The 70,196-nt window shown below is 38.2% G+C and overlaps 2 protein-coding genes and 1 long non-coding RNA gene across 3 annotated transcripts; 2 read left to right on the top strand and 1 right to left on the bottom strand.

Annotated features, from left to right (window-relative positions):
* The first annotated feature begins 14,517 nt into the window (after positions 1-14,517).
* Positions 14,518-15,637, top strand: LOC116263131 (uncharacterized). Its single transcript, XR_004174571.1, has 3 exons — positions 14,518-15,060; positions 15,246-15,465; positions 15,553-15,637. It is a non-coding gene; the product is annotated as an uncharacterized LOC116263131 (long non-coding RNA).
* Positions 15,638-51,351: 35,714 nt separating this feature from the next.
* On the top strand, positions 51,352-53,516 carry LOC116263201 (uncharacterized). Its single transcript, XM_031642839.2, has one exon. It carries the CDS (start codon positions 52,324-52,326, stop codon positions 53,335-53,337), a length of 1,014 nt encoding a protein of 337 aa, XP_031498699.1. The 5' UTR covers positions 51,352-52,323; the 3' UTR covers positions 53,338-53,516.
* A 4,849-nt stretch (positions 53,517-58,365) lies between these two features.
* Positions 58,366-68,359, bottom strand: LOC116262019 (PHD finger protein ALFIN-LIKE 4-like). Its single transcript, XM_031641015.2, has 5 exons — positions 68,014-68,359; positions 67,798-67,830; positions 66,780-67,008; positions 58,913-59,045; positions 58,366-58,820 (listed from the first exon to the last, which is right to left on the bottom strand). The coding sequence occupies exons 1-5, from the start codon at positions 68,105-68,107 to the stop codon at positions 58,557-58,559; spliced, it is 753 nt and encodes a 250-aa protein (XP_031496875.1). The 5' UTR covers positions 68,108-68,359; the 3' UTR covers positions 58,366-58,556.
* Between the last annotated feature and the right edge of the window lie 1,837 nt (positions 68,360-70,196).

The following is a 70,196-nucleotide window of genomic DNA, read 5'->3' as shown; positions in this document are numbered from 1 at the left end:
AGCTTACCTGAAGTTCTCGGTTGTGCGATGTGAAAGGCGCGCCCCCTTCTTGGCTTTCGGTAATGGCGCGTTCCGGAGCTCTTTGCCGAAGAATCAGGTGGCGATATTTGCGAATGGGATTTTCGATTCCAAGTGTTCGGAAGCGTGGGGTAGGTTGAGATCGAAGTGTGCAAGAGATGAATATGTTCGTTTCACTAGGGACTTCAACAGGCTATGCCGGGAGGGGCTGCTCTTCATGGCTGTTGTGTCCGGGGTTGGGATTTTGATTTCGTTGGGGCAGACGGTGGAAAAATGGCTATTTGTGAAAGTCAATTTTTACCAACTTCGAGAAAGTGGTGTAAGTGAAGATTGATTTTCACCTAGCGTCCACTTCCACCCATCGATGAACATCGGCTGTATGAAATTGCGTCGATAAATATTAGTACCGATGCTTTCCTCAACGTTAGTCAAACTATTACCAACGTCCGGTAGCGTGTGAGTGTCGATAAGAATCGTTATTATTGGAAAAGGCCGTCAGTAATTATTTGTTTAACTACATTTAAGACGCGTCAGTGATGATGTCTATACCAACACCTGTAGCAATGCGTGCCATGAGAATGTCGATGATCATTTCCACCAACATTCTCTTCACCCATAACCTTTATAGATGTCAGTAAAAGTTTTACAAATGCTGCTTTTTACTGGTGTACCGATGTTTTTAGGCCATCTGTGAATCCTTGATTTGTTTTGTAGTGAAAGGCCGTAACTAGTGGCAGAGTCACATGTAATCTGGTGCCGGCAGTTGCCTACACCAGCCTCTTAAAATTTTTGATTTTTATATAAGAATCTTTAAATATTTACTTTTATATACATGTAGGAGCCCCTCTAGATATGAGTACTTCTAAATGGGTGTCCCTCCAGCCCTTTTTTTTTTTTTGACTCTGCCACTAGCCATAACCCAATTCTTGAAAGCAAGTGTCAGACTGAATCACCAAATCCCCAACAGTACTGCACCAAAACGGCAACTCAAAAATCAGTTGAGGTCGGGGTGCTAACATGAGAAGATCTACATGGAGTGATGCAACTTTGTGCTGCCTTTTTTCCCTCTTCATGGTGGAAACAGCAGGGAAGCGATCCGTTCAACAACTTGGACACGATCCACCAAAAAGGATTCCCACGCACTAACCTGAGAGGAAAGAAGGGGAACTTGAAGAGCCTCGAGCATCCGGGTGACTGAGTGAATTGATGTGCCGAACATGAAGGGCATGCATCGTTATGGTGTTAGTGGACAATTAAAACAAGGTGGTTATTATATGCGTTGATAGTGTCGCGGTAGTATTAGTTATGGTTCATGCAAGGGTTGAAAATTCTCTTAATTTTCTTAGTTATGGTTAACATAGCTAAGTGTTTTTCTGGGGCAGTAGTAATAGGGTAACGGCTAGAGTGAAAGTGAGTAAATGGTCATAATTGTAAACGTTTTATTTTTTGTAAGGAGAGTGCCTGAGATGCTATATATACTTGCAATACTTTGTCAAAATCCAATGAAGTGAAGTTTGGTGCCAACAATGTGTAGCAAGGTTCAAACATTAAATCAAAAGCGTTGATGTTGGAAAGAAGTTTTCTTAGGGTGAGTTGTGTCCATTGAGAAAGTTGAAGCCCATCGAGGTAATCAAATTACCACATATCTCAATATATTGAATTTATTGCAGTCCTTGGTGCCATTTTTAATGGAAAGAATTATGTAATTTGGAATATAAATATAAATATATATATATTTTCATTTCACAAGATTTATGGGTTCTTGTTGTGAGTGGATATGCAGAAGCAGAATCCTTCAAGTCTCCAGTAAAGAATAAAGAATTAGGTGATGTAAAGAAAGATGCTAAGGTATTGTTGGTGCTACAACAAGCATTATCAGGTGCCATATTTCTAAGGATTGCAAATGCAACTAAATTTTGAATGAGGCGTGGGCTATATTGAAGCAATAGTTATATGCTGAAAAGAAAATTAATCACTGTAGTAAAGCTTCAAACTCTATAGAGAGAATTCGAAACATCATCTATCAAAGGTGATTTGGAACATTTTTTGGACTTACTGTCATTGTTAACCAAATGAGGACATTTGGGGAGACTATTACCAATCAAAGACATGAGAAAGCTTTAAAACGTTTAACACCAAGATTTAAGCCTCTTCTTACAGCCATAGAAGAGTCTAAGGACCTTTCTTGTTATACTTTGAACTAATTAATGAGCTCTTTGTTGGCACATGAAGAACAATTAGGGGCACATAAAGCATGATTGGACAGTTTGTTCATCAAAGGTTGAAAATAAGGGGGCTAATTGTAGTGAACAGAAAAATAAAAATAAAGGTCACAGACATAGAGGTTATCAAGGCAGCTGTCATAGTCGAGGAGGAGGCCATTAGAAGATCAAACAATCAAAGGTACAAAAATGGTGAGAGAAACAATTTGAGCAACCAAATTTAAGAGGTAAGCAATACTATTTTTGCAAAAAAATTAGTCATTTGAAAGCAAACTGCTTTAAAAATGCCATGCAACAAGCAAACTTTGAGGTAGAAGAGTTTTCTCACTAGTACAAATTTAAACATTAGTAGCAACATATGTGGTTTTTGCACAATGGTTGTACTAACCATATGATCATTGAGAAAATTTTATTTAAAAACATTGATGAGCCAGTGAAATTAAATGTTTGGCTGAGTAACAATCATCAATTCAGATTATGTAAAAAGACATTGTCGAAGTAACATGTGAATTTAGTGAAACAAAAAACTCATGAAAGATGTATATTATGTATTCTACATAGCACAAAATTTTCTAAATGTAGGACAACTTATACAAAAGTGGTTATTCAAGTATTTTAAAGATGACACATGTGAGATAAGGAAGGCTGGAAAAATTATTGCTGAAGTTCATATGACATAAAATTGTGTATTTCTTATTGAACCTTCTTGTTTGATCGTCATGATTTAATTTCTAAGGTTAATGATATGTCTACTCTTTGGCACTTGAGATATAGTCATTTGCATTTTAATGGGCTGAAATTGCTTAGTGAAAAAAAAATGGTTTTGGGGTTTCCTTTGATTGTGCCACATACTAGAGCTTATGAATGTTATGTGTATCAGTTGTCATTCTTAGTTGGCAAAGCTTGGAGAGCTGTCAACCATTTGGAATTAGTTCATGCTGATTTATGTAGGCCATTGAAGGCACCGTCAATGAATAATAATAGATATTTTGTGTTATTTACTAATAACTTTTCTTGTATGGCTTGAGTTTATTTTCTCTCCCACAAATATGAAACTCTTGACCAAATTAAGGAGTTCAAAGCTCTAGTTGAAAAACAAAGTGACCAAACTGTTAAAAGTTTATGCACTAACAGAAGAGGAAAATTTTTGTCTAATAATCTTGCAAGCAAAATGGGACTTGCAGGCAGTTGCCAATTAAAAAGACTTCTCAACAAAATGGAATGGCCAAAAAGAAAAATAAAACAATTATGAAAATGGCTCGTAGCATGATAAATGCCAAACATCCTCAATTGAATTTTTGGGTAGAAGCTGTAACGATCTCAATTTATTTGTTAAAGTTCTCACCAATAAAGATGGCTCAAAACAAAACCCCATATGAAACATGGAACATGAGAAAACCCAATTTAAGTAGCATGAAAATTTTTTGTTGCATTGTCTACAAATTGATTGATGCAAGTGAATATTCTAAGCTAAATAAAAATAGTAAAAAATGCATTTTTGTTGGCTATAATGATGAATCTAAAGGTTATCACTCATATAATCATGTTTCAAAGAAGTTAATCATCCATTGTGATGTAGTTCTTCATGAAAGTAGACTTTTAGGAACAGCTAGAACCAGTCGTGGCCATTCCTAATGAAAGAATGCAGTAGGCACAATAAAGTTCTAAGCTTCAATGTTGTTTTGCTGGAAATGACAAATAACAAACATAAGGAAAACTCTCAGCTTAGACCTGTAAATCATCAATCATTTGTTTCATCAATTCTTCCAATTCAAATAGCCCATACAAAAACCCAATAAATATGTGATTCTCATACTTCAGACCATCTGGGATTCTAAGATCTCTGATGTGGTCACCTAGAAGCAGCACAATTGTTCTTTGTTTTGTTGAAGAAGAGTAATTTTCAACTGCATAACATCCTCCTAGTTGGTTAAGAAGTGGCACAACCATGTCAAGTGAGTGTTCATTCTTGTTCACAACATGGATTTTTTTTTCTATGTGTAGAATTATTTGTGCCTCATATTCCTTAACAAAATCAGTTTAAACAAATAAATAACTTCCAAATCTCCAAAGATTTTTTTTTTGCAAAATGCAATGAACCAAAATTACATGGAAAATTGGAAAAAACTCAAAATATTGGTCCACACTTTGATTTTCTACATATGCAAAAAAGGGTGACTTTCCTCTGTTTCACAATCTGTCAAAAGATAACAGTTGTTAGTCACTGTGATGCAGATTATGCCGGAGATTTGTTGACTTGAAGATCAACCACTGGATATATATTCAATTTTGGAAGTGGTGCAATTTTATGATGTAGTAAAAGATAGCCAACACTTTCGTTGTTTACAACAGAACCAAAGTATAGAGCACTACTTCACACATCACAAGAATGTGTCTGGTTGACGCAACTGTTGGAAGACATTAAACAAGATGTAGATTATGCAAGGTGACTCTACTGCAATAATTAAAGCGCTATTAGACTTGTAGAGAATTTCATCTTCTATGCTCATATAAAACATATAGAAGTGGAAAATCACTTTATGAGAGAAAAAGTGTTCAAAGGAGAAATACAGTTGCAAACAATTGCTTTAGAAGATCAAATCGCTGACATTTTCACCAAAGTCTTGCTAGTACAAACATTCACCAAACTTAGAAGAATGTTAAATGTCACGAGTAAAGAGTCGGTAATGAGAGGGAGATCGTAAAGGGTCACCATGACTCTTTAGAAAAATAGAACTCAAGTCCTTGATGAGCTTCTTAATTTTTCAGTTAAACTATGTGCTACTTTATATGTTGTAGAATACGGTGGAATCCTCCACCACCGACATTCCCCTCCTATAAATAAGGGTGTGGCCATTGTGTGTAGCACTGAGTAAGAATTAAGTGTGAGAGCCTCAAGTGAGTGATTCTTGTGTGCGCACTTCATGAGCTGGTGTGTGTGTCTTTGTAGTGTGGGAATGCTTGGGTGTGAATGCTACTAAGTGAGCTTAGGTGAGTCTCTTTGGGTCTCCCTTTGTAATGCTTACTTTGATGAATAAAGTATTTTACATTTTGTGATTATTTTGGGCTGTTGGGTTTTAGTTCACTTTGTGAGCTATCTTGGTTTGGTTATTGAGTTTTCATTATATAAGCTTTTCAAGTTTATTATTTAAGATTTTGGGGCACCAAGACTCTCTCGGATTTTCAGCATAAATTATTGGGGTTTGAGCTTCAATTATATTTTGGGCCCACATTTTTTCCTACAACAATTATGCATGTTTTATTTCTTGTAAGGAGAGTGAGTGAGATACTATATATACTTGCAATACACCCTTTGTGGAAATGAAATGAAGTGGAAATTTTGTTACATGCTTCTCTCATTTCCATTTCTTTATCTTTCTTGCAGGTTTCAATTTCATGTGTCCAAGGAAGTCCAACAGACTGAAGATTCGCCTGAAAAAAAATGGGCGACAAGTTGAGAGTCTAGAACTGCCAGGTGGTGCATGAGGTCCACCGAAACCCTAAAAGTCGCAGATGGAAAGGCTCACTTGGTTGTTTGCTATGTAAACACCTTGATGCATAAAATACTGTGCATTTTTTTTTCCTTTTGGTTGTACATACCCATTTGTTTGCAATACGTCGGTGGTCTCAGTCCCCCAAGGAAACGCCAATGGAAGTACTTGAGCCCTCACAGCCTTTGAACTGTCTTAAATCTATCCAAATGCTCATCTACCTGAAAGGTGATTGTCAAAAGCCTAGTTCACCTTTAGGGGCTAAAGGGAGCCTCATAATGTAAGGAAAATAATATTGCCTCTGATTTTCGGCAGGTTGAAGTTGATGCAATCCTGTGGCATGGATGTTTCTCATCCTTGTGACAATATAGTTAGTTATTTTCTTCACAGAAGGCCTTTTTTTCATTTTCAAGATATGTTAAGAAGCATAAATGACAAAAAGCATTTCCATGAATGGGATTTGTTTGTGAGAAGATCAGTGTTAGAGGTCATGTTCAAGAGAATTGGATGAAATATATCTGGTTGGGAAATGGCTTTCCAAGAGCTAACTGGATGTTGTGCTTACGTCACAAAGGGAAACTGCTCTCTAAGGCAAGGATGGAGAAATTTGGGTTCTCTGCAAGGCATCAAGATGTGTTCTGTGAGAAGCTAGCTGTGAGGACGATTCTTTTTTTTTCAATTGCAAGTATGTCATTGAGATATGAAACCACATATATATAAGAAGTTTGGAGTTAGAAAGAAATCTTGTTCAAGCATCAGAAGAGAGGTCTGACATCCGAAGTACACCAAAATTCATGGATAAAAACATGGGTAATGTTGGAAGTCAATGTATTACACCATGATATGGTATCTTTGGAAGTTAATTCAAAAGCAAAATAAAGCACAATCATAATAGGGATGTCAAACTTGAAAGAAGTCTCCATAGATGGGTTTGGTCATGAGGTACCTAGAGATTCTTTTGCTAAATCTAGGTTGTAATGTCTTCAACCCCTGGTAGGGGCTTTCAAATTTTTACAATGAATATCCTATATATTTTTGCTGAATAACGAGGATGTGGGACACCTCAAGGGATGTAGCCTAGCCCAACCAGGCGGCAAGGCAACTCACACTTACGATGGCGTTTGAGGTTGGACTCCCATGATCTTTGTCACACTTTAGTATATTCTTCGTCAAACAGTGACAAACACAGCACTCAAGTTGAAAGATGTACTATAAGACTACTCAGGCTCCGAAACAATCCAAAACCTTAAAGGCATAAGAGTATGACCTAGCAAAAGGTTTTCTCTAAGTAAACATTACAAAAAGCATGGATGTGAGAGTACCCGTGAGTAGGTTTCCACTATGTTTAGGAGTATTCAATCTTGTAAATCACGTTGAAGAACATCTTTTAAATTTGACTTGTGAAGTGCAATATCTACAAATTAAATGACTAAATTGTCTTGCCTACATCAGGTGGTTAGGGCGGAGCTCAGTGTGAGGCAACGGGACATATGGATTTTTTTAGGATTTTAAAATGATCTTTTTTAGGAATATTTATATTTTTAAAATTTGTAGAATATATGGTTTTTTTTTTTTTTAGGTTCTCTCATTGACTCATGATACGTGTCACGCTAGACCACCAATTGCCAACTCTTATTCCGATGTTCCATGCACAAGGATTTAGTCATCCTCCTTTAATTTCAATATCACTACGTTCTAATTAAGTGCGTGCCCCATTTTATACTGGGGCAATTTTTTGAGTACTACTGATATTTAACGTACTAAGAGTGAATGAAAACAAAGCAAACTACCTTCGGCGATAGAAATGACCCCAAGCGAAATCAATTCTTCTTCCTAATTAATTCACTTGATAGATCGAAATTTGTGATCTTGAAAATTTAACCGATAAGGTGGAGATTTAAACAGTTTATATTTAAATCAAATCTATCTACTTTTATTCGGTATTATGTATTAGTGGGATTTGGATCAGCTCAAAGGTAAACGCTATTTTCTAAAACCTAGTTCAGCTCTGACTAGCACAAGATCCGCTAGCAAGATTTATTTTTAATTAGATTGTATCTAATTTATTGATTGGACTTCAAACTAGATACGTACTCGATTTGAGTTCGATGGTGAGCCTGTACATGCGATGGAATCCAAACCCCAACCAGTTTGCACTTGGACCTGGATTTCTGTACAAGATCCAAGTTAAAAAAATGGATTCAGAATCGACAATCGGTCTAATTAGAGTAACAATTCAATGCTTAGGTTTAGATGTGAATATATTTCAAGTCTAAAACGATGATAAGGCACATTTAAACCCTTCATTATGTCGAACAAGAACAACATGTACCATGGAAACTTAAAACAGGACTTCTAAACAAATTATAGTTTTCAAAAACGCTCTTTTATCACCATCTCCTTGTTGTGGAGATAATGTTGGGCACATTTTGAAAAAAAGAAAAAGATATCTATATGAAAATACAGTTTTATTCTGAAATCCATTGTTTCATACTCCATTTTGTAAATTTTTGGTAGAAAAATATTGGAAAAGGTCTTATGAAGAATCAAAGTTAAATTATTCAAACTAGGTCTACGCTTGAATTGCTGATAGAAAAGCCAAAGGTCTTATGTGACTTCAATGTTAAATCCATGCTTGACTTAATGAATCCAAGACCAGCTTTACGATTTTATGGATATATGGATTTGGTTAGATCAATTGTTGTACATCCAATTGTTTTTGAAGTTGATCTTTTGGATTTGTATCAAATCATAGTTGAATCGGGACTCTTACGGAGAAAAAAGGGAAAAAACGAAGTTGAATGGAGCACAATCTTGCTCCAAATCCCACTCCCGTTGCACTCTGAATCTTTACCTGTAGTCGCCTTCCCAATTCTGATACAAATATCATGTACCTTTATAAATAATGTGTTGAACCTCAAGAGTCAATTCAAGATTTTTCTTACCGTGTTTGAATGGGTGTTGTGCGGTGCAGGCTCTGTGTTACGAATCATTCAGCAACCAGACATGCCGTAACAACAACCATTTGATTTTCGTGGGGAGAAGAAAATAGTTGCTGCCATCGACTCAAATGTGAATGTATGTGCACATCGTGGAATGGGTTAAGAAAGTACGGATTTAATTTGCTATAACTTACAACTTTATGTATAACCAAACATCTTTTAATGCCAACCATAGAGGAATGCCCAGACATGTCCATTATTAGGGATGCCAATATATATGGTTTGGATCTGATATATGACCGAACCATTCTAAAAAAAAAAAAAGAAAAAAATCAGATATGAAAAGAAAAAGTTTAATATATGTTCAAGAAATCAAATTGGATTCGGGTTTAAGAAATGATATTGGATCAGATTCATATTTGGATATATACACAAATATCCAATTGGATTCATATACAGATTCAGATTAGATTTACTTTTAAACAAATATCTTTTATATAATGCTCTTCTATTTTGAAAATTGTCCAAATTCAGATCGAAATTTTGATTGAGAGATAAATGTAAGAATAAGATTTTGATTGGATTGTGAAATTGGATTTCAGATTTAGATTCTAGTACGATTTTTCTTTATTTGTATTTGAATATGTGAATATATGAAAAAACAATTTTATTCAAAGTATATCCAATTTGAATATGATCGTCCATTAAGCAGCTGCTTTACGGGTTTTATTATATATTTATATATATATAAAAAGAGAGAGAGAGAAAGAGAAAGGGAGAATAAAGATGTCATTTTACGTGGAAAAAAAAAGTGGTATTTTCTATCTGTTGTATTGCCTTTATCATATTTAACATTGTAATTAGCATCCTTTTATGTTCCTTTGTACTTTAATGGCGTCTTCTTTCGTCATTTTGTGCGCCAACACCAATTTCTCATGTCAGATGCCGGCGGGATTGACAAACAAAAAATAAGGTGAAGCTGAAATTGCTTAAAAGTTAAATTATTTAACATTTTTCCAGAAAAAAATGTTAATCATATAACTGTGGTCCTTGTGAAAGAAAAGCTAAAAATGTCAATTAATTTAATCCAATTTTTTAATGTGTAATTAGATTTCAAAAAAATTGCAGAAGTTTAAGTTTTCAATAACCTAATTTATCTTGCGCCTAAGATTCTGGACTACCATTTAAATGTGATATAAAAAAAAAAAACCATGCAAATTTTGTTGTTTACGTCCTTAAGATGAACTTCAAGAATCTCAACAACCACCGGCTCGCAAACCCAAGTAAAGGGGTCCCATCGATTTTCACAAATTTATGAAATTATTAACTTTTGAGGAAGCATCAAACTTCTGCATCAACCGTACAAGGAGGCGAGTCCATATTCAGTCATATTCGAGTCACCAGGTCCTTTTTTAAATGTTTATTTAAGAAAATCCGCCACACATAAAACCATCAAAATATACTTACTCTGTATTCGGAGGCGGGTTGGTCTTGGCACTCCAGCTTTTCATTTTTCTTTTATTTTTATACCAAGATCCTATAATCTTTACAATGTCCTTTTAGGTAAGAAAACCTGTGAATCAATCTCCCTTCAAAAAAAAAAATTTCTACCTTCACCACCACTGACTATATCCTTTAACTCGAGTTTCATGTTTGTTATCTTGTAATGTAGATGAATAACATGCCAAATAATGAGAATAATCATCTCAAACTCTCCTAATATAAGCTATTTATGCTCCTTATGCTCCAAAAGAAAAAAAAAATCACAATTTACACCTCGGTCCGGGGCTTGTTAGATTTGTTTTGTGAGAAAATGGCTAGGTCAGACCCAGGTACTTGATGGGTACCGAGTACCTGGCCTGATCGGGTCCAAAAAATTGCCCTGGGCTGGCTCGACGGAACCCAATTTGGCTTGATTTATTTTTTAATATTATATTTATTTAATAATGATATATATATTGTATATTTAAAATTTTTTATTTCATATTTGAAGAACTGAGCTGGGGCCAAGCTTGGATGTCGAGTTAAGCTCGGTCAAGACTCAATTTTCAGGTGTCGGTCCAGCCCAAACCCAAGCTTAGGAATGGCATGTGCAAACAATTTAGATTAACTATCATGTAGCCATACCAAATAGAAAAACGTTGGCGTTTTCCCAAGAACATTCAAATGCGGGAGACAAACAAACAGCCACTGGTATGAATTACTTGGATCTGGATAAGCCGACAGATCCACAAGCAGCCCGTAGTTTAGTTTACTCTCGTGGCACGTGATTACGAGAGCTTTCGGTTTTTGCTTTTTCTGCTTCAGTGCACTTCTTGTCCCAATTCACATTTGCATCTCTCTGTTATCATCCAGCAAGGAAAAGACGGTCGAGTCTTCTTTTTCTCTATTGTACAAAAACCTTTTCCTTCAAATTACTGTTATAAAAGTCAGATTGTGAATCCAACTGGCCATGAAGCATTTACAAATGAATAAAGTAATCAACTTTGGAAAAGGGTAATATGAAGAAACTTGCACTACAAAACCCATCTAAGTTGGACCACAGCCCAATTTGAATGGGAAGGCAATGTTGTTAAAACCCATGGGAACAAATTATTTAATAACCTCTTTTATAAGTTTTTCAAAATTCTTTACAATCTTAAATACGTGACTACACTTTTTAATATTAAAGATAGGTACTCTCCTAACCCCCACGGGTTTGTTGCGGAGTAAATTTTTCAATAACAAGTTACAAAAGCTTCCACTTAAATGGGGTTAGTCCTAATGTTGCTGTAGTTTGTATAAATGTCTTTGACAACCGGTTACTTACTGGTCGCTAAGCCAACCAGGTGTGCGCAACACAGTTCTCATGGCTCATGAAGTAATCTACTGTTCAACTAAAAATTCGAAGCATCTTTTGATTAAGCATGTGCATCAATCATGTCAACCAGCGGTCAGGCGGCTGCAGGATAGGACACCCACATTGTGGACCCAATCGACGACCATCCTGAACCAGTTCGTCGTTTTCCTTCATTCCTAATAGCCAATAATTCTCTATGGCCTCCGCTGCTTGTCTTTTTCATTTTCTCCTTCGTCCATTTCATTCAGGGTAAGTGCAGGATAGAGCCAAAAAATTTTGATGAACAAGATCACATTAAAGTTTCCAAATTTTAACAAGGCCCAAATATCATTCTTCAAAATTTTTATATAAAACAAGTGAATTTTTTTAAAATTTACATATAATTTAAAAAAAAAGATTTTTGAGGTGAGACGAGAGGCCATGCAGATGCCCCCTTGGCTCTGCTCCTGCTGGGCAGCTCGTATTATGTCAGGCACCTAGTTACCATCTTCCTAGAATTTAATTTTCTTTTTCCCTTTCAAAGATAAAGGATCGTGCTCTTGGGGAGCTGTAACAATCAGGAAATTCTATGTGCATGTTCTATATTCAATGTTAAATTACCAATTTATAAGCAGAAATAAAATTCTATAAAGTTTCTAATGAGCTGAAAACAAGTATTTTTAACCATAAAAAGCGCCTGTAAAAAATATATTCTCTTACAGCTTAGCTTTGCCTTTTAATCTCATGATTATGTGATTCTTCAGGGAGCATAGCGCTCTTATTTGGACTAGAAGTTGGTAGGTGGCCACTTATTCAAATTTCAAACGTCTCGAGAAATATCCATAGGGATTTTATGCTGTGGTTAAAGGAGAGTAAAGGCTACTTTTAATAACTTATAATTATATATATATATAAATGCACATAAATGATTGCAATCATTAGTACATATTGATAAACATATTTAAGTCATTGGTTTGTTCAATTATAGTTGATCCATTTTATTTAACTTGTATATTTATATTTATAAAGATTCATTTAAATAATGTGTAATCACAAGTATATATTCATATGATTGAGTTTTCAGTCATTTATTCTTTCAATTGCAGTTTATTCAATGATTAACTAGTAATTATATACAGAGAGAGATTGATTTAAATAATTGTAATCATAAGTATGTGTTGACATGGATGAGACATAAGTCATTTATTTACTGATAAAAAATTTTAAGTTGGGGGCCAAGGTGAAAAATTTGGGAAAACCGTTGTAAAAATTTTTCAAAAGTTCCTTTGAAATTCTTAGTCCCCTTGAAGAAAAAATAAACTCTAACTCTCTTATATTCTCTTTCTCTCTCATTATATATATATATATATAGTAACTGGTAAGTCCCAAACCACTAGGTGAGAGACAAAAATCAAACTGATTAAATACATTGACTAAGATGATTTCTCTATAATATAACCTTCAAGATCTGATGTCTAGAATATGTTGATGAGAAACATATACTAACTTAATCATTTGTTTAATTTAATGGCATTTTTATACTAAAAGTATTGAATGACTCATATAACATCAAAATTTTGATGGTGCTGAAATGATAATTTTTCATAAAAACAACTTAAAGTAAAACATGTTTCTGTATCAAATTAAGATGCTTTCATTTTGTTTAAAATATTTTTTGAACAAACATTTAGAGGGACTGTTATCAATAAAGCGTTGTCTCTTCTAAATAGTCGTGTGTTTGTTGATGTTCATATCAGTGCTCGGGTAGACAGCGTCAGCTCTTCCAATTAGTTATGCGTTTATTGATTTTCATTCCATAGAAGTAAGAGAGTTGCTGGGAGTCTGAAGGATGCAGCTTTTCTTAGAAGTTGAACGGAACGTCAAGTACTTTACCACACTGTCACGAGCCGACGAAGATTTCCCTCAAGTTTTTCAGAAAATGGATCCAAATTCGTGTTGATTTTACATAAATACTTGATCCAGTAATGCTTATATATGGATCGCTCTTTGACGTTACGCCGCCTACTCTTCATTTTTTCATGCTTATATCTTATTGACCTTTCAGAATCATATTCTAACGCTCTTACGCGATGCAGGTTTGGATCCCAATGTTCTGAAAAAGGCAGATCTGAAACCGGAGCGATTGGCCCCTTGAATACTTGAGATTTGCCTTGTCTTACCTGAATATGCGACAAGAACCGTTATTGACAAATTTAATCCAAAGTTCTGGATTTCTGGATATTTCCCGAAAACGGTTTCCCCGATTATCCCAGCATACCTGGAAAGCATAGTCGTCGCCTCACGTCTTGGTTTCAACTTTCAAGAAACCAAAGATGGGGCACCCCGTATCCACTGACCATGCACATGGATCCAAACACTATCTAGATCATGTTCGGCCTCTTTGGTATTTTGTTGACTAACTAAAAACATTTATAAACCTTTCGTCATGGGGGCAGAGGCAGGGGTGGGCTACGTTTGGTCTATTGCCCACATGGACCCCAACTAACTTCTTATTTTCATATTGATATTTCTAACCAATTTTTCTCATTTACATATCAGTGCCCCTTAAAATTTTAAAATTTGACACTTGATGCTTCTTACCATAAGGTTCTGGCTCTGTCCTGGCCTCATCATGTTCAAAAGAAAAATACGAACAGGACACACGAAGAAAACTTAAAACAAACAGGTCTTTCGTGTGTGTGTGTGTGTGTATATATATATATATATATATATATATATATATAACTACCAATTAAACCAAATCTATGAACCATAAAATCTGGTTCGGAGTCACAAAATTCTTATGTGCAAAACTTCTTTTAAAGAAGCTCAAAGTTAAATGGTTCAGACGAGCTACGATATCTAGGCTAGCTTGAATTTTGTGATTCATAGTATTTGGTTTAATTGGTGCTTGTACCCAACTGGGTTTGAAGTTGAACCTTTAGATTATATCAGAATCAGAGTTGAATCCCGACTCTTGGTGGGGAAAAAGAAAGAAAGGAAGAAGAAGTTGAATGTAACGCAATCTAGTCTAATCCCACTCTATTAATTCAGATTCCTGAACTGTACCTGTCGCCTGTCGGCGCATGCCGCCTTCCCTGCCCCAATTTTGATAGGAATGTCGCCAAAATATGATCTCTCTAGCCTTCCAGATGCCTCCACAGCTTTGCACACACGTAGCCCGACGCAAAAAAGCATGGCTGGAGGACTTCAGCTCCAGCTTACTTTAGCAAGAGAAGCCTTCGACAAGCAATGAAAATAGTAACATCTTTTTTTATGATACACAGATTTTTTTGAGAGCCGTTAGGGCTCTCAAGTTTTCTCCCCGCGCTTCTTCCCCTCTCGCTCTCTGGCTGCCTCTCCTCTCTCACTCTCTCGCTGCTCTCGCTCTCTCCTTCCTCTCCTCTCTTGCTCTGTCATTCCTCTCCTCTATCACTGCCTGTCGGCTCTTGATCTCGCGTTCCTTTCCTCTCTCGCTCTCTCGTTCCTCTCCTCTTTCCCCAACGTCTTCAGGCACCATCTTCACCAGGAAATTTGGGTTTATCTCTCTTGGCTGCTCCTTTACTCAGGTATGCCTCTCACGATTTCCCTTTTTCACTTCTATCATGCTCTGCTTGGTGGGTGCCTGCTATGCTTTTGTTTTGCTGTTACAACTTGGAAGAAAAAAATGTTGATGGTGATTGTTTGTTGGTATTTCTTATCTGGTTTTTTGAAGCAGTAAACTGAATGTTTTGGGCTCAACTTTATATTGCAGAATCCATTTGGGCGATTTTGTTCGTGGGCTCTGGAATATAAAGCCAAACCAGAATCCTAATTGCAATGTCTTTTTTTAGGCAGAAAATCATGTCGTACCTTATTAATATAGCAGCATACTTGTGGTCACTTTGAGGGGATGATTTGCATGTTGCAGAGCGAGGATTATTGGCTGCAAATGGATCCTGGTATCAGCATCACTGATATGTGGAAGGCAGAATGTATCCCTTTTTTAAGGTCATTATTATCCTGTTATTTAATGTCGATAATGATCATTATTATTTTGTTAAGTGCTTAACTCTTTCCAGCTGAAATGATGTGGGATGGGATGGATAGAATGGAAGTGGATGGGTTTGGCATCGGTGATGTTATCTCACAACCACCACAGCCGCAGACCCCATCTTCTAGTGTTGTTGAATTGCCACATAGTTCACACGTATCCACGCCAACTAGGAGATGAGTGAACAGCAAATCACTATGGACCACTTAATGCCTAAATATGCCAGTGCGCTCGCCCATTTTGAGTATGACTGCACATAAGTCACTGATGGGTTGTTCCAGTAGGTTTCTTTTGGAGCTCATATAAATGGTGGTCAGCTGGCTGAACAGGTTCTAAAATTCCTTCTTAAAGAAAGATGCACAAGTTGCATGAAGGCATCCTTGAAGCTTCTCAATTTTCTTTCATTAGTTTCAAAACTAACCACTAACAAGGCTGGTTGGCAGCACCACAACTCCAAAAGCAAGAACGTGGTTAAATTTAGTGAATGAGGCCTATAGCTCAAAAGGGTTCATGACAAGCTTGTTGCATCTTTTTCCTTGGCCATATTTTCTATCAACTCGGGAACAGTGGGAATGAAGGCTGCTGTTGCTAGCAACCTAAGAGGAAATGCTGCCTTATCTGCAGCACACCTGAGAGCAAAGGTGTTGGAGTAAAGTCAGTGGATCGGCGTCTCAAGCGCCTCAACTGATTCACCACCAGATGCTCCAGACTTAGGATTCAAGTGACTAACAGCAGAGATGAAAGAGACAGAGATGGAGGAGAAAGAAGAGGTAGAATAGCAAGTGGATACTGTCGGATTTAGGGGTTTCCTTCTAAGGGGCTCGGGTAATCTTCTAGAGATTAACCAAAACACTAAGCCTTGCTGGGTATAAATAGCCAGCCCCTTTGACCTAACAACTACCATATCATTGGTAGGCAAATAATCAACCGAGATTTCATTTTTCTCAATCTTTTCATAAACATAATGGTATTTCACCATTATATGTTTACCCTTTGACCTAACAACTACATTCTTCATAAAGATATCGCTGCCTGACTATCACAGTACAGTTGAACTGGTTCATGCGCAAAATCTAATTTCAAATCTTTTAAGAACCGATTTATCCAGACAGTAAAAGTAGTTGCAACATTACGTGCTGCATACTCTGCTTCCTCAGTATGCTGAGCAACATATCCCTATTTCTTACAAGACGAGGCTATCACTCCACCTCCAAAGAGGAAAACATACTCCGAAGTTGATTTACTATCATCTTTGAAGCTTGCAAAATCTGTATCGGAATAGCCAACTAAAGTTAGCTCATCTGCTTGGTAGGACAATTTCAATCTTTTCATTCCTTTAATGTACTAAAAAATCCTTTTGACAGCTTGCTAGTAAGGCCATCCACGATTATTTTGATAATGAATCATCACACCGATGGGAAAGCTTATGTCTGGTCTAGTACAAAGCATTAAATACATCAGACTGCCAATCGCTTGTGCATATGGAACATTTAATTTTTGTTGTCCTTCACCAGGACAATCACTCTTACTTAAGTTTGCTCCTTTAGCTATAGGAGACTCAACTGGTTTGCAGTTTAACATACCAAATTTCTTTAAGATATAATGAATATATCGTTCTTGGCTTAAACTCAGGATTCTTGAGTTTCTATCTCGAGTGAACTTTATTCCAAATATATAAGATGCTTCACCCAAGTCCTTCATTCGAAGTTCTTGTTCAGTCAAGTCTTTGTTTTGAGGACTTTCTTGAAAGGTCGGGACTCTTTTGAAAAGTCAAGACTTTCTTGAAAGAACAGGACTCATTTATCATGTCATTATCATTTCCTGTTAATAATATATCATCAACATATAATGACAGGATATAGAAAAGACTCGTTTTTCCAAACATATACACAGTGGCCTAGTTGGTTTGCAACCAACCCATGTTTTGTAATTGCATTATGAAAAGCAAAATATCACTGTCTAGGCGACTGCTTCAATTCGTACAATAATTTATTCAGGTTGTACATATTGTCTTCTTTTTCCTTGATGACATACTCCAGTGGTTGAGTCATATATATAGTTTCTTTCAACTCACCATTCAGGAAAGCAGTCTTCACATTCATTTGACAAATATCAAAGTCATACAATGTTGTCATAGCCAAAATTATTTTAATTGATGCAAACTTTGCAACCGGCGAATAGGTTTCTGAGTAATCAATTCCTTCTTTTTGGGAAAAACCTTTCGCCATCAGTCTAGCTTTGAATTTCTCAACTGATCCGTCAGTTTTATACTTCTTCCTTAGCACCCATTTACATCCAATGAGTTTTTTATCATCCAATCTGACGATTCATGTGAGCTTATGACTTCGTCATATATCAGATTGTCAGACATTCGTCAATATCTGCTAAATGGTTAGCCCCTCTGTTAGATATACATAATAATCATTCAAATATGAATGATGAGCTCTAGGTCTTTTATGACCTCATAACCGTTGAGAAGACGAGGTACTCGGATCAGTTGGTTAATTACCTAACTGATCTTCAGTCGGTTCATTACCAGACTGTTCCTCAGATGATTCATGCTCAGTTGGTTCATTACCAAGCTGATCTCCAGTCGATTCATTACCAGACTGATCCTTTGAATAAATCAGATCATCCAACGTATCATTTCGATATTCAACTGGATCAAAATCTTTATAATTGAGTTCTTTTATGAACTCTACATCTCTACTTTTTATATGTCTCATAGTTGAATGATACAATTTGTAGGCCTTGAATTCTTTTGGATATCCAATAAATACACATCTTACTGATCTGTTATCTAGTTTGTCCATTTTTTGATATAGAATTTTTACGTATACTACAGATTCTCATCTCTTCAGATATCTCATATCTGATTTTACATCAGTCCATCTCTCATAATAAGGAGTGGTTGGGACTGCTTTGCAGGGCACTCAATTTATTGTATACATAACTATTAACACAACTTCATTTCAAAAAACTTTTGGTAATTGTACACCTACCAACATGAATCTCACCATGTTCAAGAGGGCTCTATTACACCTCTCAGCCACACCATTCTGTTGTGGTGTTTTAAGCATTGTCTTTTTGCCTATTAATTCCAAGGTCTTTACAGTATTCGAAGAATTCATTACAATATTCGAAAAATTCATTAGAAGTGTATTCTCCTCCTCGATCAGACCTTACAACTTTAATGTATTTCTCAAGTTGTCTCTCGACTTCATATTTGTATTTCTTGAATTTCTCTTGTACTTCCAACTTGCATCTAATAAAGTAAATATAACAAATCTTGAGAAATTTATTATAAAATATAACTTGTCACTATGAGTTTATGAGTTTGAACTCTAAAAGGTCCACAGATATCAGTATGGATTATCTCCAATAGTTCAGTGGCCCGAATTACTTCAGACGAAAATTATTTCCTTGCCATCTTTTCGTATACACACGACTAGCATTTTGCAAAATCATTTATATTTATGTCAGGTATTAAACATTGTTGTGCTAGAGTCTTCATCTTTTTTATGCTTATATGGCTTAATCTTTCATGTCATAAGTTTACATTCACACTCACTGCACAGTTGAAATAAGCAAAACTAGAAGCTTCATTTATATCATTAAGTTTGAACATACCATATTCTTTTACAAATTTTTCATCGAACATGGCTCTTCTATGTTTTCCCACTGTTACTTTCATTAAATAAAACGTACATGAAAACCTTTCTCAGTCTGTGCAGGGACAGACACTAGATTCCTCCTCATAGAAGGGACATATAAAACCTCATTGAGTACGACACTAGTACCCCCAACATTTAGTCGATATGCCCCAATTCTCGTGACGTCACAATATGAGTTGTTTTTCATGTAGACCTTGTTTGTTCCTAGACCCAGTTCTTCCATGCGAACCACGTCTTTCTTTGTCTTTGCAATGTGACGAATAGCTCCTGAATCAACCCACCAACAAGTTAAATCTTCATCTGCAAACAAACATTCTGATACGACACAGATGACTTTTCTGTTGGAGTCCCCTTGCGGCTTCCTCTTGTTGTTGTTGTCCTGACAATTGTTATCTTTCTTATTCGAGAATTTTGTCCTACAGTTCTTCTTGATATGTCCAGGCCTTTCACATCTGTAGCATTTCACTACAGTTCCTTGAGATTTCTTAGTACATGCAAAATTGCTATTGAACTTGTCATCGTTTCGATTTTTAAATTGTTTGGGTCTTACATGTACATAACTACTAGCAGGTTTTTCCTGAACGGTCATCAGTTGTGCATTCTTTCTCTTGGCTAGATGTTGTTGCTGTATAACTAACTGTATAGGAAGCTTTTTTAAAGTAACATTATCAAATTGGAGACTCAAGGCAGTAACTACCACATCCCAGGAAGGAAGTAGGCTGTTCAGGATTGTGCTAATTTGCATGTTGTCAGATATTACATTCCTCACCATGGCTAAATCTTTAGCCATAATCAACATCTTATTAACATGGTCCATTACACCGTCTGACTCTTTCATCCTATAGAAATTATATTGTTCTAACAGTAACTGCACTTGCATCGCAGTAGTGGTGTTGTATTTGTAAGAAATGATATCAAATATTTTCTTTTCTTGGCTGTTGGGCAATCCTCAAATACTTTGATCTAATCATCTTTCATGAAAGTTAACATGATAATTTTAGCCATATGGTCATGAGTGGTAAATGACTCATATGCCCTTATTTCCTCATCTATAGGTTTGTCTCCTAAAGAAGGAAAAGGCTGGTTGATCACATAAATGAGTCTTTCCAAAGTTAGGGCCAACATAATCCTATGTTTTCATGCATGAAAGTTTGTTCCATTTAATTTCTCAGTCTTGGCTATTTCAGAGGCTCTCACTCTTGATGTTATTTTTAAATTTATTTTTCATAGCAAGTAAAGAACAATAAAAAAAGGGAAAACATTACAATGAATATCACATCAAGGGGTCTCAAACATCATTCTAAAATAATATTTAGAACAAACAAAGCTTAGATTAAATGCGGCTATTATCCATAAAACTGTAGTTTTCTGCTGAAATTGCAAAATAATTTTTTCGGGACTCTCTTTCAGTAATTTATAATAACTTTGAGAGTACCCCAAGGCAATTTCTTTTAAAATTCCTGGTTTCTGATGAAAATAACTTTCGCGAGCCTCTTTTTGAAAAATCTTTTAGCAAAAAATGTTGCGGCTTTAATTTATCAAACATGTAACAACATTTTTGAACATAATGCCTAAAAGGTGGACTGTTTTTGTAATTTTCAAATTTTGACTATAAAAGCCCTTTTACGCTGAAAAAATTTCATTTTCGTATTTTGCTTCTCAATCCTCTAGAGAGTTCCTCTTCCTTCTCGCGAAACCCTAGCAGAGGGTTTCTCCTCCCGCGCCACCATTGCTGCCTTTGCCCGACTTCCACCACTACCACCCGAGAGAGGACCATTCTACCCCACAGAAGGTGGCTGGAGCTGAGTCCTACTAGCAGAGAGCAGTCTGAGGCCCTTTCTACTCAAATTGGGGTTTGGGTAGATACCTTATCTGCCATCGCTCTTTTTGTGCTGCCACCGTGAGGAAGACAACCTCCCAACACCGGCAGACCCAAAAGAACGTCAAGAGGTAGTCTGCGAAGCATCAAACGTCATCTTCCTCCTTTACCCAAGTCACCTCCCTACTACCAGCACGAGGAAATCTTAGCTTCTAGCACAAGGAAGACGACTAGGTTCCAGACTGTCGGTCGACTGTTGCTCATCGGTAGAGAAGGCAGGAGCAGAGGAGTCGAATTTCTAAACCATAGGACTTTTGTGGTGGTGGTATTTTAAATTGTGGGAACCAGAAGCCCTAAACCGTTATGCCCCTTCCGATCAAATTTTCAACGCTCTGTTTTAAAAATCACAGGCTACAGCAGATAAAAAAAGGCACACACAAGGCAACAGGGACAAAACAGATGCATTTGATAACAGTGAATTTTTCCAGCTGCAACAGAGGGTTCATAAAGAAAAAGAAAATCCCAATCATGGTTTTTTTTTTTGTTCTTGTAAGGTTCTCTACTCTTGCAAGGCCGACAACGCTGGCTGTCATTAGTAGTGTTGTCTGTCACCAGAGAGCTTCTAGTCTACAGCGCCATAGATCAGAAGCTCTCAAAGGGAGTAGAGTTAAAACAAATAACCTCCGTCTTCTAGGATTACAGGCACATAAAACTTTACACATGCAATATCTACCAGCATAGTGTACTAAATGCCTCTATCTTTCTGAATTTGCATGCACAGAAAGTACATTTAGCAATCTGCAATCCTCATGCTTCTTGTATAACATGCACAAAAAACATATATTCAAACTGATCTTTTTATTATTTAAGCATCTTGTTCATGCACACAGAAAGTTTTTAGCCTCACATACTTCATACACATAGCAAAGTTCTTCATCTATGATCTAGCATGCTCTAATCATTTAAGTTCATACACTATTTGTGTATGGATATCGTCTGAATATAACTTACCTGTGCCAGACCTTGATCTTCTGCGCTCTATTACCAATGTTGGTGTAAAGTCAGCGGAACGGCATCTCAAGCGCCTCAACTAGTTCACACCGGATGCTCCAGATTAGGCTTCAAGTGACTAACATCAGAGATGAAAGAGACAGAGACAGAGGAGAAAGAAGAGGTAGAAGAGCAAGTGGATACTGTCAAATTTAGGGGTTTCCTTTTAAGGGGCTCGGGTAATCTTCTAGAGATTAACCAAAACACTAAGCATTGATGGGTATAAATAGCCAGCCCCTTAGGTTTTTCCCAAATCACAGCAGCAGTTAGCGTGAGAGATCTTTTAGGAAAATGTTTAGATAAAGATGAACTTTATCTCTTGTGATCTTTATCTCACGAGAAGTTTTTGAGTTAATCTCGTAATCCGGATAGGGCTCAATGGCCACTATCCAACAAAAGGTGCCAACTTTGTTTCTAGTCGCCCTTGGGTGATTTCGACCTGCACTCAATTTGTTCTCTCCACCTTGCTGAAATATCTTTGTGATCTTTACCCTCAATGAATTTGCTGGCATGACGTGATGTAATATATGTCCATCATCTCTGTAATTTTATAGCTTTTTATGCAATTGGAAAGGAACAATTTTCTTGTAACAGTGCTTATACATTTATAACAACTATCGTTACGTGCGACCTAGTTTAAGACAGATATTTATATTTCAAACACTCTTCCATGTTTTCTACAGCTCTTTGTGCTCATGATTGTTAGACATCTTCCTTATTTTCTGTGGAACCCCTTACCGATTACCAATTATATATGGAGAGTAGATTAATTGATCAAAACATTGTGTCTCTATAATCTATCTGGTTGAATCTTCAGTTCAAGGGTGCCTCTTGCCAAATCGATGTACTAGATTTATTCGTGCTGGGAGTTGCATGCATACTCCTAACCCTCAGTTTGGAGACTAATAATGCACTTGGTTGCAAGGAAATCGACTTGGATGCATATAAATTGCCCAAATGATGACTGTCACTCCTAATCAATGACTGTCACTCCTAAACAACAACTTCTAACGATCAGGAAAAAAGTCTCTCATATTTTTTACCCTGTGCACCAAACACAGTTAATTTTACCATATAAAAAACTACCTTTTGCACCAAGCACAGTTAATTTTACCCTACAAAAAACTTTCCTGCAATCAAACATAACCTCAAATTGGAAGAGGTAAAATTTCATCATATTTTTTTTTCCAGCATTCTTTTCCATGGTAAATTTACCACGTTAAATTCTTTCCTGCCATCAAACAGGGCCTTACTCACTAGAGGCATTTTCTTCCCTCTCAAACTGATCTACAGGGGGGCAAGTTTATTTAGGCCATGGTACTACAGCACACTAACTTCTAGTGCTAAAGTTGTTCACGTGATAGGAAATAGCTCTCCCATTTGCCTTCTTAGCCTATGTTAGCTTCCCATTTTATTGCTTTATTATTTCACTTACAAAAAATAACCACAGTCAAGGGTTAAATCTAGATATAGGTTGCACAGTCACGAACGTGGCGACTCCAAATATTATGCATGAAAAACGCTTATCGAGAACATCTATACTATGTGAACCGAACTGCCATGTTCATATAGAGGATGATAAACCTAAAAGCATATTACAAGCTGATTGATAGATTTTTAAGAAGTCAAATGATGACCATTGAAGTTATAAATGAAGTCACAGTTTTAGTTAACAATATATATATATATATATTAGTTCACTTTTTATACAGCCTCGTCCATAGAATCAAGTTCCTTCAGCGGGTGGTGCAGAATTGCCTGATGCGCCTCATTCTCCCTACATGTTTAAGACAGGAAATAAAAATTAAAACAACCAAAGTGATAGTCCTTATTGTGACATAAAATAAAGACATAATATCACGAGGATAAGCACAACACAGTCAGCCATATAATAGCAGTTTTATTTCTGTCTTTTAAAAAAACATCAGAAAATAAAAAACACGTCTAAAATGCATATTATACGTGTATTATATCCACTTTTTTGGTTATTTCATATTTTTTATGATTTTTTATTTTTTATAATTTTTAGGATTATTAAATGTTTTAAATCTTTAAAATTTTTTTTGAGATTTTCCCGTTTTATTTTTGAGATATACAACTTTGTCCTATTATACTTGTCTTTTCCTCACCGTATAATACTCGTACACATTTTTTGTGACAATGATTAAAAGTGCTCTATATAAATATTAACCCAATATATAAGAGAAAATTGTAAAAGTTTCTACCTTTTTGAGATAGCCTTTGAAAATAATAGACTGAAAATCTAAAAAGAAGGGCCTCATATCTAAAATCCCTAAAAATATACACTATATTTTCTATCCTTTTGCATTCTTTCTTGATCATCAAAAAATTAAACTCTTATAACACCAATATATCTATAGTCAAATAGCAATGATTTTCATAAGACACGTAAAACCAAATACATCTTGTAAGGAAGCACCACATATCCATTCAAAAGAGCAAAGTTAGGTTAAAACTGAAATGAAGATCAGGAAAAAGATGCAAAACATGTTTGAGATTCATTACAATTCTAATTTGGATTTCATAAAGAAACTAATGCTTCACATGCAATTTGGAATTTTAGACCCCAAAATAAAATCAATTAACCAAAAATTGATTGTAACCTATACAACTCCTTGTATCAGATTGTGATGCACTTTACTTGCAAATACTATAATAGATCTGAACTTTCAAAATTAGCCAATTGAATAAACTGAAAAATTGAATGCAATTGGGGCAAAAACCCAAGAATGGTATTTTTGACTCAAATATATATATATATATATATATATATATATTATGAACACACACCCACACACACAGAGAGGGAGAGGGAGAGAGACAGGGGCTGCAACTAAAGAATGCACCATCAATTCATCCAAATGAAGCAGTTTTTATTTGGGACACACCAATTCTACTTAAGAAATCAGCAGGAAACACTTGGATATCAACAAAAAATTTGAATTACATGCATACAACCAAAATTAAGTCAGTGTCATGCGGGTCGTGTGTTTTGTAGTTATACAAATACTCAAAAACAAATCATTTCTTAGTTCAGACGAGTCTCATGGCATTTGTTTCTCAAAACATATTTATCAAATGTATCATAATGCATCATATACTATGGTAGATTGCTTACCGTATCAGCTCTATGGCAACTTGGTTGACGTCTCAACTAATCATGAAGAAGAAGAAGAAGAAGAAACGATTGTGCAAGTGTGTTCAATAATTCCAATAAAAGAATAAGAAGAAAAGGACCAAAATGAAACAAGTGATAAGAGACTATGTGAAGAGGACAAAGGAAGTGACTTTCTATGATCGATTTGGGCTAGGTTACCTGCACATTCCTACAAAACCCTAGAAATGAAAACTAGACGGAGGCTAGGAGGGAAAATTGCAGGAGAGAAACAGCAAAATGGAAGAAAATGAGATGCAATAGTTCAAAGAAAAACAAAACGAAACATAGAATGATTAAGAACAGGAATAACAAAACCTCAGATTCTCATCTAAAGATCTTACAATTTCAAAGTCCAGCTAAGACGCTAATGAAATCTTCGCCAAGCAGTATCGATGAGGGAGAGAAAAGTCAGCTGCCTTTCCATGTAACAAAATCGCAGGAAAAAATATGCTTGAAATAAATAAATTGCTGCTTGCCTTTAAGGACCTAGGGATCCCTCAAAAATGCCTGGAGTATTGTTTATTTCCATGTGAACTCTGCTAGGCAGAACCAGGAAAACTTGACAACCCTATGGTTCGACATCAACCTCGTCCCTCCATGCACAGATTAACGAATGACATCTCTCTCTCTCTCTCTCTCTCTCTCTCTCTCTCTCTCTCTCTGCCATGGAAGGCACTGGCCTTCAATTTCTTCCGGTCCCCTATTACAAACCCTCTCAATGGAAACCCCTTCTCTCTAAGAGTGGGACTGTTACCCAGCCTGATCGGGCCTGAGTTGGGGCCCAAAAAAAAAAAAAAAAGGCCCGGGCCGGTTTGGGTCGGCTGATATATTTTTAAATATTATTTTTTGTCTTAATAATAATATAGCTTGGGTTTCGGGCTTTAGACGAAGCCAACCCTTATGTTTGAGTTGTTATTTAATGGGATGCATCTGTGCTGCACAAGTGCACATTTAATTACTCGGAGAAGTTGGAACTTGAATGTGACGTGACGAACCAAGTGGGTCCATATCCAAGTCCGATCCGAGTCGGGGTTCAATGGTATTATACCCTGAAGTATGTATGCCCACGGCTTATTGGGTCCTCAGACACGGCTGTCCGCAGCTTTAAATTTGAGGCCTGATAGGTTCGGTTCGTTCCTAGGTAGGTAATGGTGTAGGTGCATCTGGATCTGGGATTAGAACCAGATTTATATTAATTGTTCTGTAACTATCGATAGAGGGAAAAACCACGTTTTCCAAAATAAAATTCATGTGGAGACAAGCAGCCCCTAGTATGGAGCGCTTGGGCATGGATCAACCCACTCGTAGATTACGAGATCTTTCAATTTTTGTTTCACCTTTAGCTCATCTTATGCGCTTCTGCATCAAATGCACATTTGCATCTCACAAATTATTTTAAAGGCCATCGGTTAAGCAATTAAAGGACAGTCTAGTTTTCCTTTTTCCCAATTATACAAAAAAGAAAAAAAAAAAAAAAAGAAACTGTTGCCTGGATCAGCCTTGTAAAATTCAGGTTGTGAACCCAACTGTAAGTTTAGCAAGAATAATCTGATTCTGAATGAGAGAAAAACCTGTTGTTGTGAGAAACAAATTGAGGCGCCGCCCAATTTGTAATATTGAATAAATTATTAAAAACCGGTTTTTATTATTTTATTCTGAAAAAAAAAAAAACCATTCTAGATAGAGAGACTTTGTCGCACCCTCTCAAAATGTAAAACCCCATAACCTTTCTTAAGCCAACATGGTTCGGCCGGGGCATGGGTTGGCTGTTTTAGAAGCGCGTGCTTTTGAGATTTGAACCACGTATCGAAGTCACTGATCCAGAAACCACCCACGCATCAATCGCTGATCCAGCCAAGTGTGCCAAATTCATTCGATGCTCACATAAATTGTTTTTAGTAAGTAGAGTCATTTTCTAAAGCTTCCGTGCATAAATATCCCCAACCAAGGGGCCCGCCCGCCCAAGAAAAGTGGGGAGCGGGACCCACTTTGGACCTTTATGTCCCCGTGAAAGCGAAAGCTACGCGAAGCCTATACTTTTTTTTCACGCTTTTGTCTATTTAATCTAAGAGGGGAGTTTAAATATGTAGGATTATGAATATTGCCAGACTATCGCCAAAAAATCTCTCTTATGGTAGCATTAACGGTGGTTTATGATATAAAAATGATTCATAATACTTTTAACAACATTTTTTGATGCTTTCAGCGGCAGATTGAGCTATTTTTTCAGCATGGCTTGCTTGCGACCTGCCTTGCTGATATAATGTATGCTCATGCTCCTCAATTATTTGGTATGCAGAGGGACAAAACGAACCTTCCAGAATCCCTTGGAATTGAATTAAATCTAATACCTGTCTCCATCAACCGCCATATTCTGTACCAGAACGTGATTTTCCTCTTCCCTAATCGCCAATTATCTCAACTCAAGTGGGTTGGTTAACTTTCTCTATCAGCCCTCGATGTTCGTTCTTTCCGTTTTCTCGTAAGTATGATGTCACGTGGCAACTCAACCTACATATTTTAGACGTCTTTATATATATATATATATATATATATATATATATATATATATATATATATATATATATATATATATATATTTTACATGGTGTAACCATAAGAATGGTTAAGAGAAAAACAATAAAGAAATGTGTTAGATAGTTTCAGCTAGTTTCATCTGTTCACACATTTTTCTTTTCGTTTGTTTTTTCATCGATAGAATAAAAGGAAGATGAGTTTTACTTGTTTAACAACAAAAAGAAGAAAGATATATGCTTAATGTAATTTAATCAAATAACTAACGGTTGGCGTGGCTGTAGAAGGCGTCGGATCTTCTAAGATGGCATGTGTTTCTTGATGTGCATATCATGCATCTGTTTGTTGATCTTCATATCGTAGAAACACATGTCTATGTTAGCAAGAGAATTACAAGGTGAGGTGGTTGTCTTGGCATCTGACGATTGCTGTCTTTCCTAAAAGTTGAATGGAACGTCAAGCACTTTACCACTGTTATGGGCCGGCAAGGTTTTCTCTCCATGTTTTTCAGAAGTAACAGACTTGGACCTCTCCGAGGACGTAGGCAATAACCGAACCTGTTGTTGTGTGTCTCTTCCGTTGATCCAAAAATTATTTTATGGTATCAGAGCTTCAAGTTGGACATCGTGCAGCAAGCTTGATTCATGGCGACTCAGAGTTCTTCTTCATCCATGTCCACGTCTACAAATCGTTCATCGGTTACGCATCCATCCAATACTTAGATTCAATTTCCAAACATCCTGCAACATTTTCTAAGCATAAAATTGAACGCAGAAAACTGTATGTTGTGGGAGTCAGTTTGAGCCCATCCTCATAACTTATGATTTAATGAGTCACAGGAATGGGAGATGTCCTGCTCCACCAAAGTATATAGGAGACTCCACTGAGGTAAACCAAGAATATAGAGAATGGTTGAGAAGGGACAAGCTGCTTGTGATCTGGTTCATTTCATCGCTCACTGAGAAGGTCCATAGTCAAATAGTTGGGCTTAAGACGCCTCTTGAAATATGAAAGGCATTGAAAGAATCATACGCAGCACACTCGCGCTCAAGGGTGATGCAACTGAAAAATCAAATCCAGGACCTAAGGAAAGGGTCTAAATCTATTGATGAGTATGTGCAATAGGCAAAATGATTTTAAACTTGATAACGTTTTGCATGTTCCTAGCATATCTAAAAGTTTACTAACAAGACAACAATTTGATCTTTGAGTTCACTCTATACGCCTGTTACATTAAGGAACAAACAAGGCACACGGAAGATTTTTCATCGTGGACAAATTAGGCATGGTCTCTACCAAAATTTATTGCTGCAAGAAAACAAAGAGGCCAATAATGTTGGAAGCAGTCAGACAATAAACCGATTAAGAATCAGTTTGATAATGAACCGACTGAAACTTATTAGTGATCTCAATTATCATTTTGTGGATTTATTTATGGATCAGTTAGGAAAATAACCAACTGAGTCCAACTTCTCTATTTGATAATTAATTTATAAATGGCGATATTTGAGTTGTTGTTCTATGCACTTGATAGTGGAATTATGTTTTGAACTTTATGAAATACTTGACAAATCTAACGTGACGGTAAGCGATTTATTTGCATGTTATTATTTAAATATTTGGTCATGAAATTATTATATTAATGATGAGTTAAGTGAAATTCTTTCTACGAAAAGGTGCATTGATAAAGACTATACAAGATGAAAAGTACTTGTACGATCGCTTTTAAATAGTCATAATAAAGATTAAATGTATTGTTAATCAAGTTGATGACTATATAAACATTTGGAAAGTGGAAGCACATTTGAATATACTCTTTGCTCTGTTGAAAAGCTAATACGTATTTTGTATTGCATGAATTTAGAATGAATGTTTTGGAACAGTTATTGTTAAAGGAGTTAAGTAATTATGAAAAAAAATAAAAGAAAAATATACCATTTGCTCACAATATATACTAGTTTGTGTGTTGGGCTTTCAAATTTGGTTTGTCATTATACATTAAGAAAGTTCAGGTTGGCCTTGTGTTTTCAGATATATAAATAAAATAAAATATGTATTCATATTATTGCTAGCATTTTTAATAAAAAGAGCTCTTAATAATTTATTTGCCAAGCATGTAGTCCGTATGGGGCTAAGATATATTTGAAAGGTTGCGATAGAAAACCGTTCAATAAAAAACTTTTGAACAAAAATTCAAGTTACGATGGACAAACCAATTATGAAAAACTTCATAACTAAAGATTAAAGAAATCCGCAAATAGTGGAAGCAATTTGACAATCTTATGACCAAGTGAGAGATGTTGGATGGTGGCCAACAGCTCTATCCATTCATCTCGTAACAGCAAGAGGGTCCACTTATAATTACGAGCTTGATTCTCTCCGCAAATCTCTCACTCGTCGTAACCGCCCGTTGGGCTACAGAAAAACCTATGATGTGGAACTATATATGCCCAGTTATTCTTTGATCTAGGGTTACCGGTTGATTGATGACCTTAATCAGAGCTTCATAGAAGCAAACCCTAAAATGACTATCTCACAGCTTCCGTCTTCTTCTTCTCTGTTTTTTCTGCTGTAGCCTCTTAATGTGTTTTTTCTGCTGTAGCCTCTTAATGCACATACTGGAGGCACCATTGAAGAAAGTGCTACGCAGACCAAAGAGTTGATCAAGGGTGTAATTCCACTGTAATTTTTCTTAACATTGGTATTAGAACCAGTTCAACACTCGGATCTAGGGTCCCACATGCGCGGATAGGTGTGCCTAAGGGGGGTGGATTGTAACACCTTAAAAATTTAGTCTCATATTGAAGATTTGTGAGTGATCTTCAATAGCTTATAAAGGGGGTTATTAAAGAGATTGTTGTCCTGGTTCCTAGCCTTTAGAGCCGAAATTGTTAGAGGGCGGGTTTGGATACGCCAAACTAGGGGCCCAAACCCAGAAGTGGGTCGGGTTGTTAATCCACTTGGTTGGAACCAACACCAGGGTCATCCAACATTTAAAATTGTTGAAAATGTTTTCATCTCCCCCTGAAGCAAGGACATAACACCTTGAGAACATGCTCAGATACGCCAAGGGAGGTTAGGGTCAGTGGCGGAGCAAGAAATTTTTGGCTATGGGGCATTAGTACATAGTTTGTGAAAAAATTTTCTGTTATTTTAAAAATAAAGCAAATATTGGCGTGGGCAACACAAGCGTGAAGCTGGGTTGAGACTCCATTTCACATGGAGTTTTCTTGAGCTGGCGTGGGCAGGCGCCCACACCTGCCCCACGCTGGCTCCGCCACTGGTTAGGGTATTTTGGTTGGAATTAAATTGCATCTAGCCTTTGGCCTTATCTTTGTTAAGGATAACTTTCAGCTAGTTAACCACTTGCACTTTGGCAACATAACAACTAACAATATAACCAGCGAAAGCAAGAACAGGCAAAGTGTAAAAAACTAGGGGTTAAGGATAAGTTTCTTCTAGTTAACCACTTGTTTTCCTCTATTTCATGCTATTTAATAGCAGAAGTAGGAATCTCAATGTTTTGAGTGATTTTCTTTCTAATGAAGTCGTTTTGATAGTTGTTCGACTTATAGAGGCTGTGTTGATCCTGATTATTGTAGATATTGTACAATTGCTATTTTTTCTGCGTAATATTTCTTTCATCATCATTAATGGCAGGGGATTCCCTAGCGCGTTTGCACCGAAAAAAAAAAATAATAGCGGAGTGTCATGGGGACAATGTGTCATACTATAATGCCTCTCTTTTTCCCATTTGACCTTCCAGATGACTATCTCTACTACCATAAGGAATAGATAGGGACAGAGAAGGTCTCCCTATGTAAGGCTCCTTTGGCGTTTGAAGAAGGTATCCTCTTGACTATTAATGCCTATTGCACGAGAATCTATAGAAACGCCAATGTTCGATAGCATTAGAAAAGAAGGTCTAATTTACTCTGATTTAAGCTTTTGACATATCAAACTTGAGGAGGAATATTACTCCTCTATAGTGATAGGGCTAGTAGCAAGCTACAGGGCAAAAAATTTTGTTCGTGAATGAGTTTCATTAATACAAATGCTGCTTGTATTCAAGAGCTTATTCATTATGTAGTCCATGACTTTCGAGGTAAGCTTGTAGATGCTATAACAGAGTGGAACTATACCTTAGGACCAAACAACCATTGGTTGATACTAGGGTTGAACACGAGTTGAGTCGAGCTCGAGTTCCGTCAGCTCGAGCTCGGCTTGACTACATATAACCTTGAGCTTGACTTGGCTTGAGCTCAAAAATAGCTCGACTACAGTGGCACAAACTCGACTCAATAGTCAGATGTTGAGCACGAGCTCGACTCGATTAAGCTCGACAAACTCGTTTGCTACTCATAGTTACTTGTTGAGCTCGAGCTCGAGCTCGATTAAGGCTCGACAAGCTCATTTCTGCTTCCCTGCGATCCTCCTTTCTACTTCACGAACTCATTCCAGAACCAGATCCTCCTTTCTACTTCACGAACTCATTCCAGAACCAGATCCTCCTTTCTACTTCACGAACTCATTTCAGAACCAAAGATTTCCCACTGTCATCACGGTAAGCTCTCTAATCAACAGTCCCATAATCATTCAACTATAAATAAAATGATCTACAAAGCACAAACAGAAAGAAAAAGAAAACCCACATAAACATTTCTGTGCATTGTCTCCCTCATAAACATTTCACCAAAAACTTGAAACACATTCTGCGCATGAACCTGAAACGAAGAAAAGGGAAAAGAGAATACAAATAAATGACCAATAGAAACAAGCAGACATCAACACAACTTCAAACGTGCAAAAAATTGAGCTACAAGATCAGGAATGCTCCATTTTGGGCACAGAGAAGTGGGAATGAGAGAGCGAGAGAGACAAAGTGTGTGAAAGAATGGTGTCAAGTCGGTACCTATGGATGTCTGTCATGGAAGGTCGCCGATGTCCGAGTCTGCACAACATCAAGAAGAGGTGCCGCTCAACGAGTTTTCTGCATCTGAATGTCTGCAATGGAAGATCGCCAAAGTCCAAATCTGCATAGCATCAAGAAGAGGTGGGGCAACGAGTTTTCTGCAAAGCCCTAACGGGCAGAAGCAGAGCTGCTGGCTGACCTTGAAGGTTGAAGGCTGAAGCGGCCCGCGGGCAGAGGATCTTAGGAGTTAGGGTTGCTATGGGGAAAAAGATTCAAAACGAGAGAGAGAAGTTTCGAGACGAGAGAGGGAGAAAACGAAAATGAAAAGTGAAAACTGAAAAGAGAGTTTAACGCAAGAGACGTTTTTGAAAACCGGTTTTTTAATTTAAAAATGAGTCGTGAACTCAAGCTCGACTTGTTCAACACATGATGCAGTTCAAACTCTCTTACGAGTCGAGTAGCTCGACTCGTTGTTCACCCCTAGTTGATACAAAAAAATGGAAGGTCCTCTCAGGCAATAAAGGAAGAGAAGAACTTGTTCAAGCCAACCAAACTACTAACCATAATGATGACTTTAAAAATAAGCTACTAACCATAATGATGACTTTAAAAATAAGCCCTACAGTCAAACTACTACGTTCGTTCTTCAACCCCCAATGGGTCTAAAGTCTTTGAGGTCCCTCGCTTCCTGGAACGTAGGGATCAAAACCAGAAAAAGTCCTTAATGGCATCGGTACATCCGTGCTTACAATGTCCCAGAGGCAGTCGAAAAACCTCTACAGGAAATTCACCTGAACCTAGAGCCCCACTGTGGGAGCTAAAAACTACTGCTTTCGCCTATCTGAAGTGTCAGCATTAACATATAAGTCATACAACACCCAAGTTGGTAGAGAGATTAAAAAATGAACAGGTATGTCGCCTTTATTATTATTATTTTTTTTTTTTGGTTCTCTTTGACCATTCATAATTACTTACGGAAATCATTAGATGTTAACTTTCAAAATAATAAAGTGGGCTTCCTTGTCATGTTGACCTCAGAAAGTTGGGTGGTCGATGATCAAAGTCATCACTTTTATTAAAAGTAAAACATCTAAGACCTGAAAAATAAATACTACAATCCAAGTACCAATCTTTAAGACACGTTCATGGAATACTATTTTCTAGTATGTCAATGAATGCACCACTCCCAGTACCAATAATTTCTTAATCATGCCATTTCTTGCCTATATATAATATATATATATATATATATATATATATATATATATATATATATATATATATATATATATATATATATATATATATATATATATATATATATATATATATATAAACCGAATGATGATCTCTATCTCTCTCTTTTAAGGAACATCAAATTTGGACCGTTCAATTTTAGATCACATGGTCCAAATCTCTCATCTCCCCCTCCCTTCCTCTCTCTCCTTATGAACTCTCTCTTCCACTCCAGTTTCCTTCTCCATCCCTCATGTTCTTGCAAGAGAGCCCCCATACCTCCTCCCCTGCTTTTGTTAACAGGCCCACTGAGAAGTGTTGGGGGACAACACCCTCCAGCCTGTGGGGGCAGGGGAGGTGCTGTCGGGGCTGCCCTTTCAATGGGTAGAGGAAGCGGCCCTCCCTGTCGTTGCCAGCAAGGGTGGAGCTGCCGAGCCTCCCATTGTAAGAAGAGTTTGAGAGGGAGGGAGAAGATGGATTCAGGTAAGATAGAGGGAGAGAAGAGAGATTTGGGTCGTTCGATTTGCCCAAATTTGATGTCCCTTGCTGTCTAAAAAAACTTAAAGTGTGTGTGTGTGTGCATGCATGTGTGTGTGTATATATATATATCCTTGGATTTCTCCATCCTCTTATTGGGTGGTGGTGGTCGTGATTGGACATAGACTTGGCTAACTGTAGGATTTCACTCCCTCAAACTTTCCATGGTTTTTCTTTTTAGATTGTTTGGGTTGTATTGGTACATGACTACTAGCAGGTTTATCCTGCACTGTTTTGCATTTTTTCTCTTGGTATGGTGTTTTTGCTGAATAACTAATTGAATGGAGAGTTTTTCTAAAGTCAGTGTCAAATTGAAGGCGATTGTCATGTCCCAATAATGGGGTAGACTATTAAGGATCGCATAGATCTGCATGTTATCTGAATCACATTTCCAATTACAGCTAGGTATTTAGCCATGAACAACATCTTATTAATATGATCAACCACTCTATCTAACTCTTTCATTTTATATAAATTATACTACTCTAAAAAATAACTGAACATGCATGTGTTATACTTTGATGATATAGTATCAAACATCAAATTAGCTCTTGGATAATCCTCAAATACTATGATTTTCCATGAAGAATAACGTAATAGTTTTAGCCATCAGGTCATCTGTCTCAAATGCATCATAGACAAGGGCAGAGCACGGAAGGGCCTGCAGGGGCCTTGGAACCCCTTCACTTGTCCTATGTAAAAAATTTGAAAAATAATATTTCGACCTTTGTCAACATTTAGAAACTTTAATTTGGCCCCATCATGAAAAAATTCTCACTCTGCCCCTAATCATAGACCTTCCTTTCTTCATGTGTGGGCTAGTCACTTAAGGTGGGGAAAGGTTTGTTAATGACATGAATTAGTCTCTCAAGTGTCAAGGCCAATATGATATGAGGCTCTCACTCTAAAGGTTATTTCTAAGTTTTGAATTTTAATTGCAAGTAAAGAACAACAAAGAGGAAGTCAATCCATCGTTAGAGTACAAGCAGCATTAAAAAAATCCATATCAAGTCAGAAATACTTTAATAATATTCTGAAATAACTTATCAGCAAATCGAAATTTTATAAGAAGGTTTCCTTCTTTTGTTTCCAAAAAAAATATATATATATGAGACCCTCTTTTAGTAATTTTAACAATTCTAAGGGTATCTCTATCCAATTCGAAATGAAATTCTGGTTTTAAAATAAATTTAACTTTTGCAAGTCTCTTTCTAAAAATCATTAAAGTCGACACTATTTTTGAAAATATGATGAAAAATGTGGACTAAAACTATAATTTTAATCTGAGAGAGTAAATTTACTCCAACCCGATTTTTTCTCTTTTTCCATGCGACCTTATCTCTCTCTCGTGAACCCTCTCTACTAGGGATTCATCTGCCGACTCTCATCAGTGGCGGAGCCAGAAATTTTTGGCTATGGGGCACTGTGTATACTAGTACCTTGGGCTGTCTTGGGCTGGCGTGGGCAGGCGCTCACGTCTACCCTATGCTGGCTCTGCTACTGCTATAAGTAGTTGACTTTTTTTCTCATGCGTGTGGAATGCTCATAATTTTAATTTTATGAAAAGGAAAATGGAAGCCGGTACATGCAGGAACAAACTTGAAATTAAGCAAGCAAAAACGTGGAGCTATCTTGGGTTGGCGTGGGCAGCGCCCACGCTGGCTTTGCTACTGACTCTCACCTGTCTACTCTCTCTTCTCTCGAACCTTCTCTGCTACCATTGGGAGGAAGACGACCTTCTCTACTACCACTGCGAACAAAACGACCTTCTTTGCTACCACCTTGAGGAAGACAACTGGCGTTTCGTCTGGTGAGTGTCAGCTCCTTGGAGGCGGAGGGAGCAGTAGTCAAGTGGTTGTCGATCTGTCTGAAAAAATATGGGTGACAAAAGGGATACTTATGAGTCCGTCCAAAAAAGGTCAGCGGCTGGTTCTTCGGCTGCGACAGAAGGGAGGAACTATGGTGATTTATCCAACCACTCCAGGTAGAGCAAGCAGTCGTTGCGTTCAGTCTCTTGAGCAGCACACAGCTTGGAGGAGCGACGGCGGTAGCATAGATCTGGCCTGGTTTTTCAAGCCATTGAGTAAAGTCCTTTACTCTCCTTCCCATTTTTCTTTGTTGTTATCAAGCAAAGTAAGCTCTGCCTTTTGTCATTGGAGCCACTGTCTATGGCTGAAAGTGCTGGACTACTCCCTATTCCCTTTGTTTTAATCTCTTCCTCTTTTACCATAGAAGCGGCGAAATCACCGGCTCTTGCTTCCAGTGTAATGGCTCAAGACAGATGTTTGCTGAAGAAAAGGCTATGGTGAGTTCTCCAGCTGCGTCAGATGAAAATGGTCATGGTGCTCAGTCGCTTAAACACCAGACGACTTTTAGGAGCGACAGCAGACTCTCCGATCAAGCCAGGAAAATTGGCCAAGGTGGTCTTCTCTCTCTTACACTTGCACGCACGTGCGCGCTCTCTGGCCAGACCCTTGATGAGGGTTTTGATTTCCTTTTTTTATTTGTTTCTTTCTTTCAGAACCACTTTTTTCAAAACCCTGGATCTGGCTTATTCTTCCCCTTGTCGAGATTTTTTCTTTAGATTATGTTTTCTCAAAGCTTTCGTCGATTCATTTTCAAACTGTTTTTCAGTCGGTTCATTACCAAAATGTTCATCTGAATAAATCAAATTATCCAATACATTGGTTTGATATTTCATTGAATCATTGTTTTATTATTGAGTTTTTCTATGAACTCTACATCCTTACTTTCGAAAAATTTTGTAGTCGAGTAATGTAATCTGTAGTCTTTGGATCCTTTTGGATATCCTATAAACAAGCATCTTACAAATCTATTATTTATTTTATCCATGTTCTGATCAATCACTTTCACATGCGCTATAGATCTTCATCTTTTGAGATGTCGACAGCTTCATCCCAGAATACTTTGGGTAGGTGTGTACCTGCTAACATGAATTATACCATGTTCAAGACGGTTCCATTGCACATCTGAGATATACCATTTTGTTGTGGTTTTCTAGACATTGTTTTTTGTCTATTAATTCCAAGGTCTTTGCAGTATTCGATGAATTCATTTAATGTTTCTTCACCACCTCGATTAGACCTTACAACATTGATGTATTTGTCAAGTTGTCTCTCGACTTTATTTTTGTACTCATTAAATTTGTCAAAGGTTTCATATTTATATTTGATCAAGTATAGATAACCAAACCTTGAGAAATCTTCAATGAAAGTTAATGAAACATAACAGTTACTATGTGTTTGGACCCTGGGGTCCACAAATATTTGTATGGATAATCTCAAATAGATCAATAGCTTAAATTACTTTAGAATGAAAGGGCTTTTTTTTCCCATCTTTTCATATAGATAAAACTTACTTTTCGCAAAATCATTTATATTAATATTGTTGTACTAAATTATTCATCTTGTTAATACTTAATGGCTTAATCTTTTATGTCATAAGTTCACACTCACACTCAATGCACAACAATATAAGTAAAACTTGAAATTTATTTATTTCGTTAAGCTTAAACATGTCATGTTATTTTACATATTTCCCTTTGAATATGGTCCTATCATGTTTTTCTACTGTGACTTTTCCTGAAACAAAATGAATTTAAAACATTTTCCAATCAAAGTGGAAACAGACATTAGGTTTCTCTTAATAGAAGAAACATAAGAACCTCATTATGAATGACACAGGTGCCCCCAACATTGAATTGATATGACCCGACTCCTATCACATCACAATCAATGTCACCAGGGTGCGGCTGGATTGGACCCGCACCCGCGTGACGCGACGTGGGTGCGGATTCAGGCTAGATTTGCACCCAAACTGCACCTGATGAGGAGCACGATTTGGGGGAAAGGGAGAGGGAGAGCAAGGAGGAAAAGAGGCGAGGAAGAGAGGTGAGGACCGGAGGAAAGGGGGAAACGGATGGGAGAGGAAGGAAGAGAGGTGAGGACGGGAGGAAAGGGGGAAACGGATGGGAGAGGGAGGAAGAGAGTTGAGGACGGGAGGAAAGGGGGAAACGGATGGGAGAGGGAGGAAGAGAGATGAGGAGGGGAGGAAAGGGGGAAATGGAATGGAGAGGGAGGAAGAGAAGCAAATCGCCGCCGCGCTGCACCGCCGCCGCCGCCACTGCTCGTTCCTCCACCTTCTTCTTCTCTGTGTCAATGTCACCTGTGGAATGAGAGATTGAGAGGGCAACGAAGAGGGAGATAGAGGAAGACGAGCAAGGGGGAACCCGTCGGGCGATTGATAGAGTTTGGGTCTGGATTTGGATCTTGATCCAATTTGACTTATCCAAAACCAAAATTGTTATAATAATAACCTCGTTATTGAACAACGGAGCGCTTCGCCCCGTTCCTCAGACCCCGAACCTAATCTTGTCATGTTATTAAGAAAGAAAGGAATGGGGAAAATTGTAATTTTGATTTTCATATTTAATAATTTTATGGTTTAGAGATAATTTTGTCATATATATTATTATTATAAATTAATAATATTAATAAATAGTCTTCCCATACCACCGCACCTAAATTTTTTGAGATGTGCTGCACCGGCACCCGTACCAGCACCCGCACCCGCACCCCGCACTTTGGTGACATAGATCACAATATGAATTATTTTCCATATAGAACGAGGTCTTTCATACGAACTATGTGAAGGATACCTCTTGAATCTCCCGCCCCAATCAGTTTTTGATTTGCGAATAGACACTTTGACACAACACATATGACTTCTCTGCTACGAGAGATATAGATAGGGCTCATGGCTACCATCCAACAATATAAAGGGTCATTGGATTTCTCTATCCTCTCATTGGGTGGTGGTGGCCATGATTGGACAGAGATTCTATTCGCTATATGATTTCATGTATGTATATATATATATATATATATATATATATATATATATATATATATATATATATATATATATTCTTTAGAAGTGGCTCTCAGGAGATGGATTCAGGGGAGATAGAGGAAGAGAAGAGAGGTCTGGCTGTTCAATTTACCCAAATTTGATGTTCCTTGATGTGTGTGTGTGTGTATATATATATATAGTCCTTGGATTTTTCCATCCTCTCATTGAGTGGTGGTAACCATGATTGGATAGAAATTCAGCTAATTATAAGATTTCATCTGCCTTATATATATATATATATATACATATATATATATATATATATATATATATATGAAATCTTCGTCTTCCGTCCGTTGGGTCTCTAACACATGCAACCCTGCATGTAGTAAGGTAATGAGCATTTTCGTTTCGTCATCTAGTATATATATATATATATATATATATATATATATATATATATATATATATATATATATATATATATATATATATATATATATATATATATATATATATATATATATATATATATATATATATAGAAAATCTTTTGGTCTTCCGTTTGTTGGGTATCTAACACAGGCAACCCTCCATGTAGTGAGGTAATGAGCATTTTCGTCATCTAATATTCGTTTATACCTTTTTTTCATTGTTTCTCTTTCAACCATGCATCTTTTTTTGATGGACGACCTTGCTTAGATGATTGGATGAATTTGAGTGCCTTGTGGTTCCTTAAGCGCCAACTCTCTATGTTTCAAGTTTGTTATCTTAACCATCTCCTCTGGTCTACCCGAAAACTGACCCTTCCTTCTATCTTATCTACTGCCTTACTTCTTGGCTTCGGGATAACCATGTCATCATTTACTCATATATATATATATATATATATATATATATATATATATATATATATATATATATATATATTCTCAATTAAATTCGAGGAACTAACTAATGTCTCCTTGACTTCAAAGTTGTTGAAACATAGAAGGGACCCATATGATTGAGTTGTTATTTAGTGCGAGGCATCTGGCCTGCACAAGTGCACAGTTAATTATTCGGAGAAACAACAAAGTTTCAGCATCACTCCGTACAAAGAGGTTGCAACTTGAATGTGACGTGACAAACCAAGTGGGTCCGTATCCAAGTCGGGGGCTTCAATCGTATCGTACCCTGAAGTAAATACACCCGGGGCTTAATGGGTCCTCAGACACGGTTCGTGCGGCTTTGAGGCTATCTGTATCTGGGTCTGGGTCTAGATCTAGATCTAGATTTGTATTAATTATTCTATAGCTTTCGATAGAAGGAAAAACCAGGTTTTCAAAATAAAATTCATGTGGAGACAAGCAGCCCTAAGTATGGAGCGCTTGGGTGTGGATCAGCCCACAGATCCAAAGACAGCCCGTAGTTTACTCTCGTGGATGACGAGGTCTCTCGATTTTGTTTCTTCTGCTTTAGTTCATCTTCAGTGGCTCTCCCTCAAACTTACATTTGCTTCTCTCACAAATTATTTTAAAAGCTATTCGGCTAAGCACGAAAGGGACGGTCCAGTTTTCTTTTTTACCATTTGTACCAAAAAGTTTTGGCGTTAACAATCAGTTTGCAAAGCTAAGAATCTGTTGATTGTGAACGGGAAACAGAAAAAATATCTAAATTTATAAGCTTTTAAAGGGAGGGCACTATGGGAAAGTTTATACTTCAAAACCTATTGTGAGAAACAAATTGAGCGCAGCCAAGTTTATAATTTATTATAATAAATCATGAAATAAATATAATTAATTATTTATATATATATATATATATATATATATATATATATGCTTGAAATAAATATTATCAGCTAAAAGACTGCGCCAAAAAAGAAAGGAAGGAAGACATGAATGTAGGAATGTAACCTGAAGCCTTATGTTCATGTGAAACCAAAAACTACTTAATTTTCACCTTTTCTACTTTGTCAACCACAGTAAGGTTACATTTGACAGCCTCTGATTTAGATTACAGACTGTATAAAAATGTGTGTTTTGAAAGATCCTCTCATGAAGGATCCCAATAATATGGGCTTTAAATTAAGGGTACATGTTAATGGATCTAAGATCATAAGACCTCATATCACGGTTGATCCCAAATCTGTAGTCAAACAAACACAATCTATGTTCGAGGGAGTGGACAACTGCACAACGATCAATTCCATGTGGCAACTCAACCATGGCTACCCCAAGCACATATCTCTTCACGTCTCCACCAAGGGCCGCCTGGGCTATGGCCCCGGTGAGTGCAGGAAAAAAAAAATATTAAAAAAATCAAATTTATTTAGTTTGGCCTGACATGTCGCTCCTCTTGGCCCGACCTGCAGATCGTTTGGCCCACCCCTAGTCTCCACCCTCATTTTCGAAATATATGTATAACTTTTCCAGAACATATAATATATATATATATATATATATATAGAGAGAGAGAGAGAGAGAGAGAGAGAGAGAGAGAGAGAGAGAGAGAGAGAGAGAGAGAGAGAGAGAGAGAGAGCACTCACGATGAACATCACCAACGGTTAGAGAAAGTACAATTCACTACTACACAGCAAACACCAAAACATCAGAATGTCTAACCCCAGACAAAACCAAGCTCACGACTACCCAACACAAAATACAAAACTCAAGAAATACCATGTCTGAGCAAGACCAAAACCCTCATCCCTAAGGCAACCGGTACCAAAACATGGCAACCATGATCTAAACCACCATCATTTAATGGCTATGCCGACACCCACTGCATTCCACGAGAGCTATCCAAGACGAAAGCCACGACTCTTCGCAAAAACAATTCGAGGTTTTTGAATTCTACCAGTGTGATCAGTGGAACTTCGGACGGAAAGAGACAAAAACCATGGCTCATAAAATTAACTATTATACTATTTTTTTGTGTCTTACGGTATGATCTAAGTCATATGATTTGACAATACACATATGTTCATCATTTTTGTGTATTTAAATTTAAGAATAAAATAGCTGATATTGTGTGGGTGTATAGTTTATAAAAGGAGAGTTAGGTTGTTGTATGCCGAAAAAGGTAATTATCACTTTAAAGAAAATTACTTTCCAAGTGTTCATTCGTGATAGTTGATTCTTTTAAAGAAAAGGTTCATAATGGTGCATCTTAATGACCATGGCTCTGGTATTCATATTTTAGTAACCCTATAGCAAGTATACCAAGTTTCTTACTTGTGCACGATTTATAATGACAGAAAGAGCCGATGCCGGGATTTAACTCCTGAAAAGCGAGATGCCAAACAAGTCTTAGTGCATAGCAGGGGTAGAGTCCATGTAAGGCCCATTAGTCAAGGTAGGGCTCGCATGAGCTTTGACTTAACCTCAAAAAAAAATTATTTATATGTAAATTTTAAAAAATTTCACTTGTTTTATATAAAATTTTCAAAAATGATATTTCGAGCGTAAGTCAAAATTTAAAAACTTTAATTTGGCCATTCTTATGAAAATTTTATAGCTCCACCCCTTGTGCATAGTGTTCTCCAATAGGCAGAGTGTGGGATTAGCTTATACCCTAACACACGCTCGTCCTGCCCCGCTACTAAGCTGCCATCTTTTTGACAGAAGTCTCATGGGAGATGGCAAAGCTGTTCCAAGGAAAGGCTTTCGAGAAGGCAGCTTCAGTTCATTCATGCATGGGCTTTCCACCTTGTTTTCTTGATTAGTCAACCACAAGCAAGATTTTGATGAGTAAAGCAGCTGGGAGCAGCTTTGTTTGCCTATTGGACATGTTAAGATTGAGTTTGATGACCTCAGATCTAAGATCTAAGGATGATTTCATATCCATAATCCTCAATGATCATGGTGTTTGATGGCAGCTTCTTTAAAATTATTGGATCTCTCTCACCCTCTCACAGAATGCAGGCTTAAGACCGACGGCGACCGAAGGCATCTCCAGTGAGGCGGGCAGCAGGCTCCCACAGAGAAGGGCGAGAGAGAGATTGTCTGACGATGCTAGAGGTGGGAAGAAGGCTCCCATGGAGATCAAATCTGCAGTAGAGGTCGGACCCTATGTGGATTTCAGGCCTTCCATGGATTTGAAATATGCGGATTTCAGAATTTTTATTTGATGGCATCGCAGATCTCTTGATAGATTTGAGGACGGATCTTTCTACAACAGAACCAAGGTAGAATAATTAACAATTCTTTGGAATTTGAATTGACAACCAGGCTACTACTTTCTCTTCCTTGGAAGATTGTGTTTACAGGAATAAGATATGTAGCAGTTTGGAATGCTCATAGAGAAGTCCAATGTAGTAGTTATATACCAAATGCCATCTTCTTGATTGAATTAAGCTTGTCGAAATTCCCAGAAAACTTGTTTGAAGTTAATAAAAGCTTCTCTACAGCCCTTAGGGTTAGGGTTAGTTAGTTTGACAGCAAGGACACTCATTGGATCAGTTTAATAAACATTAGTTATAGTGTTTCGTGAATCTGTCTTAATATTTGACAGATCAAAATATCTTTATTGCCAAACAATCCCTTATAGTAGGTTCTACTTTAGGAGCACAAGTGCTGGCACATTTAGGAGTTTACTAGTGAACAAATTTGGGACTCAATTATTAGCGTGTGTTGTGAGTGGACCCCACGGATGATTGTAGTAAGCAATTCAAGTGTATGATGCCTGTGGGCGCTTTTTATCATATGCTTGTCATTCTAAAAGTAAATGGGTTCAAAGTGAGTGGTTATTTTTTCTTTTTTAATTCAGGGTGAGTGGTTATTATCCACCGCTTCGAAGAGAGGTCGTAAATCTTTTAAACCCTTGGTGCCCATAGTTTATAGAACATACTTTGGAACCTTTTACAATTCAAATGAATAACATACCAAGTCATGTTGGTAACCACAGGTTTTAGAACACAAACCCTCTTTAAAGTGAACCATACCATTCTAAGCAATGACTACAGGTTTTGTAACACAAACATCCTTGAAATGGACAGCCCGCCTAGTGTGCTACACCCGTTAGGACTAAAAAAAAATGCGTTCACATTAATCTCAAATGCATTCATCCATTTTTCAGCATGGCTTGTCTGCAACCTCCCTCTCGCTGATATGATATGCTCATCCTCAATTATTATCCCACCTTGCAAAATCGCTTGGAATTGAAAAATCTTATAACTGTCTCCTTCTACCACGATACACTGACGGCACATCATTAAGAATCTGCTTAATTCTTTAAATTGTTCATTTACATCACCAACATAATATTAGGGGGAACTTTAACGATGAACTTGGCTCCGTGCATAACGCCGGAGGAGGTAGGTAGGCATATATGACCCCCAACCCCATTCACAAAAACCACTGCATGCACTCTTTCATCTTATCGACTAGAATTGTGCTTTTAATTCCACCAAAACCGTGGGCGTCCTTTTATATATATATATATATATATATATATATATATATATAAACTTGCCCCAATTGCAGCGCTCAACTGCTCGGGCCACCTGTGATCCATGTGTTGCTTGCTTTACAAACCCGTTTCAAGTCAGGCACCTTTTCCATCCTTTCATTCAGAGTTTTGATTTTTTCCTTTCAAACAGAAAAAAGATGGTGCTCTTGGAAAACTGCTGTCATCATCAAAGTTGTATATATGCTCATGTTCTAAATGGAAAGTAAAATTACCCATTACGTAATGAGTTGAAATCCTGTTCTTTTTCTTTTTTTTTTCAACTTAAAAGGTGGGATGTTCTAAGACATGAGCGCCAGTGAAATAATTTCTACGACAACTTCCACGATGCTTTTGAATTTTATGATTATGTTGCCAGGTTTTGAGAAATGAGTGCTTACTAGTTAATGTTTTTCAAAAAATTTAATTTGGTAAATGTTTTTGGAAAAAAAAAATGTCTAATCATTGTCAAAATAGCCACAAACGGTATAGCATAGTTAGTCCAGCAGATAGTCAGTTCCGTTCTCATAAGCACTAGTTTTTATATGTCATAAAAGGTAAGTATAAAATGCTTAGATGATAGATATTGTATTCCCTAATCAAGACCGAAAATAACTCTGGGAGGACGATGGAAGAGCTTCAACAGACCCTGAAACCAAGCGAGCCATTCGATTATCTGATTTCTTAAGAAAATAAAAAACTCAGAGCTTGTAACAGAATAATATGAAACTACCGGTTCATGTGAAGGTAGAAGGCGTCGGATCCTGTAGATAGTCATGTGTTTGTGATGTTCATAGAAACACGTAGGTGCATGTGTTAATAAAAGAATGAGACAGAGGGATGGTTGTCTCGGAGTCTGAAGCTGTCTTTTCTAAAAGATGAATAGAACGTCCATGAACTTTACCACCGTTGCGCGCCCACGAGGTTTGCGCTCCAAGTTTTTCAACGACATCAAAAATGGCAGATTCGATCGTGTAAAATAATAATGTTATCAAATTTTCAGAGTTCACAGTCCATAAAGATAAGGATGTCCATGCCTTTGATTTGAATCTAACATCCGATCAAATCACTTGAAAAATCAGCCCCAAGTAGGCGAAAGTTTTACAATCTAAATAGTAAATTAAATATGATTGAGGAAATGACATTCAATTGTATCCAAATTCAGGTCTGATTGATTTTACGTAAATACTTGATCTAGTAATGCTTATCGATCGCTCTTTGTTAGTTCAAAGAGATATAATATCGCTAGTCAACCACTCATATTATAAAACAAGCTCACCACCCATTAAGCTTGTGCATCGGGTTGGCATGACACCCGAAACCTAGACCCGTACTCGACTCTACTCATAAAACCCGAGCTCGAGTTCAACTTGAACTCAGCCTGATTAAATTTTAAAATATTATATATATATATATATATATAATTGTAATAAATATTATAATTATATATAAAATATATATTTAAAAATATTATGATACCGAATCAGGCTTATCGTGTGCATCCAAACCACCCTGGTACTTTTTTTTTCTTCCTGCTCGAGTCGAGCCGGAGCTCAGCCTTACCACCCATACGTCAAAAGCACGTGAGGTAGAAAGGAAACCTCGTCTTTTGAGTATCACCTCCTACAGTGTAACTTCTGTCACGTGATGCAGGTTTGGATTCCAATGTTTGAAACTACCATCAAAGTCAGATTTGAAACTGGATTTGAGTTGTCCTTTTGAGGACTGCATTCAGATTTGCCTGTGATACAAGCCAATCTAATTCAAACTTCTGGATTTCTGGATCTTTGCCAAGAAAAGAAAGACATCCCCGATTATCCGATTATTCCAGGAAAGCGGAGTCGTCACCTTCTCACTTTAAGTAACCACCATGCACGTGGATCCAGAAGGCCGATCTGGATCGTGTACGGCCGCGTCATCGCCCTACGCTCTCCCCAAGTTTGTTGGTCTACTTTCCGTGACCACTGACGACTCTTCGTCTTTGTTTTTCAATTTCCCGGTTTATTTATTGGCGAACCATGTGAGCCTGGAAGGCCCTGTCCGGTGCGTGGCCGTCGCTGGTGGTTATCCAGATCGTCCGACGTGTGGACCCGATCCACGTGGCCTGCAGCCTCTTTTTCTGGGCCTCCAAAAATTATTATAAATATGCAGGTTTGTCGTGGGCATGGGTCCGAGACCGTTTTCCCAAGATCCATAATCCGGTCAGGGGGGAATCGCAGAGTCGCTTCTCCGGCGGGCCTCCTGGCGTCGCCGGCGTACTCAGCGGCTCTTCTCCTGATATTTCAAAGGCTCTCGAAACCTTCCGTTGAAATAATAACCCACGCTTTTCCCTAAAATTACAAGCCCTCGGAAGCTAATGCCCTTCTCCCTCTCTTTGCTTCGTCTTGACCTGTGATGTGATGCGATGTGCTGTAGGTGAACGAATTCGAGACCCCAAAAGGTCTTAGAGGTCAAGAGAATCGGATTCAGTATGACACAAAGCCGGCGTACCGGTTTCGGGTGAAACCCCTTTCAGAGCCGTTGGATCCGTCGCCCTTTCATGCAGATGGACGGCTCTCGGTGCCTGAGGAGCATTACGTTGTTTGGTACTGATTTTTTTTTTTTTTTTTTTGCTTTCTTTTTTGTTTAAATGTTCTATAGAAAGCAATCATGATAACTCATCAGCACAGATCCAATTCTCTTTTTTTTTTTCAAATTTCATTCGTGAACACCTTTTTCATAGTCTATTTGTTTGAGGTCGTCAATAATAATAAAAATTGTTACTATGCAGTGAAACAATCTTAAGTAGATTCATGAGGCATGTTTCATAAATCTATTTCAAATTTTAAAATGCAATCGTTAGATAATTACAATAATATGTTAAAGTGTCAAGAGAGCCCTTCCTATACTTCTTCTTTTTTTTCACTTGCTGCAACCTCATATCTGTGGGTACTAGTGCGTCCAAGATATACTTTGATTAAATTAAAAGGACGGTTTGGAGATAGGAAGGCACCCTACTAAAATGAGATAAAAGAAGGAGAACAAAAGCAACATCTGTAACTACATCGTTTCTTTGGATTTGAATTGTTAAGAGTAAAAGATAATTTGAGAAAACTACACAACCATGGACGTCGGCCCCCCTTTGGACCAAATAATTTATAGATTTTTCAGCATATTTTCTTCTTCTACTTGGTGGTGGTGTTTTATTTTTCTCACTTTCCAACATTTGCTGCCGAAACCGAATGAAAATGAAGTACAAACTCAATGAACCTCATATTACATTACAGGGATCAAAGAACAGAACATAAATTACCGATGAAAATAAACTAATAACACAGGATTCCGGCCGGCGGGACCGCCGAAAAAAATGGGTCCAGTGACTCGTGGGAGGGTACGTAAGTAACAAGAGGCTCATTAGCTTTATCGTCCACCTCTCTGTATCTGTGGGTGGGACGCCCTCGGTTTCACTCGAAATTTAGTGTCCTACGGAACTGGTGTTCCATGCATGGAGACCTTTCAGTCTCCTCCGCTCTCATCTCATCTGCTGGTGTCACTGTCAGAGAAGAGACTGACACCAAGAAAAGAAGGGACGGAAAGGGAAGGCAGGCACCACCGTGTGGTTATACGCCCCGGTGGGCGGGCTTTCTCTCCTCAAACAGCGACAATTACCCTATTTGGCCTCAATGTCCACCGGTTTACTGCGGCTCACATTGATTCAATGTGAAAATCCGTTTCTGTTAGCAAAACCGTAGCAAGCGCGACGTCACTGAGAATTGAAAGATGTGTCGTATGTTCACTAAACCTTTAAAAGAATCAAGGATTGATGAGTTCAGCTCTCACCCTTAGTTTCTCACACCAGCTACTGAGGACTGTGTAGAGTGGGTTTTAGGATTCAGACTTTTTTATTAAGATGGAGAGACTTAAGTTTTTTAAAACAGAAACCGAAGTTGTCGAGAAGGATTCCGTCACCAAGATCTTGAATCCGATGTGAAAGTGTGTTGGGTCGTTACAGATACTATGTAAAATGAAAGAACATGGAAGCAGACAAAAGAAATTAAGAAAACATCCAATTTAAGTGGTTTGGCTTAATGTGCCCACATCCATGAACAAATCCTCTTTTATCGTCGTATTTTCATCAATCATCACAAGAGAAAGAGAGGAGGCTGGTCATGTTTCGTTTTGAATTTTTGCTACAAAACAATGTTTCTGCAACTGGTATTTTTGCTCCGAATTAAACAATGTGTTCGTGAAAGTGACACCAAAAATCGGAGCCTATAATTTGATATATATGCATGGTTTCACTTTCTCGCCATCCAATATTGTCCTATTAATTTAGTTTTTTAAGTTGATTTTTAGGATATTTTATTCTTTTTTTAAGAAAAAAAAAATCGATATAAGCAGACGGATGACATTGGCTAATAGTTATCGTGGCACCAATTTTGACAGGTTTATGCATAGAGAAAAAGGTGCAGTGACGGAGGGAATAATTAACCCCAAACATACTCGGTTTTCCAATCCATCAAACTTTATTGACTAAAGATAAAATCCATTGGAAGCCAATTAAAGATTTTCCCCGGACCACAAGAATATATTGTATATAATTTTTTTTTTTTTTTTTTTTTTGGTTAAGAGAATCTAAGGGCGTGTTTGGTGGACACCATTTAGATGGTGTTTTAGAGACAAAACCGTTTGTTGATGGCCGTTTTCAAATGGGGGTGAAGAACCTAGTTTTTCCAACGCTATTCATAGAAAATGTTGTTTTTGTCTTGTCCTCCAAACATGCAAACTATAAGCTACAAATTTGCTAAAAAACTAAGCAAGCGTTTGAATAATACCTTAATATAACTCAGTTTTATAAAACCATGGTTTTAAGAAAACCAAGTCTTTTTAATGCGGTTTGAAGGGTTTATTTGTTTGGGTCACACTGAAAGCCTAGTTTTTCATAAATAATTCAACGGGATCAGGTTTTTCACTCTTTTTTACAAAACCCAAGTTTTGCCAAAAAACTAGGTTTTTCTCAAACGCAGTTTTAGTCAAACACTTTAAAAACCTTCGTTTGGAGGCACAAGCAGTTTTCGGGTGTCAACTAAATGCCCCTTAACTAAGTTATCGTATACAAAACTTCTTGTTCTTAAGGTGTCATCCAAATGCATTTTTAGTGACACACTCAAGACAGTTTTTTGTGGATAAGCTGGGAGGGGGAGGGAAGGTATTCACATCCTTTTTCAAAAAACAAGTTTTCGGTTCACGTCTTCTAAACGCATTCAAAACCTGGGCCTCTAAGTTTTTAGTTTTCCTTTAACAAGGTCCTTATATCTAAATTCTTTTTACAACAAAAAAAAAATGTGAATTTTTTACCAAGGCATATATAAGAACGAAAATTACTAAGTTTAATATATTCTACCTATAAGGTCCTTGCCCCCCTAGTTGGATTAACTTTAAAAGTTTATGCAAAAAAGATATAAGCAAGTATCAGGCCAGGCACGATGTATTGGCTTGACTATTGCATAAGCTATTATTGGAAAGGATAGAATTGGGGACTAACCAGGGGCGGAGGTAAAAACTTTTCACAAGGGGAGCCGAATTAAAGTTTCTAAATTTTGATTAGGGTCGAAATATCATTTTTTTAAAATTTTATATAAAACAAATGAAATTTTCTAAAATTTACATTTAATTTTTTTTTTTTTAAATTGAGCTAGGGTCAAGGCCCATGCAGGCCCTACCTTGCCTCCATCTCTGGGACCAACCTAAGAAGTTCATAATCTAACCGTGGGAAGGCCCGAGCCAACCCCATAAGTTATTGGATTATACTCAATCCCATATCAGACTTTGCTTGGTTCGTCTCAGTTGCTTTTATTTTACTAGCTTTTGCATGGCTCTCTTTTAGTTGATATTATGGCTAGAAAAGGAGCTGATAAAAAACAAAACAAGGCTGATATGGATCAGTATTAGAAGCTTGAAAAGTTTCCAAACATATTTTACCAATTTACAATAGATCTGATCTTTTCAGGTGAGAGTGAGAGGACCCTGGCTATTACGACCGCTTGAGTAAAGGGCAAAGCTTACCCCTTTCCTCTCCTCATTTTCCCATCCTCTTAGGGTTTAGAGTTGTCTTGTGTCTTGGTGTAATGTCGGCTATACTTCAACTTGCATATCATCCACCTCTCTTTCTTTTACAACACACAAGGTTGACACCAAAAGATTGAAATGGAAATTGACCACCTCTTTCTCTACTATTGCACAAACTCCCTCAAATATACAACAATCCATTCTATCTTGAAATCACATGTAACGGTTAGCTCATATAACTTAACAAATAAAAACGCAAATTGAATTAAAAAAGAAAAAGGAATGTGTATTTGCTCGATTTGGTCATGTCAAAAAGGCAGCTCAAGTTTAGCTCATTAACTTAGAACTGAACTTAGACGAGCAGAGAAAGAGAAGCGTGGAGATGGAGCACACACGACAACCACAACTCCGAGAGAGAGAGGGGGGGGCTAGACTTGTAAATTGTAGCGTAACGAAGGGCATTATCGAAAACATGCTAACGGGATTGCTAATTACGGAATTGCCTGTCGTTAGGGAAAGAAGAGAGACAATCAGAGAGAGAGAAGAGAGGGGTTGAAGGTGGGTTTTGGAGAGAAGGAATGGCCTATTAAAAGGAAGCCATCACTCCCACCTCCCGCCCTCTGGTTTTGGGCGCCTCCACCCTCCCACAGACTCCCCCCATACAGAAAGAGAGAGAGAGAGACAGACAGACAAAGAGAAAGAGAGCATTTCACCTTCCTTTTGTACCCATTCTCCCCCATCTTTACTCCATTTCATTCTCCTTCCCCCCATCCCCCGCCTCCTGTAAATACGCATTCTGCAGCTCCTCCGATCCGTTAGATCCGCATTTCTCGGCGAAAGCTTCCGGCAAGCTAGACGGCTTCTCCGATTGCTTCAACTGTAAGGTACTTGAACTCCCCATCGCCGGAACGGTCCCGATTCTTGATGATGAAGCTCATCGACTCCTTCATCCCTCTGCGCTTTCTACCTTTTGTTCTGGTTGGTTGATGTTTCGATGCCACTTGGTACTCTTCCAGTCGGCGATTTTCTGTTGGTTTGTTTGAGGTTAGGGTTCTACTGATGTGGATTCGGGGGAAATCGGTTCGGCTTCGATTTGTTTCTGGCAGGGGTTTCTGGAGAAGTTAGGGTTTCGATCGGGAAGGATCGATTGAATTGCGAGAATATAAGGAAGGATTGCAGGATCCTGACCTTGTTGTTGATATAATTTTGGGTTAGGAGCTCGGATTTTTGGGGATTTGTCTCTTCTGATTTTTAGGGTTTCGCAATAGGATCTGAGCTAGGTTTTTCTTCTCTCGTTTGTTTGCTTTCCCTGTTTCGTTCCTTCTTTTCTGTAAATTCTGTACAGTGAAAGGCTAAGGTTTTGGGGAAAGGGGAGAAAGGAGCAACTTCCATCTGTAAATATACTTGGGGAGTTTATTAGTGAAAACGGGGGAAGACTAGGTTAGCTACGGGTAGAGAAAGCGGCTGTTGTTGTCTCGTTTGTGCTTCGTTCCTTGAAAGTGGCGAAGATGAGTCTGACCGCGGCGGAGGAGGATTCGAGTGCGGAGATTCATCTACCGGCAGACATCGACTGGCAGATGCTCGATAAATCCAAGTTCTTCCTCCTCGGCGCCGCGCTCTTTTCCGGCGTCTCGGCGACGCTCTACCCGGCTGTGGTCCTCAAGACACGGCAGCAGGTTTCCTCCTCCACGCAGCTCTCCTGCATCAGGCTTGGCATCAGGATCCTGAACCACGAGGGCCTCGCTGGTCTCTACAGAGGCTTCGGCACGTCCCTCATGGGGACCATCCCTGCCCGTGCCCTCTACATGACCGCCCTGGAGATCACCAAGAGCAACGTCGGAACTGCCACGGTGCGGCTCGGATTCCCGGAGCCGGCTGCGGCGGCTGTGGCGAACGCAGCAGCGGGAGTGAGTGCAGCGGTGGCGGCACAGCTCGTGTGGACGCCGGTAGACGTGGTGAGCCAGCGGCTGATGGTTCAGGGAGGGGAAGGGTTGAAGACCCAGTACAAGGGAGGAATCGATGCTTTTCGAACGATCCTGTGTACATGTGGGTTGAGGGGTCTGTATAGAGGTTTTGGGATGTCCATCCTGACCTACGCTCCATCCAATGCTGTATGGTGGGCATCGTACTCTGTAGCGCAGAGGGGGATTTGGGGAGGGGTTAATTTCTTGTACAGTAGCAGGGAGGAGAAAGGGGGCGGCGGCGGAGGAGGAGGATGGAAGCCAGGACCAAAGGCGGTGATGGTGGTACAGGGGCTGAGCGCAGCAATGGCGGGAGGGGTGGCCGCGCTCATAACTACGCCCCTCGACACCATTAAGACGAGGCTGCAGGTGCTGGATGGAGAGGAGAACAGGAGGTTGACGGTAGGGCAGACGATCAGGAATCTGGTGAAGGAGGGTGGGTGGACTGCCTGTTACAGAGGGTTAGGGCCGAGATGGGCTTCAATGTCTCTGTCCGCCACCACCATGATCACTACCTACGAATTCCTCAAGCGTCTATCGGCCAAGAATATGGAGAGATGAACTTAATCAGGGTGTTGGATAGAAAAAAGATGAAACATGAGAAAAAAGAAAAAAAAAAAAAAGAGTAATGTGGAGTTGTATGTAAGCTCTTTCCTTTTTCTTGCTCGCTGCTGCTGCTGCTTCATTTGTCTTCTCCCCATCTATTAGTGTAATCAAAGAAAGCATCTCATTTTCTTTTATTGGTTTTCTTTCTATTACTGGTTTAATTTTATTCACTGGTTCCTCTGTATTAGGGACACGCCTTAGGACAACGTGCGTTATTCAAGTATCTATATGGACGCTGATCCCACGATGGTACCGCCTGATCTTCCCATTACTCCATTATGGTTGAATGCCCATAACAATTGGGTGATCTTCATTGGGCATCCCTTTTGTAAATCTCGCGGATTTCTGCTCTCCTTCCCTTTCTCTCTCTGAGGAAAGATGGACGCTGTGGTGAGCCATGGTCTTCCTGCTTTTCATCGTTGGCCTTTCTCATGTGCCCAAGAGGCTAATCTGGGGGGTCTATATTTTAGCCCTTGTATGTAGCTTATTGTGCCTTTTGAAGTCCAGCACTCTCCTGTAGGCGGTCGTCTTCTTCAAACAGTTAAATCACCGAGAAAAGGATGGGGATGTTCCCATCGCCTGTGTTGGGATCTGAAGCGAGTCGAGATTGGTGTTCCCAAAATTTAGGACGTCGCTGGCACCCTGCTGCGTGACCCTTTCTTTTCCCCAAACTCCCAAGCTATACTCTTTTCTTTTTTGGCTTTTAATGATCAACAAGTAAACTATGTGGATAATCGTTGGATAAGCGAGTCTTCTTTGTCTTTTGGAAGTGGGAACGTGTGTGTCAAGCGAAAAAGTGTCAACCAACGCCTGCCCTTTTGGTCGCCATTAAGACCTGGCCCCTCCCTGCCCTTTGAGATTGATTCCCTTTCCTTTCCTCTTATTTTGCTTTTTCTTTGTCTGCAAGTTGCTCATACACAAAAGTAATCAGTCCCGTTTCTCTTCACCCTTCACCTCCTTGTGGATAAAGGACGGAAAGGAAGAGAAGGGCATGGCTGTATTCCTTGATGCGATTGGCCGTCATGTGCCGTTTTGGAGGAATGCTCCTCCCTCCCATTGTTGGTGAATAATATAATTATGGTTGCACGCTTCTGAAGAGAAGGGTAGCTGTCAGATCAAGTGGATAAGGTCACTCTGGATATTGAGCGATTCTCAGAAAGGGCTGTTTGGGCGGGTTGTTTTGGTAATTTTGCGTCTGCCCAAGTCTTTCTCTTTCTGAGAAGTTGGGCCGTGTGTGTGACTAGTGAGCGTTTGGGATGTATAGGGTTTCCATCTAACTCGCGCTCGCCCTGAATTCGTTCCTACAAGCTCTATTCATTCTTGAGTTAAAATTCGAGTTCTCGAGTTATAAACCAGTCAAGTTTCAGTTATAAACCAATCACGTTTGAGTTACATGAGCTCGACTTCTTTAAATCCAATTCGGTTCATGTCTTCTCTATTTATTAATCTTCAGAGACATGTTGGTAATTTTTTGTTGAATTTTAGGACCATGTTTGTGGTTTTCATTTTCATTTAAAGAAAAAATATTCGAATCAGGTGACATGAAGTTAAACGAGTCTTTAAAGAAAAAAATATATGAATCAGGTGACATTAACTTAAACTGAGTCAAAATTGTGCTTAGACTTGGTTTAGCGAGTCGAGCTTGAGCCGAGCAATATGTGGCTCGAGCTGGCTGAGCTAGAACTCGACTCACTCATTTTACATTTCTAGCCTGCATAAGATTCATTTTTTCTCTCACCCACTCATGCTCCCTTCTTCCTTCTTCCTTTGGTCCAATGGATAAGATTCTTCTCCTTAAATTTTTTTTATTTATTATAGCTTGCATAACATTGAAGACAAAATAAAGAAACGAAGAAAACTGGAAGGGTCAAATGTATGGGACGATTATTTGGTTGGCGACGGGTATCTCGGTGGTCCTCTTCTTTCTTTATTTCTTGGTTCTTACACTGAACTACTCTCTCTCTCTCTCTGGTACCCTTTCCACTTCTCTCTCTTTTTCCCTTGTTTCTTTTATTTGGGAGTTTGGTAGGTGAGATAAGAACCGGAATTTGAGGTCTTTTTGAAGCAACAAATTGTAACAGGTACATGAATTTATGCATATTTATGAAGATTTTTACTGTTATATAATAGTCTATGTGTCAACAAAAGCTCCGGAATGTTGAAGTAGACATGTCATTAAGAGATCCACACGCTGGGCGAAGGAGGTGAGAGTTTCTTGGAAAGAGAAGGTCAAAGGTTCAGTTCGTAGACTGCGGCCCTGATAATATGGCATTTGTAAGAATCAGTCTTAATGCAAATCGAGAACTTGTCGGCCATTTGTTCAGTTCACAGCGGGTGCAGCATAGCAAAGCAGCCAGTGATTTCGTACGGTGTGGATCTGATGAGTAATAAGAATTGCACGGTCAAGAAAAATTCATCGTGAAGGTGTTGGTGCAACGGATGGAGTAGGGTCCGATGACTGTCAACTTTCATTTCGAGTTCTTGAGAAGTCAACTTTGTTTACTATAAAAGGAGAGAATCGATATGCAAATTGAAGTATAGTAGAAACGGCTTACTTGTTGGAGAGCAGGTCAAGGAAAATCCAATTCTAGTCAGGCGAATACATTGCCCATCTTATGCCAATTCAAGCCCAATTTAAGCAAAGTAATCACTTGTTTGTGCCACCCAGCCACTGATGGAGCTTGATATTTTTGGTTGAGGAGCACTCACCACATATTTGAGAGGCATTTTATATATAAACATATAAAAGAATAGGGTCAACTGATAAGTAAATAAGGTTTTGTTTGTTTCACCATGGATCTGAGATCTGCTGTGATCTGTGAGATTCCTAAGACTTCAGATATATGGATTGAAGGTCGGACTCTCTCCCATATGACCTTAAATCCGTGGTTTTCAGCATGTAACTTTGATTTAGATCTACATTATAGAGATTCTCAGTTTGTTTAGACTAAGGATCTCAGGAAGCAAATCTGTTAATGCAGCTTTGGATCTTAAACAAATGCAACTTAATGGAATTTTGTTAAACTGTGAAAGTTATTGCCCACATGTGTTCATACTCCTGCACCCAACAACCTTGATGATGGGCTCTTGAGGAGATTGGGCAGGTGGTGGCCACGTGAGCTGGCGGAATCCTCCGGCCGATCGGGCCGGGTACCCGTTGGGTACTCGGCCTAATCCATTACTTTTGGAGAAAAAAGAACTCAGACACCCAAGACAAGATCGGTTTATAAATTCATTCTGGCGCGGATCCTAATTATGTGAAGGCATAATTTTCACCAAATGAAGATGCATTGCTTCATAAATTTCCTTGACATCCACTTATTGAATGGGCCGCAATAAGCCTGAAGGGCTTCGACTCTTTGCCACAGATGATAATCCACATTCAAACCCTTCGCTAAACCATGAGAATTTCAACTAAGAATTTCACACAATGTATACATTTGGGTAGCAGCTTCGTCTCTTGTGGGTGGAAATAGTGTTGGATAATGTACAGTTGAACCCTTTATAGAATAAAAATAAAGCACACAATGAGAACTTAAAGGGAAGGAATCCGAGACAAACTATGCATTTGAGAAACATATACCCTCTTTTCATGTTATGGAGAAAGCGCTGGATATATTTTTGAAAAGAATAAAGTAAAACATAAGCTTATAAACAGGATTTTGTTATTTCAGATTTTTCCACATTCTGATAAAAATATCAATAGAAAAAGAAAGTAAAAATGGTCCGAGAAAAAACCAAAGGTTCAGACTTTTGAAACAAAAATGAATTTATCGGAACCCAGATATTTATAGATCCAGTTTAATAGATAATCTCATGGATTATATTGGAGTTGGAATTGGATTTTGATTCTTAGATTGAAAAAGATGAGTCTAGACATTCCAAATTCGCTCCATCAGCATCGAGGCATGAGCGACGGAGCCAGGTTAGCGAAAGCGGCTCCAATCTAGCCTAGCCAGAGACAGCGAAGCCAAAAGAAAATTCAAACTTTATTCTTATGGTTGAAGACTTTTACAATGATTAATTAATCTCTAACCGCTCCGAAGCGTTTTCAATCTGGCTTAGCGAGAGGCTACTAAAACCTGCCCGCCGGTTACAAGTTACATGGTACCTTGATTCATAAAAAGGACCTCACTTTACTTTTACAGTGGTAGGTATAGAAACACCCATCCAGGACATCACCAAATTTGCTGGGAGGCCTATAAAAATCACGGACGTGACTTCAATGTCTCTGCACCTTTCAGGGCCATTAATTCCAAAAGAGGGAGAGAGAGAGAGAGAGAGCAAGAACGAGCCAAAATTCCAAAGTCAGAGCTGGAGCTGGCTTCCACGCTTCACAGGGCCTTCCGAATGGATGAACGTGGCAGATGCCTAAAGTCATTCAGACTCAAATGACTGAAGCAAAAGTTTGTCCATCCAGTGAAATATACCCCAAGTAACAGACGTCTAATGCCTCTAAGAAGAGTTCAAGAACTTAACAAACGCAAACTTAGGTAATGAACCCATGCCTAAGAAACATCTAGTGCCTCTACCAACATCCCAAAATCTAAACATGCACCGCAATGTGCTACATACACTGGCCAACGCTTCTAACGCAGACGAAGAGCAAATTAAACGCCAAACAATTGGAATAAGCGACATAGGTAGCCATAACATGGGACCAGACAGCACCTGGGGAAATACCCCATAAAATTACAGAACTATTAACATTGTATTACCAGCATTTACATGAAAATTTATTGAAAGAAACTTATTTCAATCCAAATTTAACACATGTACAAGGTTACCACGTGCTCCAACTGTCCAAGTTGGTGACGTCCAATGTCTCTGCTAGTAGAGTAACATAAAATAAGATCAGCACACATGGATGTGTATTGAGATGGAGCACAAGATACACTTTCACATCAGTGACATAATTGGACTTCCGCTCCAGCAAGAAGTCATCTAGATCCCAAGAATGCTTAACCGTACAACACCAAAAGAGAATATCGATGAGAAGCTTAGGGAGAAAATATTTCCTAAAAGAAGATTGTACAGAAAAAAAAAATCTGAACTAACCGTACAATTGCACCTTACCCAACGAATAAGCACAAAATCACCCCACCTTATCCAAAGAAAAGGTAGAAACTACATACTGTTAGAGAGTTTGAGTAATACAATAACTGTTTACATCTTCATTGACGGCCTCTTTTGTTGCTACAAGAAGGGCACTTATACTGCTTAATGTGCTCAGCCCTAGCAGGGGTTATCTTCACGCACTTGCCATGGAACCACCTCTCGCACATGTCACAGCAGATCCAGAATTCATCTGAAGCATAGCTTTCACCACACGCACCACAGAGTGTTTCCCCATGCTCCTCTTCGTCCTCTTCCTCTAGTCCCACATCATCTTCCTTATGTTGTGCGTTTGGATATTTAGCCTGAGATTCAGATGGTCGCTGCAGTACAGGAGAAAAATAGTCAAGAAAGTGAATGGAACTTACACAAAAGAAAACCCATCTCATAGAAAAACCAGAGTCTATTTTACAACTTTAGTATTTGATTTGGATTTGTTACTGCCATGGTTTGTGGCAGATGATTTTTCCTTCACTGGCTTTTTGGCAGCCCCAGTAACAACCTCAAATATAGTTGGGAGATCATTTATCATACTGAAGAGCCTTTTCCTGCACCATCAGAGTTCAACTTTTAGATCCCTAAAAATTCAAACAGAACAAATACAAAATGAGAAGGAAATAAACGAGAACAACCATACCCTAAGAATAAATCAGTCTAAAATTTAAGATCAATCACTTTGGCAAAATTAGAAGGCAATAAATGGGACCATATATCCCCATCTATGCTGAGAGTAAATCCGTCTAGAATGTAAAAGAACTGCTTCAGCAAGTTGCACGTCACTAAAAGATAACATTTTGATGGTCTAAGAACAATCCAGTAACTATGAGTAAAATAAATATAAGATTGATCATATAGTTGGTAAACTAGACAGCAAATTCAGACGGACAGACAATTCATAGTCAGATGCAATCCTTATTTCAAATGCAAGAAACGACATATACAGGTGTCCTCTACCAGGAACTGAGAACTCCAAAGATAGTAATAAATGATCCAGAAAAAGAAAATGAAATTCCCTTTTTTGTTCCACATGATGCACACTTCAAACTTATCTCGTTGTAGCACAAGATCTTCATTTATTTATTTATGTTCTTCATGGAATCATTTTATTTATGATCAAATCATAAGACATTGTTGATGTTACAGTCTAAACAAATAACATGACAAACAACAGTAAGCCACTTCTAGGAAAGGGAATTATATTGAAAAATCTGATGAACATGATTGATATTAGATGAGGGCTCCAACATCCAGCCCTAAATGGGGTCACTGGGAGCATTCCAAATGCAAAAGAGTCTTCGTATGAGTTAAGGCTTTTTTTTTTTTCAGTTAGAGCTGGAGGAGGATGGAAACAACCCCATGTAACTAAACAAACTTAAAAAAGAAAAGAAGAAAGAAACAATGTGAGGCACCGCATTCCCAAACCCTATGTCACCTGAGTGCGTGAGTTAGGCGCCCACACGCACATCGACGCAATGCGCAACATGCGTGTGGATGCAGGTGCAGATTCTCCTTGGATGCACCACCGACGCAGCACCAGTCAAGTCCCATGCAGCTGACCACACGGGTTTAGATTTGAGTTTTCTTTTTCTTTCCTCTTTTACGCGCACCGACTCCGGTCAGTTTTGCCTGCACGTGCGCCGAGGACAATTTTGTCCGTTTTTTTTTAACTTAACTTTTAAGTTTGATTTTTTAAAGCTCACGTGTTTACGGTTTAACACTTTCACCCATGAGCTTGGAGCGCAGCCCACCTCCCTCAAGACTTCTGACCACTCCAGCGAGAATCTGATTTTTCCTGCAGCCCTCCCTCCTTCATCCTCTAGCAACCTCAGCATTCGACGATGGTGATTGAATCAGCGACAGCGAAGGTGAACATCGAATCGGCAACAGAAGAGTTGATTTTCGACGGTGAGGTTTTGAATCGGAGATAAAGACGTGATTTTACAAATCTTCCATGTTCTTTTTTTGTTTCTACTGAATGTTTTCATGCTTAATATCTTGTTTATTTCATTTGTTTCATGTGTTGGCCTATTTCGTGCCGATTTGCCCCAATTTGTGCATGCTGTTCTGCTGTTTTTCCACTTTTTCATTGTTGTTTTTTTTTCTTTCATTAAGAAATTTTATCTTCTTTTGCTTCATTATGTTGTTAAGCTGTTATAATGTTATTTGTTAATTTATTTTATTATTTCTCCTGTCCGAGCCATGCTTTTTCTGTAGAGGAATGCTGTTCTTAGTTATATATTAGTTAATTAGTTAACATCTTGGTTATATGTTAGTTCTTAGCTTTTTTGTTTGTGCTTGTATGAGTTTTACTGGCAGTTGCACAGCTAAGAAAGTCCTGTGAGATGCTGTTTTTGAATTATATATTAGTTTCCTACATGTGCAGCTAAGATATATTAGTTTCCTACATGTCCAGCTAATATATATCATATATATATATATATCTTAGTTATTACCGAATGCTGTTATTTAGTATTATCTAAAGAGTATAGTATATCTACATCTGCACCCACACTGAAATTTTTTGGGGATTTGCCGCATCTTGCACCCGCATCCGCAGTCTGGAGACCTATGTCACAGTGGTACGTGGGAAGGGCCCACGTACCGGTACCGGTACGGCACTTCCTCTTTTCTCATACATAATACCTATGTCACTTTAAATGAACCTATTTTCGCCTGACTCCTTTTCTTCCTTCTTCCATACCTTCATACAACATATCTACGGCAAAATGACATCTGTTTCTTATATTTATGTTACTTTTCTTTGCTGATTTCATGTATATAATTAATTAAAAATATATAACTATCGTCGTACCACCATACCAAGATTGGCAAAAACACTGTACCCGTACCCATACCTATGTGACATAGCTGGCGACACAGCCCAATCCCAAACTTATAGTACATCCAGCAAGTTCAGGACGAGATATGTGCACACAGGCCTCATAACTTGAGCAGCTAAGGAGTCTAGGATATATCCCACCAAGACCTACTCATTTGGCCCATATAAGTGCACAATAACCAAGTTTTACCAGCTACTTCTACATATGCAAAACTCCAAAGTACTATTATAAATATAGGCATGTCAATCAATAAGCCTCACTTAATGGAAATAGAACTAGACTGCTTGTTGAGGAAGATAATTTATGAACTTTATGAATGATCAGAGTGCTCATAGACAAACTTGTACTAAGCTTAAACATGGTGAACTATTGAAGTAGTCATTGCGGATTGCTCTCTAGCTATGTCAAATGGATGCAATCCGCAATAGTAGATGTTATATATATCCAACATAAATTATATATAACATATATAACATTGATTAACAAAACTGGTAATACATATACAGAACTTATAGGCCATATATATATATATATATATATATATATATATATATATATAACGAAGCTGATTACCGAAACTTGTGCACATTATACGTAATAAGAAAACTTGTTTGCAGATTAAGAAAATATATGATATATGACCATGTGGCACGTGCAGTCATAGTCACAGAAAACGCGTTTTTTTTCAAAAAAAACGTGATAACTTAACCAGCCATTTAAAACCTTTAAAAAACACATTTTTTTGAAAAAAAACGTTAAAAACGAAAAAAAAACAAGTTTTTAACGCGTTTTTAATGCGTTTTTTCACTTTTTTCATTTTTTCAGTTTTTTTAATGCCAAACAGTTTTTGTTTTAGTTTGTTTTTTTATTTGTTGCAAATCTACTTATGTTGTGATGTTTGTATTATTAGTTTCTCACTTATTTTATTTTTCCTCCATTTTTAGTTTTTAAAAATTTTTAAAACTTTACCGTATTTTCTCGTTTTTTTCAAGCTCGCCATATTATACCCAAGAAAAACCTCACCGTTTAAAACTCCGAGACGTTATTTGTGACTATGAGTGCAGCATATAAAGTTTATAAGCAGCATATAATATCCAATATTAAACAGAAAAAGTATGCAGTGAAATCCTAAAAACAGTACAAGAGATGCAGAAAAACAGAAAAAAAAAAAACTGAAAAACAGAAGCATCATTCCTAAAAAAAAATCGGAAAGAGGACAAAAATGACATTGATGTGGTTTGACCACATCGGATTCACATTGACCACACCCGGTGCCATGTCAGAGCTGCACCCTGGATGACACCCTGAATGTGATAATATGCATACCAGCATGCTATGCATGTAGTCTTCTAGGTTAGAACTTAGAACTTATAACTGCCCATCTATAAGATTCATTATGCAAGCACGGAGCGGAAATCAAACCTGGTTAGCTTTAGAGTAGAACTTTAAGGCTTGCTAGCCCTAAGCTTCCCCAGGATCCTACCAAGCTAGCCCATGTCGGATGGATCTGGCTTGTTTAAGTTCGACCACAATAAAATGGTTAAGAAAAAATGCAGACCTATAAGACAAAATCAAGAAGAGTGAGAAACTACCTGGGTAACTGTCCATCTATGTCACTTGAGTGCAGGGTGCAGGTGCTGGTGCTGGTGTGGGTTCGGATGCAGCAATTTTTCAAAAATTTAGGTGCGGGTGCGACACGGGTGTATATATATGTGCATATATATGTACATAAAATCATTTGTTACACAGTTATTTAACCGTTTAATAGTCTTGTTTATTTATACTTATATACAATTTTTTTTGTATTAAAGATAATTTAGTTATGTGCACATTTAAAATGGCAGTTGTAATCCGGTTCGACTAACCGAACCAAATGTGTTGTGTCGGAGAAGCACCAGCAGCAGCATCGACATGGGTGCAGCAGCCATTTAGAAGCACCCATGTGACATAGCTATCCAAAGCTACACCAGCAACTATTATAGGCAGTCACCATACTTCAGGTTATCTGTGAAGGAAAATGTTGGTTGTCATAGCTTTCTAGGCTCCTGCTTTCATCTAGTAATATAGCATATCGGAATCTAGTGATGACAGAACATAGATCAGAGAAAACACCAGTATCTGATAGCAAAATTATTTGCTTGTGTAGATATGATAGCCAAAGAGTGCAATCTCCCACTTGGTTCTTTCATAATGTACACCCTAGATGAACCCTAATACGTTCAATTCTTACCAAATTCCTTCTACATAAATTTCATCAATATATACATTTCACAAGATCATTTGATGCATGTTAGAAAGATCATACAAGACACATTTTCCATATGTCAAACTTAACACTTATAGAGTTCTCAATGGTACTTTCAAGTGCTACCAAACTCTCATCATACACTTGCAAACAAATTCAGTTAATGCAGTTGCTTTTGTATTTCAGGAATAATCCTTCATTCTGGTAACCTAATACTTAATCTGCTAATAGAGGAAGCTTGCACCTGGGAGCCGCTGTCTGTATACGAAACAGAATTCCTAGTAAGTTCTGTGTACCAAGTACAAAGTCTGGAGAGATGTCTTGAATGAAGGCAAAGTAGGCAACAGGAGAAGTATGAATTCCCAGGAGCTCGAAAGTCCAAATACTTTGCAATAACCTCGACAAATCAAAGATCCTCGTAAGAAGAAGTTTACTTGGGAAAATCATAATCTTGTCTTTTGCTCTAGCTTTTCATTGCATTGCATTAACGTTATTAAATAAACCAGAGTCTCCAATAAAGAATCTCTTTCAAACAGCCCCTGATCATAGACACAGACTTAGATTTCTTGTTTCTCATCACTTTCATTGTTCATGCGGACAATATTGTTGTCCTTAACAAAGAAGAAGAAGAAGAAGAAGAAATTTGTGTCACTCCTTTTTCGGCCAAGAATTAATCCGGGAACAAAAAGACACCACCTATGCTCTACTGACCCAAAAGTGAGGCCTGAGAGAGGAAGACTAATTAACATGCTCAGGAGACAGAACCTAACTAGTGCAACACTGGTTTAGGCACACTGGGTGCCTAGAACTAACATGGACATGCACCTAGGTTGCCTAGGTATCTGCTCCACTCAAGTGTTGTGGTCAAAAGGTTCCCTTGTTTTTCCTCTTTTGCAGGACATCACTCTTTGGATGAGAAGATTCATCTTTAATTGTCAAAGGGTGCCTCAGCTTTAACATGTACAGTGACGCACATGTTCCATATTAAACACGACAAATTACACGCAGCATTCAACAGAGACAAAGTATCATAACAAGGCCAGGCCTAGAGAAATAAACTCCTCTTTACTTCACAAGCACCACTGTGAAAAATCATCAGCCTGGTTACTAGGGCTGCACAACGAGTCGAGCCAACTCGGGCTCGACTCATTTATAAAGAAGCCGAGCTCGAGTTTAAACTTATACTCGAAACATTAAACGAGTTGAGTTCGATTTGTAAGAACTCGACTCGTTTATGCTCGGCTCGGCTTGATTACTGAAAATTGTTTCGCTTAATTATATGAATCGGTTCACCGAGCCATCGATTCACCGATTTAGGTTAAATTTTTTTGTTTATTATGTTCATTTTTAACATTTTCGTTTCGACTTCTCCCTCTGTCTCTCTCTCATTTCTACCGCCCACGGCCGCACCGACTCACTGCCGCTCTCTCTCCTCTCTACCATCCACACCGACTCACCGCCGCACATGCCATGACCACCACCATCCATCTAGCAGAGTCTAGCCACTATACTGGTTAGTCTCTATTCTCGCCTTTCCCTGAAACCATGGCGTTCTTTTGAAGCTCCGCCGATACACGTTTAGGGCTTTTTTCGCAGGTGGATGTCGAGAAGGAGGTCGCCGACAGACAGATGAAGAGGAGGACGTTCAAGAAGTTCAGTTTCAGGGGAGTTGATCTCGATGCCCTCCTTGACATGCCCACTGAGGAGCTCGTCAAACTCTTCCATGCCCGGGCTAGAAGACGGTGTGTATCTCTCGACTCGGCTCATGTGCAGCCCCTATTGGTTAATGGTAAGCCTCTTCATGTGGAGCCCCAAGATAGAAACAATAAAAGCAGCACTATGAACTGCAACAGAGAAACACCAACTATACCAATTCCATGCTCATCAGGGGTGGAGTCAACGGAGTGACCACAGGGGCCTTAGCTCCCCCTCAAAAAAAAAAAATTAATTTACATGTAAATTTTAGAAAATTTCAGTTGTCCTATATAAAAATTTAAAAAAAAATGATATTTCTGCCCTATCAAAATTTAGAAACTTTAATTTGTTCCCCCTCATGAAACATTTCTGGCTCTGCCCCTGATGCTTATAGTCATAGTTAACAATTAGACCGGGTAACAACGTCCAATAAATTTAACTAATAAGTACATGGAAAGAAGAATTTGAGGAAAAAAAAAACATTGAAAGAATAGATAGCTTCTCAGAAGAGAGGTGGAGAGCGCACCAAGAAAGAAAAATATCATAAGGATTAAGAAGAACATCTAAAACAGCAAAGTTCATAGGCTCAGCCATCAACTTTCCACTGCCACAATTATGCCATTGTGAAATCCATTCATCCAGATATGTCAGATACAAGAAATTTTTTCATCAAACACATTTATGCACCCACAAGGGTCTTGGCACATTCTAATAAACACCAATCTCAAGGAACTCAACCAAGATAGGCTGTGGAACTTTCACACTCCTAAACTGCAAGCTTCAAATGCTACTCATCCAAATAAGTCAGATACAGAAATTTTCATGCATTGCTATCAAACACATTTATTCCTCCAGAAGGCCCTCCTCTATTTCCACAAGTCAGGCCATATGGAACTTTGATACTCGTCAACTACATCTTTGCAGTTCGTGCTAGACTAGAACAGGTTGCGGTGATCATTCCGACTTCATAAAGGCATGGGTTCTAACTAAGAAAATTAGTCAAATGCCACCCTTGCAAACTGCAGGAACAGAAAAAGAGATAAAATTCTAAGTTTCTAGCATGCACAGTGATAAAGAAGAGATATCAATTTTCTAACATGCAGAGCGATAAAGAAAAGTTATCATATCCTATGTCATAATAGTGTCGATCACCATATAAACAGTATGCAAATGCCGACCTTGAGTTTTTAAGGAAGCAAAAATTGGTGGAGCATGAGAGCAGGAAGATGTAAAATACAGAAAAGTCAGGGAAGTTCATTACCTGGCATCGAATACCAAGAACCTACATCTCATTAACATGAACTTAGTATATATGGAAGATCAGGACACCTCAAACATTCGTCATCTCCTTAAGAAACTTAAAGGTTACTACCAATTCATATGCATATAACAAAAATGACATGAAATATGAAAGTTTTTCTACATTAGCTCTTTGAGGGGGGGAATTTATGAAAAGCCAGAAGCCGAGAGTCTCATATTTGTTAATGACAAGCTAAAATTACCTGTCATTCCTGTCGAATCCAAACCTAGCACCAAAGTAAAATGCCACAGCGAGCAACCAGGCATCACTGTGCACAGCAACCAGAGATAACCAGTCCTTCTCTTGCATTCCATCCCTTGCAAAATTAATTCCCAGTGCAGGTTCTGGAAGTTCCGGCGGCACCTCCTCCGCAGGTAAGCCAACTTCCCATGTCTCTGTCGGAAATCCATACAAACACAGATTCTCCTTCTCTGCAAGATCACCATGCTCTTTCCATCTCAATATCAATATAAAGAAAAAAGAAAAAAAACGTTCCGCTCCCGAAAGCCACCGACATATATGTCCGGAAAGAAGTACCAGTGTGCCCAGAGCATAAATACTACCGCCACACACTCACTGCCTCGAGTACTTTTACAACTACCACCGACAATAATAATAACAAGAAATATAGTAAAATAATTACTTGTATTACCATTACATAAAGCGCTTTTCCTTTTCAGATACCTCGGCAAAAAACAATGCCATAGAGTTAAATCATAATTTTAAGTAAGGAATCAATAAATACCAACATATTAGAAAGAGAATGGTAATTGCAGGGTACTACGAGTAGCTCGACAAGACACACGACTTTAGAAAATTTCCTAGTTAATTTCAAGAACAAAAGCTAAAAAGTAAAAAAAAAAGCGACATCAAGCCCACAACTTAGCATCGGATGACCCCGTTCTTCAACGCAACGATAGCGTCAGAAAAAGACAAAACAAAATAAGAAGGAAAAGGAAAAGGAAAAAACAAGGAAACATCTTGAAATTCTAACTTGCGCGGAAACACAGGCACAGTAAAAGACGCCAACATTTCCTGAACACCCCTCAATTCACAAAATTATTCCTAAAGAAGAATGAAACACCCGAAAAATTTACCAGAAAATAAAAGAGCCACGAGAAGGTCGAAAAAGCGAGAAACCGGAAGTCCAACGAGCTGACGTAAAGGAAAAGCAGAAAAAAGAAAAGAAGGCATGAAAGTGGAAGCCCAGAAACCCTAACCTGGATCGCACTGTTGGTAGAACTCCTCCACCTCTGAAAAAAAACAACAACACAGAGAGAGACAGAGAGTCAATGAACAAACAAAAAAAGAGCAAAAAGAAGGCGTAAGGCCAGAACGTCTCCCATACCTCGAGCTCAGGGACTAAAAACAAAACCAAGAGGCGAAAGAAGAAAGAAACGGAAGGAAAGAGAGAGGAGGAAGCGAAAGAGAGAGACCGGTGGTGAGGGCCTTGATCATGGCGGCCCTACGCCCTTTGAAATCCCTGAATACCTCCTCCACCGTCCTCGGGCTGTACGCCGCGGCCTCCATTACCTTCCGCTCTCCACCCTCCTCTCTTTTTCCTCCCGTAATACCGTCACTCCAAAAATGTAGACGAAAAGAGAAGAACAGGAAGAAGAAGACAGGAGCTGCAGAAGGAAGAGATAGAGAGAGGAGGAGGAGGAGGAGGAGGAGAGAGAGAGAAATTGGAAAAGGAGGGAAAGCAGGACGTTTCTCCGCAAAAAATTTTTGCTCTGAGCCACCCGTGGGGAAGAGTTTTTCCTTTCGGTCTTTTCATCCCCACTTCAATTTTCCCAGCCCTTTTACTCTAGTATATCAGACAATTTAGTTGCCGATAATTTCTGATTCAGCCCAATAATTTATCCAATATTTTAAATATGTGCTCCATTCTCTACCAATTACAAATATCCGCTGGAGTTTTTTGGTACACCGGCCATTTTGGAAATATGACAGATAACACACCCCAGCCCTACTCCAGGTAACGTTTGAATTGACTAGAGAACTGTCAAACTTGATATTCCCATCTTCGAGCATACAGCTCTTTCCCTTTGATTTGAAGTATAAATTTGACCTCTTATGATTCTGATTTTATAAAGCATCATTCTGATTTATAAAGCTTTAATTTTGTTTCTAGGCTCATGTTATACGAAACCAAACCCCCTTTTCACTAGTGCATGCGTTTCTTTCATTTTATTTTATTTTTTTTTAATTATTGTTGGCGGGCCATTGATGATCTTACAAAAACTATACCAACTAAAATTTCAGTCATTTATTGTGAGCCCATCAACTTGACATCATCTACCGTCTTATTATAGGCACTCGCTACTTGCGATAGTTGGTGGTTTTTTAATTTACAATTGCATGGCTGTATGCTTCTCTCTTTCTAGTTATATATATATACTTTATATTTGATTAGTATGTGACCTTAGGGCTAGCCATTGGATCTGCTGGCTCCATCGGGCTGGGCCCTCCTGCAGCCTATGACTACAGCTTAGGCCTAGCCCGACTACCCCCAACTTGAACCAGGGCTCAAGCTCAAGTCTGGGCTCAGTTATAATTTAATATAGAATATAATTACTACAGTAAAATATATATAATTATATGTATAAATGTGTAAATAAAATAGTATTAAAAATAAGTTCTCGGACCAAATCAGTCAAACTCAAGAAAGTCCAAGCCAGGACTATAAGTTATCGGGCCAGTCTAGCATACAATTTTAGGCTTGATCTCATGCTCGGTCTCAGGCCTAAGTTAAGCCAAATACTGATCATCTATTAGGTACCAGGCATCGTGCCCATGCTTAAAGACAGAGTAACCTTAAGTATTTTAGATTTTGCGATTAAGGATGCTTCTGAGCACGAAGATTTGACATATGGATAGGGCCTACTGGTGCCTGTGAAACAGGCGGTACATGCGAACAGAGCACATAATTCTCCCTTAGTTTACCTACAATGGACAGTGCCATTTTACGTAGGGGCCGAGTCAGGAATTTTTCATTAAAAGAGTCAAACTATAGTTTCAAAATTTTAATAGGAGTCAAAATATAAATTTTTAAAATTTTTTATATAGGGTTAAATGAAAAATTTTAAACATTAAATGTAACTTTTTTTTTTTTAATGATTAAGGGGGGGTCAAGGCCCCTGCCAACTCTCCCTAGCTCTGCCCCTGATCTCACTTACTTCAGTTCAAGAATCAAACGGTCCATAATGATCGAACACCACTGGCCTAACCCCTTGTCCCATGTGATATTAAAAGAGATCTTTGGTCCATGTAAAAGTAAAAGAAATGTGAAACTTTTACTTATTTGCAGATTTAAATTAAATAAATCTCAGATTCTACCTTTTTGTGTAAACATCTTACCATAATAGCATAATTGAATCTAGAGCAATGTGAAACGAATTTTTCCTTTAAAATTTGGAAGTTCTTTTTGGTGTTGAGTGACAGAAAGTTGATTTGGCTACTATTAACACTTTTCTGACATGAATATAAATGAATTGGACGTATCAGATTTTAAAACCTGTTTAGTCGGACCTGGTAAAGAAATTCAGATCCAATTACTCACCGAATTCAGCTTCAGCATGTAGTCCTTAACTAAATCCGGCATCAAGTTCCATATCTG

This window comes from Nymphaea colorata, chromosome 10 (genome assembly GCF_008831285.2).
Source record: "Nymphaea colorata isolate Beijing-Zhang1983 chromosome 10, ASM883128v2, whole genome shotgun sequence".
Lineage (NCBI taxonomy): Eukaryota > Viridiplantae > Streptophyta > Magnoliopsida > Nymphaeales > Nymphaeaceae > Nymphaea > Nymphaea colorata.
Note: the sequence above shows the minus strand (reverse complement) of the source record. Positions and strands in the feature narration are given on the sequence as shown.

Excerpts from the sequence above, each read along its gene's own strand:
- LOC116263201 (XM_031642839.2), top strand. The coding sequence starts at position 52,324 with ATGAGTCTGACCGCGGCGGAGGAGGATTCGAGTGCGGAGATTCATCTA.
- LOC116262019 (XM_031641015.2), bottom strand. The coding sequence starts at position 68,107 with ATGGAGGCCGCGGCGTACAGCCCGAGGACGGTGGAGGAGGTATTCAGG. Across the intron at positions 67,831-68,013 it reads GATCAAGGCCCTCACCACCG|AGGTGGAGGAGTTCTACCAA; the intron begins GTCTCTCTCTTT and ends GTTTTTTTTCAG. Across the intron at positions 58,821-58,912 it reads AATCCAAATCAAATACTAAA|CGACCATCTGAATCTCAGGC; the intron begins GTTGTAAAATAG and ends CCTGTACTGCAG.